Source organism: Drosophila erecta, unplaced genomic scaffold, assembly GCF_003286155.1.
Source record: "Drosophila erecta strain 14021-0224.00,06,07 unplaced genomic scaffold, DereRS2 tig00000003-arrow-arrow-pilon, whole genome shotgun sequence".
Classification (NCBI taxonomy): Eukaryota; Metazoa; Arthropoda; class Insecta; order Diptera; family Drosophilidae; genus Drosophila; species Drosophila erecta.
Genome location: NW_020825195.1, coordinates 1 through 65,568, shown reverse-complemented (window position 1 = coordinate 65,568; position 65,568 = coordinate 1). Strand labels below are relative to the sequence as shown.

Below are 65,568 nucleotides of genomic sequence, written 5' to 3'. Positions count from 1 at the left end.
TGCTGCACTACACAGAATAATTTCAATCATGGCCCTGTAATTCCAGGCCCCACTTGCGCCTCCTGTGGACCCTTGAAGGTTCCGCCGAAGAAAAACCACTTGCACTGTTGCCCCATTTAATTGCCGGAATGCAGGTGCTCGAGCAGATGAGCAGCGGAATATATATATTCGGGAGTGCCCTCGCTTAAATAGCCGTGCAGGTGGTATGCGGTGCTGAAATAATACATTCAAGGATGCCCACTTGACGCTTTATAATAAATAAATTGTTTAAGCTCTGAAAAAATCAATGCTTAACTCACAGAAGCATAAGAGATTATTGAAAAAACCACAAGCCAACACAATAAATAGTTGCGCACTTGAGGGGAGCTGTTTTAGAACAGTGAAATTTGCTATATTGAGTGCTCGCAAACATATTTCCACTAAATAAATTTTAATTTGCTTTAAGGAGGCAGCGCCCCTGTTCATGCATGCTCAAATTCCACCGGGAACCACACAAAAAGGACGAGGGACATCGAGGGGGATGGCAGAGAGCAGGATGTGCCAACACTCGCTATTTATGAGTTAATCACCATGAACTTTAAAGCCCCGTTCTGAAATGCAAAAAAGGACACCAAAGCCACAAACACTAACCGCACTCGAGACCCAATAATGAATTTGCATTTTCTACAGCTTCCAAAAGGCATTTTCCGGCTTGTTGCGGTTGTTCAGGACATAGAGCGAAAGACCACCAACCAAAACAGGGAAAAACAAATGAAAACCAATTAAAATTTAATGATTATGCAGTTTTGCATAGTAGCAACATTTTCCACGCTTCAACGGCGAGCCAAAGTTTTTAGCAAGGTTTCTGTTTGATTGAATATGAGTGTATTCACAGTGCATACATAATATGGGTGCGTTTAATTCAGCTCGAAATAAGTTATTTATAAGGCCAGTGATTTAAGCAATACAGCTTGGTCCTTGGACAGGAGCAACCTGCGAGCCATAAACCCAAAGGGGAAGTGAATCGGAGACAAACAGGAAATCAAACGCAAACCGCAGCTGAAAGCCAATGCCGACCGATCCGCGAAATGCGAAGATACCGAGATAAAGACGGACAAAATAAGAATGAAAGTAAGAAGCAACTGTAACTGTAACTGGTGAAGGTGACAGTGGTGGGTGGTGATGGTGGGTGGTGGGTGGATGACAGGCAGATTACGTTTCCGGTTGCCGCTGACAAGCGATGCCGAAACGGAAACCAATGAGCGGCGTATAAATGTATTTACAATACCGACTGAAAATAAGTCCGGCTTCTCGGCTCGTGACGCCGAAAAGTATGCTACTTACACAAACACTTCGTCACACACTTGGACGGAGAATTGCAAATTAGCAATTGCCCATGTGAAAGTGAAATGAACGGAAACGTGGCCCAAATGGGCCCGAAAAAGGACAGCGGCTGGTTAAGTAAACGGCAAGCGCACTGCAAAAAGTTGAGAGCCGAAGGATGAAGATGAAGGTCGCCTATAAATGCGGCCATCAATTAGGGGGCGGGGCAGATCGATGCTCGGCTGGATGGGCTATTTATATACATCAAAGTGCGGGCCTTTTGCCTCGTAGTGGACCACTTAACTCGATCGAGCGCATTCCCAGACGCCCCGGTTTTGGGGGCGAAACTACTGAAGGGTATCCGCTGTTCGCCAGAGCGAACCCGACCGAATTTACTTTTGTCTATTTCCCCTGACTTACGGCCAATTTAAGTGCTGCTTAGAGTGGCCAGGCCACAACTGAGGTCCTGCCATATGGGTGACCGGAAGAAGCGGCCAACAAGCGGAGCTTAGGCCCAAGAACTCAAGTTGATATGGACAGCACACCCGCACCAATATTAACCCCAACTCGCCAGTCGCACTAGGGTGGAATATTAGAAATATTTTCAAAATGATTCTCTATAAATGAAATTAGCTGAATGAAAATGAAAATGATGTAGTAAGTCTGTTGATGACGATGTGGATTTTCAGGTACCTTTTCTTTATATTACAGTAATAAAATATTTATATATTATACAAAAGTCGAACTAACCCTAATCCCTGCACACGCACACTCACAAAACGTTCACCTACACCCCGCATAGTTGTGTGCATGTCAATGCGGCTGAGGGTAGGAAATGAGTTTCAAAGTGCTTAAAAGTGGCTGCTGGTGTTTGGCTTACAGTCCGCTGCCCTGGAGTGCCAACGTTGCGCTACATTAGATTAAACAGCTTAAGAAGTCAGCCAGTAATTCCAAGGCACCAACACACGCGCACATACGCAACCCAAAGATGTCAACGTGGCGTATGAGGCAATGTGGCCTTTCGCCACTCGCTTGCCGCCTTGAGTCGAATGGCGATGGTGTGGATGATGGTGATGGTGATGCGGTCTTCTTGTGCGATGTGGCAGAAAAATTAGTGACCCTGAATTAAATTGCCATTATTTTCAACTCACTCGAAAAGATGCGCAAAATACACACACTCGCTGGCATCGAGTGTATTTGAGCGGCTGCTGAAAAGCGGATTTAATATGAAAATTCCGCATTACGAGTTGTTTGTCGTTTCACTTTGTGTACTGCATATATGTACATATGTACGAGCAATTGCCAGACTGTGCATGTGTGTGTGTGTGGTGTGTGTGAGCGTGTTAGGGTGTGTGCGGGCTTGCGATTGAAATTCAATTACTTGTGTCCCTTTTTGCTGCCGCCCAAAAGCATAAAAAACTGGCGAGAGCGTAGCAAACTTTTTCGCCTGCAAAAAAAGCTCGTAATATTCAGCGTGTGTGTGTGTGTGTGAGCCTTATATCTGGTGAATGTCATCTGGATATGGCTACAACTACAACAGCATAACTTTGAACAACTGTCAGCCGGGTTCAGAGTGGCCACGTATCTGTGTGCGTTACATGCCCTTTGAGGTTGGTTAACTGTCTCCTGCGTGGTCCGAGTTTTTATCGCCGCACAGTAGGTCGCCAGTCTGTTTGGGCCTGAGTTTGAGTCAAAAATACAAAACACTATCAGCAGGCCAGCACCAAGAGCCGAAAAGAAATCGAGCGACATTGCCGACATGGCACACAAAGTTATGGCCTCTCGTCTGGCAATCGCATAATCAAACCTTTGTCTTGCAGGTGGCAAGCGGACTTGGCCAAAGATAGAAGCATTTTGGTAGCTGCATCGAATCAGTTTATTATGCCACTTCGGGGGCCATTTAATTTACATTTTATGTGGGTGAATTAAAATGTTTTCCAGATTTGTGGCATATAAATTTGCTGCTTAGGCAAATTTTAGGGTTTGCTCGCAATGATGCGAAATAGATCGATGGCAATTAAAGGCATTCAATTAGCAAAGAGCCCTCGGTGTTTTCCGATTGATTATATGACGCACATGATTGATGGCCATTTGAGCCACTGCGATTCAATCATAAGCCGTATTTTGATTATCCGTATTTATACTCAGAGGCGAGCAAATAAAATTAATGAGCCGCAAATGCAAAGTAGGGAAATAAATCCACCAAATCATATTTAAAACACGTGGCTTTGTTCTCCGTGCCCAGCATTTCTTTGTTTTTATTTCATTTTATGGCTGTTGTTGTACCTTTCACGTCAATTGGAATGCCATACATTTCAATGATTACGATGCGCAAATATTCAATCAACTGTTTCGCCCGTTCGGATCTATGTGGACCCACACTCCTCAATCTTGCCCCTATTTCAATATCCAAACACCCCGAAATCGCCTGTTTTTGTTATGGGTTTGTTTGTGGGTTTTCGGTTTCGCGGGCCTGATTGCTTCATGTGCGAACAATTCCAGCATTTTTTCACGTTTATTATTTTAAATAATCGATTTTCGGCCAAACATATAAAGGCGTTTATGTACGCGAGGGCCGGGGTTATATCTACATGCATACTTATATTTTATGGCCCCAAGCTAAGGACACTCATTATTCGGTGCGGCCTGTAATAATACCGTGAATAAGAAACAAGAGCTGAAAGACTGCTGGCCTAAGCCGACTGTCCAATACCCTTCCTATTTAAATCCCTCAAATACATGGTTCGCAAGGTTCCAGTGTATCTTTCATAATAGTTTCCAATTAGTGAGTCCACTTTGTAGGGCATACAAATCTAAAGCAATTTGCTTGTGGCCACTAAATTGGCCATTGCCCCGCCCCTTTTCCTTTTGTATGTGCATGTGTGTGTGTGCTAGGCGTCGCAGCTGCGGTTCATAAATAAAAATAAATACATCGCTTGATTTATATGGCCCTAATGAGCTCAGCGGCCAGTTCAAGCGACTTTGGGTCCAACAAAGACCGAAGAACCGAAAGGAGGCGAGCCGCAAAAATAAATAAATAAAATCCGCAAGCACATCATGTAAATACTGTGCAAATAAAGAGATACATTCGGCGATGTTGGGGAATGGCTATGGCGATGGCTATAAGGTATGGGGATAAAAGAAGGCTATGCAGTTGGGAAAGTCGCAATGTTGCCTACTTTTCGGCTGTTTGCCCGCCAGGCAGCGGCCATTTATCCGCTACGTGCGACACACACACACACGCACACGTCTAAAGCACATATGGATATGTATGGGTGTATTCCCCCAATTTGGTTTATCGTGCTCTACGTTTGATCTGCTTTCAGTGCGTGCCCATCATCATCAGCATTAGGCATGATTGTTGTTGTTATTAGACAAATATATATCTATGCATAGGGATATATGGAGGCACGGATAGCTGGAAGCCGTGCAACTGTTTCTGGCATAATGACGCTAATTTTGTACGGTCCGGTGGCATTGCGCCTATCCTAAGTCCTGTACTCGGAAGGACCAGCGGCGATAACGTATGAGGCGCATTTTTCAGGACCCTCGACGTCCTGGCCTAATGTCAGGTGATTTGACAATGGCATTTATTAATTAAAACATATGTCGCACGCACGAGCGCTCACAGACGGCTGATCCGCCAGCCAGACGCTATCGATTCGTCCTTGCCCAACAGGGATAGCACTGGAAAAGGTTAACAGGCCGAGTTGGCAGGGGGCCAAAGGATCAGAATAGAAGCAGACAGGACACGACGAAATCATATTCCTGTGCGAGATGGGGAAACAAGTCAATTGGGTGGGACCCCAAGTTCATGCCAGTCCTAATTCGTAGCATTAAAGGCTATAAAAGGGCTGGGCTTTATTTTAGATGCCATCAATTTAATTAGGGCGATTCAAAATTCAAATTTAGCTAGTCACGTTAAATATTGCACATTAAGTGTGTTATTATTTTTACATAAATATCGATAGTTCATTTAAATGCATTTAGTTTTATCTTCATGTTATTAATGGCTCTTAGATGTTCGTTTTTATATAAATTAATGATTTGAACACACAAATTGGTTTTTACTGCATTATCAGTTTTCATTATTATTAAGCTCAATAAGTAGTTACCGAATAAATTGTTTTGTTATTTTATTAAGCCAACATAAATAACTCTAAATAATATGCGTTGAGTGGGTATTAAAGCCTCCCATGAAAGGATTGCATTCAATCGGTAGTCGGAGCTCTTAAAACCCATTGTAATTGCAAATTAGTGGCAAGTAATCCGCGGACATCCAGCGGCCTGGCAATCCGGCTCGCAGGACCAACGATCGATGGCAACTCTGGCCAAAAATGGAGGCAAAGTGGGAAAAGGACATGCCAGTTGGGCCAGAGGCAATGGGACAGAGCTGAGCAAATGAAGTCACGTACGTGCGATTTTTCTTCTGCTTTGGGGCACATATTAAAATACGTGCGTCTCGCTTTTACTATAACTTTTACACAAACACACACACACACACACACACACACACACACACTTTCACGGACAGCGAGGGGCCCACACTCACACACATGCACATTAATGGCGGCATGATGAGGCAGCTAAGTTTGCGTGTTTGTTGCTGCTCACAAAAGGGCTACAAATGGCTTAGGCTTTTCCGTTGTCTTTGTGTGTGTTTGCTTCGTTTTGGGCTCTTATTTTTCGGTTTTATGTGCTGGTGTGCGTGCGTATATATATATTTGTTTCAATTTCAATGACTGCAAACAACATTTGCACTTAGTAAATAAAATATAACAAACGCAGTGGGTCGGGCTGTGCTGTCGGCACTCGGTTCGTTTAAAGTTGGCCACACTCAGTTTAATGTTTTTCGTTCGGCCACTCGCTTTCGGCCCCATTCCCCTTTGGCCAATAGCCAGCATCCAGCCTCCCAGCATCCCAGCATCCCAGCATCCAGTGTCCAGATCCAGAATCAGAGTCTGAACCAGATCCAGAGTTGCTCATTTGCATTTTGGGCGCTGCAGCTGGGCAGCATACGAGTTGGAAATGGGCCAATGAACTGGCAGACAAAGGCCGGGGTCCATTCTGGGACTTTGACTCGAAAAGGGAGCGCTTGCTCCAATTTTGGTTCATCTTCATTCCTGTGTACTCGTACATGTATTCACACCCTACGGAATGAAGCATCTACTTTGCCGCGAAGTAACAGAAGCAATATGGAGTTGATCACTACATTTTGGTTGCATTTCACTTGTATTGAATTAATTCGTGGACTGCTGTTAATCAACAATGTGTTCTTGAAGTTCTTTTATAACTGAAATTATTTGTCAGTGCACCACCTTCCGACTTCTGAATTTCGCTCAACACTGGCACTTTCTGAGGAAAATCAACAGAAACAATATGCCATTCCCAGGTTCCCTTTTTGGCCAGAGTAATGTGCACCGTGTCGCACCAGTGGCAGACCCATTGTTGACTTGATTTGTATTCTTCTTGGCTTAGTGCAATGGCCACTTTGTATTTTTGGTATGTGCCCGGGCACTCGAAATTCCCCCATGCAGGCAACTTTATTGAATTTCCACTGATATGCAAAGCAGCGCATCTCAAGACCGAAGATAAGATCTCGACAGCAGCACCAGAATGCCCAGAGCAGCCAGCCAGCCGGCCATGGGTGAGCACTTGACCACCCCGCTCCGATTCTCATCGCAGACGCAGGAGTGCAGGCAAATATCGCAGTTCTCCTTCCAGCCCGATTGGTTTTGGTAGTGGGTACCGGCCAATTGCTGGCAGCCCACCTTCGGCGACCACAGACAGCACCAGTCCAGAATCGGACCTTTAGGACACATTAGTTGCGATGGAGTATGGAGTTTTGTCACATACTTACCCGTGACGTTATATTTTGGTGGAACACACTCGGGTAGATTGTATAATTTGTTCCCGGTCTTGGTTGAAAATAGTATCTTATCCTTATCCGACTTAGTTTGACAAAATAGCCCAGATTGGGAGACGGTACACTTGTGCTGAATTTTCAGGCAGCTTGAGCACTGTGGTCCTACTGCCCGTACCTCATTTTCGATCTTCGAGGCGCCGCCTGGTCCTATATAGCATAAATAAACAATTAGCCACGCTACCAAACATTTTCCGGTGAGCATGTCTTATATCCAAAATCTAGTCTGTGGAATGTGTGTTTTGAAAGATTGCTCTGTGTAGTGCTGTTATTTGAATTAAGCTTTATTCATATTCAATTCTTATTGCAGCCAGGTTTTGTAAAAATGATGATTACTTATTGCTTGCCTTTAGTGTACAATTATTTCATACATGGTGAAAGTATTTTTGAAGTGATGCCCCAATAAATTTATCATTCTATTTGAAGCGATAGTAGTCCCTATGCTGTAATTGAATTCGAGGAAATTCGAGATAAAATTGTAACTGCCAAGCATTTCCATTCGACCCAAGAAGTAAATTTACCCAGGAAGTTAAACAGTACTTGTATATTCGTGCATTTTCTATCTATTTTTCATTTGTGTGAAAATATATCAGCCGCAATTTATCTGCCCGTCACCTGTCCCATGTACGTGCGTACTCATGTGTGCAGCGTCAGCAGGAGGCAGGATCCGCAGGATAAGGGATAAGAAGGATAAGGGAGGTGTCGAGGCGACCCCTCCGAGCCTGATGAGGGTTAATTTGCCAACGGCTCAACAATTCATCAGCCAGTCCAATTAACTAAGCGCGACCCATTTCCCCAGCGATGCGGCGCGACTTGTCGGATGTTATAAATTTAAATTTAAAGGCCAAACAAGGCGCGGTGCCAAGTGTTTTATCGCTAGCCCCGCAGATTTTTACTCCAAATGAAGAAAAACCGCCTGCACAGGGCAAATCCGAAGTCGAGCAGCCAGACGAGCAGGTCCTCACAGATGGTTACACGATGTCCTGGCTGTCCAGGTGGCCAACTACTTGTATTTTGCTATTGGCCCACTCCCGATGACAGCGTTTGCACTTTATCCTTGTCAGCTGTTATCGTTTGTTGCGCTTCTGAGCCAAAGGAGGCGTCCGCTTTGAGAAATTGCCGCACAAAAGTCAACGTGTAACGAGAAAATAATAAATGCCATTAATACAGCAGGCGGCGCAGGCGAAAAGCGGCAGTCGCAAAAACAGAAAGGGAAAGCTTGCCAGAAGAAAGGGATTCGAGTGTGAAATTGAAAAGCGAGGAGCATAGTTTAAGCAGCTGCTTCGATAAGGAGGTCGAAGATATAGATACCCTATAGGATAGGTATTTCAGAAACACTACTTGCATTACTTTGGCTTCTGACATAAACAATGTATTCAATTATAATTTGAGCTATCTTACACTTAATCTTACCAATGCTTCATAAATATTGACAAAAGGTAACCCCTTTTGGAAGGAAAAACACATCAAAGATGTAAACTGATGAAGAACAAACACAGTTTAAACTGCAAAGTCAACTTTTCCAAAGCACTCCCAAGTATGAATGAATGATTCACATTTGATAGGCTGGGCGTTATGTTATGATCAATTATTGGGCGGCCCTTTCGCCAGTTTGTGTGTTTTTGAGACCAGGTGCCGATTGCCACGCAATGGGATGTGGGCCTAAAGGCGGCTGGGTGCTTTACTTTTATTGACAAACTCGACGGGAATTTGTGCGAAATGTGCGTGCGCGACTTGGCCAGGATATACCTTATCCTTTGAGTGTTCTTTTTTCTGCTTTTTCTTTTTTTTGAGCACACAAAAAGGGAACTTGCATGTGTGTGAGTGCGGTTTTGGTTTGGGCGTGGCCCGGGGCATGGCATTTTTTGTCGTAGTTGCCGCTTGTGTCTTTTGTTTCCACCTCGTGCCACTTGACATTGCTTGCGGTTTGTTAGCGGTCCGGGCGAATTCCAGTGTGCAACAATCTCGTACGGGAAATTTTGTTATTCAAAACACGACGGATTACCGTTCATTCCGCTTACCCACACACACACATGCGTTTCGGTAGGGACGAGCAGGCAGAGCACTGTGAGAAATAATGTCAACACTGATGCACTTTATTATAATACAGTTTTGCAAGCTAAAATAGCTCCAAAACCTTTTTTGCATATTAAATATTAAACTTATTGCGTATTATCGCTTATAATTATAAATATACAAAGTTAGAAAGATTAGGATCCCAAATTGGTGGAAGTTTAATTGTAATTTTGACTCAATCAATGGCATTAATAGCCCATTAAGATTTTGTATATGAATACAAGTTTTTCTCAGTGTATACACGCATGCCTATGTGAAGACCGCAGGCGGCACCTTGCCCTGCGACTCTTGTCGCTGCCGTTGTCACACGGCGCACATTTGTTAGACACTAAGCCCGTGTATGCCTCTCCGGTCGGGATAAGAATGTTTATTATGTTTATCACACACACAAACACAGGCATACACGGACTCGCAGGACTCACCAACACAGAGAACGAGCGCTTACAACTACAAGCCAAACCGCAAAGCAACCGCACGTACAGAACTTAAAGGGGCTGACGGCGAATGACAGACAACAAAACAGCAAAATGAAGCCGCCGCTTCCGTTTCCGCTCGCAGCGGCCATTGTCTTTCGTAACTAACTTCAAAATGGCGATACGCCGTGCCGCGCAATTATGGCCACGCCTACGACTTTTGGCATTTTCCGGTGCCTTCGGTCCTGCCCGCTTTTATTTCGCATTATTAAATGCTTCAGGTAGCTACTTAAACACGTTTTCGATTAGAGCAGCTGCTGTCATTACTCAAAGGCGCGGCCGGAAGTGGCGGCACCGGGAGTCTCCCCCCTCAGTCTCGTCTGTCTTGCGGGGGGAGACTTCCTTTTTCAGTTGCCTCTACCTGCGATTTTCATTCTTTCCTTGCTTTCCTTTTTTTGTATTGTGTACATCTTCAATATTTTATAATAAAGTGAAATTCCAGGAAGAGGAATACAAAAATGTGCAGCTAAAGTTGCGCCACTGGACGAACTGCGATGGGGCGGTTGGGCAGGTTGAAGCAGCTGCTTACTGGAGTGTGCTGATAAGACTGGGGATCAGCTTAAAAGAAAGGGAAACTTGCAGTATTAAGACCGAACGCGGGCGAGAGGAGCGGGGAATATTATTTTTGTAATCACTAGACTACTTCATTTCCCCTCTCTGATAAGCCAGACTTCAATTTATATTGCTGCAGTTGTGGAGTGTACTTGAACGTTATCAGCAACTTTAGTTTTGCACAATGAAAACTTGCTAACTGCAATCTTTAGAAGCGCAAAAGTAAATAGAAAAATTTGCAGACAATAAATAAAATTTTCTGATTCGCTTACAAACTAGCACAGTGCCAAAAGCAAGTAACTTAATGCTACCTCCAATGTTATCTATCGCTTCCCTAGTTCACTTTGACCTCCTAAAGTGGAAGTAAAAATATATATTATTTTATTTTTAATGGCTGTCAGAGATTATATTGTACGCAAAATGTCCAACCCTTGTAGCCACTCCATCGTTTCATTGTGTCTAAGCATCTCGGGGTAGCCATGCCAGCCAAGCCGCGAAGCTGGCTGAATCCATTCTGGAATCGTGGTACGCAGAGTGCCTCGAAAACAGCCACAACCTGTCATAATTTGATGTCTTAAGCTGCCAGATGGGCGGCCAGAGCGAAGTGGGGCCTCTTTAAAAATAAATCTGACGGTGCTTTAATGTTGTATCCTGTTATCGCCGACGACGTGCAGCTGTCGCTATTAGCGTGTGACTGCCGTGGCCTCCATGGCCACTCCCACTCCATTCCACTCCACTCGAGTCCTTTTCGTCCTGCCAAATGGCTGCCGTGTTGTGCCCTCTCCTCATTGCCTGATGCGGCGTGTTGACAGGATATTTACAGGATTTCTATCAATATGCCGGCATTAGCACGTACGCCTGCAATGAACGTGAACGTGAGTAATGCCAGGCAAAAGCAGAAATACGGGAATTTCCACGAAAAAGCCTGAATGAGAGACAATGAAAGCTGCTAAACGGAAGTCGCCATCATTAACTTGGCTTCTAATTTAATCATATTTCAACAAACCAGCTCATTACATTACTGATTCCAAAACACACTCGGTGTTTGTCTGCCTCAACTTGGTCGCCATTCATTCATTTTCTTGTGTTGTAAAACGAAGGAATCTTCAAAAAACTTACTGCATTTTCAAAGAAAACCCAAATGAAATGGGCTCTATTCATTTAATTACATTTATCTTATATCTCCTCTTAAATGACTCAATGCTGGCTAAAATCATTTGGTTCCTGACTCCCATTCCGTGTATTCATTGCTCTGATTGCTGCGATTTCTCGCTATTTCTTCAGCAAATTGAAAGATCAACAAGACTCAGGTGCTGGCCGTTAAACTTATTCCTCTTATTCCTCTTAAATTATTTACATTTCATTTGTACCTGCAGTCGGTGGCTTCAATGGGTTAAGAGACGTTGGGCCCCAGTCAATTGTTGCCAGTCAAACAAAAACTGGCACGACAACAACTAAACAACAAAAACAAGTAAAGCAACAAGAACAGCAACTACAACAAAAAGGAGACCAAGTATTTGTGCTATTTAAAATTTGCTTTACCAAACGTCAAGTGCCTGGCAGCGGCAGTCGGGCCAAAGTGCCACTCGGTTCAACTTAACTCTTGACCCCTGACCCCTGGCTTTCGCCACGCCCCTTCCGGCCATCAAGCCCGCCCACTTGGACCTGGCTTATGTGCGTTGGTAACAGAGAGAGAGCGAGAGGGAGAGAGGGAGAGAGAGAGGGACTCGACTGAGGCCTATTGGCCATAAATTATTAATGATTACTAGCCCGAAATTACAGTTAACTCACTTATTTGCTCATTCGCAAATGAAGGCCAATTGCAGCTGGTTGGCCAGAGGGGGCGGAGAAGACGGAGTCTAATTTATTTTTACCACAAACCTGGCAAAAAGCGAAGAAGGGTTAGTCTCCAGCTAATTGTGGGTACGATTATGTTTAAATATTTATTTTGATTGTTGAAATTGCGACGGGGCGGCCTCGGCATCTATCCAAAAACTTCTCTCATTTCATATTCATAACAACTTTTTCTTATTTATATTTCATATAATTTCATGCCTGCTGCGCATAGGCAAAATGTATCCTATTTCATGCAAAATTACGCATTTTTATAAGCTATGTGTTTGTTGCGGACTTCCGCTGAAAATGGTATGCGCCCCAATTGATTTTCATTATTAGCGAGGGGCAAGATGCAAATCAAAATTCAATTTTTTTGTAGACTTTCGCTGATTGTGTTTGATTGTTGTCTTAGCCCCGTAATTCGCTGACTTTATTATGCCGTCTTTGCCTGTTTTCCATTTGATTATTCCGAATTGTTTGCTTTATGTTCAAGAGTACGTAACATCAAGTTAGCAGTCTAATGCCATTCATGAAGTGCATTTTCCAGGAGGTAGGTGGGTACTTGTTCATATACTTTTATAAATTTTAATGTGATCCAAGTGCTGGTAGAGAAAAGTTTCAATTTTTTGTATCAGCTACCAAGAATTTAGATTGCTTACCTTGAAACTCATTTGAACCTTATCTTAATCAATTAAATTTGCCCATAACCCAAATATGGATTATCCTGAATGGCGAACAACTTCGCACTTGAGTTCTCTGTGCTCCAAACGAGTGCAGGTATCCTTTCAGAGGAGCGACAAAGCGACCGGGGAGAAATCCACACTGCCTCCTTGCTGAATGAAAATGGATGGTGAAAAGTGGATGTGCATGTGGATGGAGATGGAGATGGTGTGGATTGAAAGAGTGTTGACGGCAAACTATTGAAGAACTATTGAAAAGTATTCAGGCGCGGGAAAGTCTCAGCTGGGGCAGTGGACTAAATGGGCGCGGCACGAGTGGCCGGTGGGCGTGGCAGGCGGGCAGCAGCAGCCTACACAGAAAACACAAGCCAGCTGGCAAGAATGTGTGGACAAAAACAAAAATTCTTTCTAAAGCACTCAGCAGCCCAAAAAGCGTGGCTATACACACATGCACACGTGTGTATGCACACACACATACAGACACACTCACGTCCACACAGCTTCAGTTAGTTGCACTGAAAAGAGGATAAACTGCATTTTTATCTTTAAACACACTTCAAGTGCCGTCATGGGCGTTTTTCGGGGAGCGAGAGTGGGAGTGGGAGTGGCAGCCTAACAGGCACGAAACTCACAAACACAAGTGCACGCGCACCTGCTGTCGAGAGTGCGACTGTGTAGGTGTGGGTGAGTGCACGTTGCAACGTTGCTGCAGGTGAGCGTGTCTGTGTGCGGCAGGTGTGCTTTTGTCACAGCTCGTCCTTGTTATTATTATGATTATTATTCAAGTCATCAACGACGGCCATAAAGCAAGTTTTGTGAAGGAGCCGCACTTGCACTTCAAAAACGCAGCGAACAGTTATGAAGGATCGTTAAGGACGCGAAGGTGCCATCGTCACCCATTAAATCTATCTGCTCGGATTGCCGTTGCATTAATCACCAAACACGCCGCCCCAAAGCCGGTCGATCGAAATGGCCAAACTATTTATGAAATCAGGCATTTTGGCCTTTTCGCTTAAGCGAGTTGTGCGATAAACGCCTGGCAGCCGGTTGCCATTTCCCATTTGCCATTTGCCATTTGCCAGCCACGCCCATGAAGACATTACGCGATAAGCCCCAAGGTAACGACACTGCAGCAGCACTCTCCCCGTGCAGCAGCCCCCCTCTCGCCCCTCAATTTTTTCGGCAATTTATTGCCAACCTTCAAAAGGCGAACTATGCCAATTTCTGGCTGCGAGTTGGCAGCGAATAGGAGTGCGAGCTAAGAGTGGTTTGCATAACGGCAGAAATTAATTTTTTAACACGCACACTGCCAAAATGAGATAAAACGCGGGGTGCACTAAAAGAAAAACATTGTCACTGGGCTACAAATTTTTCAAATAATTCAATAGTTTGGTGAATGCTGTTAGGAAGTTTGCAGGAGTTATGAGTCAATCGGTAGCATTTATTTGAAGCTGATGAAGACCAGAACAGATAAGCCCGGTAAATTTAAATAAAATACGTTTTCACAATACCTTTGTATGAGATATTACTAAAGTACATGCAATTTTTCTCGCAGTGCAGGAAGAGATACAGCGAAGGAGAAGCCCGCTGCGCGTTGACACTGATTTTGACGCATTGCTCCCAAAGGATGTGACCCAAAAAGTCAGTGCGGCAAATGAGCAAATGTAGGCGTTGGCAGAAAGGGACGCGGCCACAGAAACCGAGAAACCGAGAACCGGTTAAGTGTTCGCCAGTCTGGAGTGCTGGAAACCCGCTCACGGATTATGAGAGCTGTCGGGTTCGCAGTGATGTGCGAATCCGGGGACCTAGGATCTAGGGTCCCGGAGTTGGAGGTGGGTGCTCACCTAGTCGTTAGCCGTGGTTTTTAATTTGCGACCGACTTCTGGGCGGCGGCAGCCTGATACAAAGTGAAAGGCAGACGGGCTCTGTGCAGTGGCAATCAGACAGAAGAGATCCCAGCATTTTAATATGCATATTGCGGGCCGCGAAAAGTTTTGTCAGGAGCGGCAGGGCACGAAGGGCATTCCTTTGAGCTGGTTCAACACACCCAAGCCCAAATCCAAATCCAAATCCGAATCCCAGAACCTCCAATTGATAGAAACGAACTGGTTCAATGCCAGGCCAAATGCCGAGCAAGGGGAAAAAAAGCTGAAGGAAAAAGTAACTCGCAAAGGATGGAGAAGGCAAAACACGAGCCAAGATGATTCGCTGCGAGCGTCGCACAAGTGCTACACAGTGAAAATGCAAAAGAAAACTGCTGGCTAAAAGGGGTAAAGAGATGGGTGGGGGGGGAAATGCGAAAACGCTGAAAACCATGTCAGTTTCATGCTCGCGGCCGCACTTAACATTATTTCTGCTGCACCAGCTACAAAAATCCACTTCTTTTGTGGAGAAACAACAGAGGCAACGCCAGCGAAAACACTACCCACTAGGTTCTTATAACGCATACGCCGCGTGGTACGTGCGCCAGCAGGTCAAACTTAAATATTTAATGAAGCGCTTAATGTGCAACTTCCCGTCCTCTCCCCACAACTTTAACCCTTAAGCACCCCTAATTGCCGAGACCCACTGTTGGCCAAACACCCCAAACGTCCCCACTTTGTTTTTGCCCTTCTTTGGTCAAGCTGGGGTAAAAAAACCTGCAAATATTTTCAACAAATTTTTGCCTAATGCAAAAAATATTTTATTGTGCTGCTGGCCTCTGAAAGGCGGGGCAGGTGGGTCTGTTCAGTACCATAAATTTGAGCTGGGGCAAAAACAGTGGAAAGTGGAATGGGGATTGGGGAAAGGGGCTTCTCTGGCCAAGCAGCCCCGAAATATTTGCGGCGGTCCTCTAAGCCCTGGCATGCGGTTTTCCAGGCATGTGCAGCATTTCAAGCAGCGCACTTCACACAGAGCCAAAACAATAATACACGCACACACACAGCCACAAAAGCACACACACACACACACACCCACACCCACACAACCACGATGGGGCAAACAAAGGACGCGAAGGCAGGCAGCCAAAGCCATTCAGTTTTTCGGACGCCCAGCGAAGGTAACTAGATGCAGGTGCTGGCTTAGTGATGTCATGATCTGGAACAACATCTGATTCAGGATATAAATAATTGGTCAGGAGGCGCGCAAAAGCTGAAAGACCGATGAGGAATTGTTAAAGAATTGGGAGCCGTTAAATGAATTCATTGAGGGCGAAAAAGTTGCAAAGCCTGACCAGAAATTTGATTATTTCATAGTGAATTATTTTATTAATAATATTTCAAGAGATTTAAGTCTTTAATCACATTTTTCTAAATAGATTTAATGCCTTTTTTCTGACCCATTTCGCAACAGCCACCTGACTTGGCCTACACTAAACTGCCTTTGGTGACAAAGCATTAAAACCTTTGTACGAGCCAGCTGGAAAGCGGGTTTCTCCTCTAAGCACGGCAAGAACAATGCCATGGAACAATGAAATACGCCCAGACAGGCCCAGATTCAGAGCTGGGAGCAGTCTGGAGCGCTTTCTCCATCCCTCACAATTCCTCTCTGGCGCACACCACTTGTATCCCATTAACGTTACCCATACGCCCCCCTGGCCGGCGATTTACTTATTTACATCAAAGCCCGAGTCAAGGTGTTTTGCACACGATGCAGCCTGCCTACCAATTACCCACTAAACTTGAGCCACCACCCATCCATCTGCTCCACCCACTCACCCTTAGCTCACACACACACACACGCACTTTAATGGGGATGCAATAAAGCGGGAGCCTTGCGACAGCAGTGGGCACAATAAACTTGCAAAAGTAACAAAATTCAGTTAACACGATGGCCAAGGCGACGAGCGTGGATGTCTGCGCTTTGGTTTTGCGCTTTTGGCGGTACTGCCCACATGTGGCCATAATTTTTAAGCGCCAAATGAGCGGCCATCCATTGGCCATGATGTCTGGCATTTGCCGTCGGTTGCCATTGCCGTTCGCCGTTTGGCATTGCCATTTGTCCTGGCCAGTGCGACATGAATACCTTTGGGTGTTTGCCAAATTGCGAAATGCTGTAGCCACCGGAAGTGCGAGGGAATGTGACGATATTCTAACCGTAGTTGGTGGCCTGCTTGGGACTAATAGCTGCACGTTAAAATTAACAACTTAATTGAGAAGGAACACATATAAATCGAACACTCCTTCGCTTCTTGGTGCAGAATTACATTATTCTTTATTTGGGCTCATTTCATTTAGATTTCTCAGCACGATTCATGACCTCTGCTCAACCAAATAATCAAAATCAACATTGGCAACCCTTTTTAGTTGGCCAAAGGCAAAGCCGATACAGCCAGCAGCAATTGTGAATAAATTGTTGAGTTGCAGGCTTGTCACGCACTCTGTGAACAAAATGTGAGCAGTTTTTGTCATTTTTCGCCAAATAATAATCAGATTTTTGGCCAAAACTTTGGAAATATTCGTCCAAATATCGAATGGCATATCTCGATGAACTTCTAATTAAACCCACTATTGATTTGGAATCAAATTTGGTAATTTTATTTTTTTGCGATTTTTTGCAAAATTTGATGATGTTACCCCTTACAAAAATTGCAAAAAAATAAAAAAATTTTTTTTTTTCTAATTCCGCCTAAAAGTGATAAAAATAATTGGCATTGATAAAGAGCTGTAAGAAAAAGTTTTTTTTATGCCCTTATGAACTGTTTTGGCGAAGTTATTTCGAATAGCCCCTCGAAAATTACGAATTTTAGCCAAAAGTAGTTTTTGACATTTTTCGTCAAATAATAATCAGATTTTTGGCCAAAACTTTGGAAATATTCGTCCAAATATCGAATGGCATATCTCGATGAACTTGTTATTAAATCCTCAATTAATTTGAGTTTAAATTTGGAAATTTTATTTTTTTTCGATTTTTTGCAAAATTTGATGATGTTACCCCTTATAAAAAATGCAAAAATTAAAAAAAAATAAAAATTTTTTAATACCCAAAAAAAGTGACACGGGTCGTTAGCATTAGTAATTAGCTGTACAAAACCGTTTTTGTTTTGTGCCTATGATCATTGTTGGCCAAGTTATGACAAAAACATCCATGTCATCGTTTGGCCAGTAAAATAAAACGGTCAAAAAGGCACCAAACGTTAAAATATACCAAAAACATTGGCCATAGTCAAAAAGTTGTAACATTGCTAATAAATAAACATCCAAAATAAAATGGCTAAACTGCGCTCGGATTTTGAGCAACAAATATGCAGTTGGCATAGGACGAGTTTCAATTGTAAATATTGCCACGTGTTTGAGTGCAAATAAATAGGGTAGCTGGCCAATTTGCCCGGCCAACATGCGACTGGAATGCATTTTAACCGAGACAGAAACGGGAACAGAAACCAATCGCATGTCGCACAAAGTGGCAGGGCACACATTTTGTCAAAATTCCCCCCAACACACAGACAAATGAAAGCCAAACAGAAAGGCGAAACAAAAACAGCGCAGATAAAGAGAAAAAGGTTGTTGGCGAAATGTGGGCGGTCTGGGCGGTCTGGGCGGAGAAACCACAATCGAGACCATTATCAATTACACGCACAGCAGGACACGGCGGCAGGACACGGGAGCAGAAACAGGAACAGAAAAACAGAAACAGGAAGATGGAAAACAGAGGGAAAAGTCGGAGGACGAGCAGCGCAAACGAAATGAAAATACGCATAAAATTGCAATTTACATCAAATCCATTTGCACCCATATGTACAAGCACGCACACACACCCACACACCCACAGACACACACACATTGTTGCCAAATAAAATTCATTCACACGCATAATGAAACTCGCTCTCTTTTCCTGGCTCTCTTCCCAGCAAATGCAGAGGGCTAACAAAAGGCATGCCGAAATAAGGACAACAATGTTTCGAAATAAACAAACAAATGCGACTGGACACCCGGGGCGGTGGTGGGTGGTGGGTGTTGTGTGCGGCATGGGCGGTACGGCAGCGGGGGTGTGGCAAGGGCGGGCGGTGGGTGGCAGCGATTGCTCTGATTAAGCAGCACACGCATTCAGCGCCGCTGGAGAGTTTTTCGGCCGGAGAAAAATCCACGCCCTATATGTAAATTATTAGCCAGGCTGCTTTTTGTCCGCCCAACTCGCGGCGACACAAGTCCCCTGGAGTTTCTCGCTAACAATTTGCGGGAAGCTGAGAAGTGGTGGCCGAAAAAACCCATGAGAGACACTAACAAACAAGAAAAAAGAGACACTTTCAAGCGGAAGAGTGAGTGTTGGGCGAAGGATGCTCTCGGTTTGTAGACTTTTGCCATGTGGCAGAAAGTAAAACGCCCTTTTGGAGTTGCAGATAAGAGAGTGTAGGGCTAAGAGAGTTTTTGTTATTTTCATTTTGACAAAAGAACAAGAATTATAAAATTAATAGAAAATAATAACATAAGAACCAGTTGTGGAATACATCGAGAAGGCGAGTACAGACATATCCTTTCCTGTCAAAATGCATTGCCTACTTAGCAGCGCTCTGCTGGAAAGTAGTGCCTACTTTCGGGCTTGCCCAAGAAATTACCAAACTTGAAGGCTGAGACTGCTTGGGAACCAAAGCCCATTGCTTGGTTACCAGCATGCCGTAGGACCTGCCACTCGAAGAGAGCGATAAAGGTCCTGTACCTCAGAGATTCAGTTCAGCTCTTCGATTTTGTCGCTTTGTGGCCCAGCATGCGCAGAGCGGCGCAGAGAGCGTTGGCGAGTGCCACACGGCCACATCCCGAGCAGCATCCACTCCAAAGGACCAGCGGCGGCGGCCCCAGCTGCGAAAAAGTCTGCCGTGCAGCGGCGGCCATCAGTAGTTGCCTCAGAGCCCGCGGGTTGAAGAAATCGTACGCATCGAGCGAGTGACAAGCGCCGCGTCTCACCAAACAAAGAAAAGCAAAAGCAGAGCCCCAAACAAGAAAAAGAAAAAAACAAAAAAAAAAACCAAAAAACCAAATAAAAAACAACAAAAAATCAAAACTTAAACAACAGTATAACGTAGAATACCTGCTACACTGACACAAAAACAGCGCCAGTCCAACGAATATTTTGTAGTAAGCCCCAAAAACAATCGCAACAAAATGCTGCCACGAATCGCAGGCAAATGAGCCCGCTAGCCATTGGCTCCCATCTGCGGCTGCTGCAGAGCAGCGAGTCCGAGCCCGGTCCCGCATCCGCACTCGCATCCGCTTCCGCATCCGCATCCACATCCGCATCCGCATCAGCCTCTCGCCGCGTCTCCCTGTGTGTGTGCCAGTGTTCAGCCGCAGCGGACCGCCAGCAATTGCAGTGTAAGGCGTCCGCCAATCGCATTCCAGCAAACTAATCTAAACGGCGCCGAGTGTCGCATCTGAAATTGAGTTTCGTTTCCGGTTCCGCCGCGCGTGCAGTGAAGTTCCGTTCCGTTCCGGTCCGGTCCGGTCAGGTCGGTGGATCGGTCGTCCGTTCAGGCAGTTTTTCCTGCTCAAAAATTGATGACAGCAGCAGCCCTGTAATGTAAGTCGCCACCTTCCCTGCAGCACGAGGCCCCCAAAATGTGTGCTACATGATTCCTGCTTAACTGTTGCTCCAAACTGCGGCAGCGTTCAACGCCCCAGCCAGGCAGACATACAAAAAGGCAGACAAGCAGACGAGCGGACGGACGGACAGGCAAACAGACGGACGGACAGGCGAACAGGCGAACAGGGGCATCGGAAATGTGTGTCAGTGTGCGAGCTCACTGTACTTCAGTATTGAGGCGAAGGCAAGCTCCGTGTTTATGCCAGACCCATGTCCTGATATCGCCGAGAAAGAAGCATCAAATGCGTGGAGCATTTTGGATAGATGTGTATCTACAGGAAGTGGCAGTGTGTTTGAGAACTGTGCCACTCAAATGTCAATAAATAATGGTCGTCCCTTCGCCTTATATTATCACTTTATAAGTTCTTGTATATACACATTTAGCTAAAAAGTTCAGTGAGTGCTAAAATGCTTTATCAAGCAGCCCATATGTTCCATTTGATGGATTTTAAATACTGAGATACATTTTAGAACGCCACATCGCTACCTATGAATGGTGCGTCTGCTAATTTAATCACAATTCAGTGACTCGTGTAAACAAATGTTGACTTCGCTAGGCTCACATGTCTGGGCTGCCTTTGCTTTGTGTTGATTTTCTCGTTTTATTATTACCTCAAACGTTTTTCTCGTTTGCTCTAATGAATACGCTCCGACCTGTTATCCCAGTTTCGCCAGTCGCCTCCTTCAGCTGCTTCCCCCACCCATTCCTGCCCCATCTACTTGCAGTCACCTGCCACCTGCAAGGTAGCACATTACCCATACGCCCCGTACGCCAGCCAACCAGCCAGCCAGCCAACCAGCCAGCCAGTCAGCCAGTCGGTCTGACAGACAGACAGACAGTCTCCTTCGGCTTGGTTTCCCTGCTTTTCTTTTCGCTTTTCGCTTTTCCTTTTTGTTTTCGTTGTTATTGTTTTTAACGCAAATTCCCACTTGCTTAGTTGCCTGTTCTGCCTTGTTTTTGTGTGCCATTGTCTTTGTCCTGACACACAAATGCTACTTTTTATATACATATCTATGTGCACGTATGTGTGTGTGCATTTATATACTATCCGGCAGCGCCATCGTCCTGTTGTTGCGCAAATATTTGCCTTTTTTGAAGTTGATTTTGGTCTCCGTCTGAGCGCCTTTTGTTGCCATCTCAAGTTCTCAAGTTCCGGAGCTCCGCCACCCCAAAAACATCCCACTCCGCGCCAATATGCTGATGAATCGTTGCTAAATTGAATATCGAGTGTTTATTTATATTGGCCGGCAAGTGTCACGCCCGCCAGCCAGTCAGCCACCAGCCACCAGCCACCCGTGTCCATTGAGTCCGGCAAACGAAGAGGAGCTCTGCAAATAATTTGAAATTGATGTATTATCTCGGAGGGAACGTGGCACAATTGTCTCAGTCAATGACCCGCTCGTCCTTTCATCCTGCTGCACGCTTAAGTAGTTTGTGCAGCGCAAACAAAATTAAGCAAGTTGCAAGTTGCTTGGACAAAAGTTGCCGTCACAATTGTTATTTTAGCGCTGCACAGTGGGATGGAAATTTGAGCAAACAATTTACAAAATAAACGAAGCGCTTGGCGGAAACTTGGGGGCAAGAGAACACTCCTCTTAAGCAGCAATCAATATACAAATGAATCATCTACAGTTTGTATCCAAATATTGTGTGCACTACAGATGGCAGCGAAATTCAGCGAAATGAAGCGAAATTCGATTGCAGTCAGCATGGAATTGCTTTGTCGCTGTGGACCAGAATTTATAGCATTCAATTTCCAGTTTCCGCTGTCTGGCTAAATATTTAAGCCAGCTCATTAGTCGCGATTCCCGCGGCGCGGAGCCGCACTTGGCCAGAACGTGCTATCGCATTCAATCCGGGCTTTAAGCGCCAACTCCCGAGTGCATTATGCGCTCCGCCATCTTTCCGCCAGAAATCTGGGCGAATCATTGTGGCCGGCGATGCACTTAGCCGACCCGCAGTGCCTACAAAAGAATACTACACCATCTCCTCCACGGCATTTTTATTTTTGAGCCAACTGCCCGCATTGCCGGCTGCCTGTTCCCAGTTCGCTGCTCCTTTATGCTCTGTGCTCCACGCACACACACAATGCGACTGCCGCACATGGAGGCACCCAGAGATGCCCGGAGATGGCCCAGAGATACGGGAGCATCGATGTCGCTCCTGGTGGTGTGGTGGTGGTGGTGGCTGCTGGCTGATGGACATTTGCTGGCAGCTCTTGTGCCTCCTCGGCTCCCTTCCTTTATGCGCCACAAATGAAAATGCAGACAGACAACGGGCGCCAGCCGACGACAGCAGCAGCAGCAACAGCAGCAGCAGCAGCAACAGCAGCAGCAACATTGGCAGCAACGTCTGACGATGACGTCGCATTTCTGGAGACAATGAAACAAACTGGACCCGGCACAGATCCCAGCCGAGTTCGTTGACAACTGTGTCTCGTCCTCGCCGCTCGTCCTTTTTGCCGTCCCCGCTTCTATTTGTTTAACATGCATTTGAATTATGAGCCAACTGAAAGGCATACTAAACCCAACAGCACACACACAAAATAACCAAACAACTTTGGCTTTAATTCATAATTATTTTTATGTCAGCGCACTCATTAGGAGTTGCAAGCTTTTCATTCCATTTCCATTTTCACTTCCAACTCCCAGCTGCCTGCTCCTCATCATCCATTTTTTACTGCCCACATTTATGCCATTTTGCCATTTCCCATTTCCCATTTTCCTTTTGCACTTTATCCCGGCTTTGTCATTTGCATTCCATATTTGGACTCCTTTTAGCATTTCAAATGTTCCCACTGCACATTTCGTTCATTTAAATGGCCCAACATTTTCTGCTCCGTTGTGCATTTTGTGACTTTTAATTGCAGTCCTCAATTACTGAATGGAATCAATAATAAATTGGGCGCCACATGAACTTTGCTCCTTTGCTGACTTTAAGAGCTGCCATTCAAGTTTGGCTTAAATCGGTATTGCCAAAGTTTGTGCAAACGAATTTCTTACGAAATCGAGCCCGTTCAGCGTTATTGCAATTTAACAACTGCAAAAAATATTTAATTTTCCTCTGGCAATTTGTCAACTGGGTGTGGCCCCTCAAAAGCCCAGACCAAGCCAGACTGAATCAGACCAGACCAGACCAGATACACACAGCCGGTCCATACACATACGATATATATATAAATTATCATTGCCAGCCAAAACTCAAATACGATAAATTGCCAGGCAACCGGGCAGCAGCCGCGGCAGCAGAGGAAAAAATCTATAATTTACACAAAATTCGTTTCCGCATCGGAACGCTTTTCCAATATAAATGGTTACCATTCCGATTTCGCATCGTTTATAACAAATTCGTGCTGATGCCGCCAGATATGGCCATAATCGCATCAGACTGGACCCCTGAACTGGCGACCTTAGCCAACTCTCGATAGGAAGTGTGCCAAATGGCCAGGAGACGGGGTCTAGTCCGCTACAAATTTGGCAACTGTTTTTGGTTAATTCCATTTGGGTGCTGGCAGCCGTTGCTGGGCTAATGGTATAATATTCATTATTATTCATTTTGCAGGCATGCCAACAGTCACACTCCCAACTTGATGCACTATTTTATTGCTTCTAAGTTAAATGTATTTGGTGGCTTTCTAAAGGTATCTTAGATATGATGGCTTTCTAAAGGTATCTTAGATATGATGGCTTTCTTAAGGTATCTTAGATATGATGGCTTTCTAAGGGTATTTTAAACCGACCCAAGTCGAGTATGATGGGTTTTTTAAACAGCCTCTAGACAGGAGTCTGTCAAGCTTCTTTCGGTTTCCAATTGACACCTTCCATTAACTTTTCGTCCTGTTTCTTTGGCCAATTCTTGCAGCGACAACAACATTGAAGACTGCTAACTGGAATTGCTTCGAACCATCACCATCACAAACGAAGAAACAACCACAACAAAGTGCTGCCAGCAACAAAACGTAATCAGGAATTTAAGCAAAACCAAAAAGAAACATCAGGGACAGCGAGGAAGACCCAGAGAGCATGTTCATGGAATTGTCATCGTTAGCGCGCAACTGACGCAACAGCTCAAGGCATGTGGCAACAGCAACAGCAGCAGCAACAGCAGCAGCAGCAGCAACACTGAGCGGCAGGAGCAGCATCTGGCAAGAGAAGCAACTAGGAGCAGGACAACCTCCGTGGACAGGTGGTGTGCTGCTGTAAAGCAGCACCATAGCTGCCATTAAAATAGACGCCGCGGCGCAACAGCAACGCTGCCGTCGTCACAATCAACGCCAGCGACAGCACCACCCGCATCATCGCCATCGCAGACGACGACGACGCAGCAGCAGCAGCAGCAACTGCAGCAGCAGCAACTGCAGCGGGCTGTTGGGCGCAGGGGGCGTGGCCGGCAGCTGCCCATTGCTCGCCACTCAGCAACTCATCGAGGAGCCGGGCAGCAGCAGCAACACTGGCGACGACGACGGCGGCGCAGCAGCAGCAACAACGCAGCAGCAACACTGCAACCTGCAACATCAGCAATCCGGTCGTCGGCGACGCTACGACGGCCTGTCATCGGTAGGCAATGCAACGCGCTGTGCAGCAACGGTAAGTGCAGTGAAAAAAATTACCTATGTACTGAGTAAATCGATTTGAGAGCTCCTTAAAAGTACGGAAAATATAATTTAGTCAGGTGTTGCACCTGCCCTTGCTATCAAGCATGCTAAAAATAAACCTTGGAGCACACCTTACACTTCAAGATAACACAGTTGCCATGAAAACGTTTTCATAATTGTCAATAATTTGCTGGGGAAGTTGGCCCTCAAGGAGCTGCGAAGATAGCCTCCGACGCGAAACTCAATTATCCCATCTTTACAAGTTACTTCCGAGAATTTCCCACGACCATTACGTGATCTCGTGTCAATCTCGCCAGCCGGAGCCTCCGTATCCGGAGGCCAATGGAAAATGTGAAAATGTGGAAAAGTGGAAATGTGAAAATGTGAAAATCTGTGCCTGCGACTCGGGCCTACGCCTGCCCATTAGCTGTCAGGTTAATGCACCCAAAATGTTAATAAAACACAAACACACAGCGGAGCATCGCACATATGAATTTATGATAAGCACACGCAGGGGGGCTAAAAAAAATATGTGGGGAGTGGCTGGGCCATCTGAATGGCAATGGACTGGGGAATTGGTATGGGAAACAGGCACTTTAAAGTTGCGACAGCGTGACGTGGGCAAACTTTCAGCGAGAGACGTGCTAATGAATTCCCCAGCACACTCTGTCTGTATTTGTATGTGTGAGTACTTGTATCTGCGTCTGTGGCTGTGGCTGTGTGCAGATATGTTGCCGTATCTGCGTGGCTCTGCCAGCGACAGTCGTATAATTTCTAATGCGATGCTTTTATGATCGCCGCACACACACAAACACTCTGGCGAAAAAACACCCACGGGTGCTGCCACGCACGTGTGCCAGCCTACTGCTAGGACGCATGTGTTGGTGTATCTGTGTGCTTGTGGAAATTAAAATGCATAAAAGGATAACAGCAGAGTTGTTGCCGTTGCTGCCAGCGACAAACCACAGGCGCGCATCGAAGCCGTGGGCTGTCAGCAACATTGTCATTGTAGGCGAATTTCGCCAGAGACTGCATCGACAAAAAAACAAAATGACGTGCAAAAAAACTAGGGAAACAAGGGTGGATTAAGCGAAAGCGAAAGCAAAAGCGCCTGACAAATTGTACTGCAGGGAAAATTGAGATTTTCGCGCTCATCAGCGACGCTGACAACAATGGCCCAAAGTGCACGTGTTGCTGTGGTGCTGCGAAACGCAGGCCACGTCTGGTTTAATTTTAGCACCGTCTATGGGTCCCTGAGCCCAAGCGAATGCCAGTGGGTTGAACGCCGAACACCTTGACACTACAAAACGGGGCGTATACGTAATACACACTGCATACTATTAGGCGCTCATAAAAAATGTAACGTTGCCGCATAAAAATAGATGCCAAACTCGAACCCTAAGCCAAAAACCCTGCTCGTCGCCGTTGTTGCGGCTTAGCGAAGAATAAACCATGCATAATGCCCCCAATGTTGTTGTCGCCACCATCAGCATTTGAGTTATAAATTTTTATATGATTTCAGCTCGACTTGTATCATAATTACGTAGCTGTGTGCCATTGTGTGAGTCTGCTGGGGTATAATAAAATGTACAACCTTTTATGGGCGCACTTAAAGTTTTGTGTTGTTAGTTGGAACTCCTTATCAGGCTCACTGGGAAAATGTACTGCCTGAATAGCTACTACAAGTACATAACGCACACAATATGTTAACCCATTTTCATGATTAAATTAAGGAGCAGCATAGCTTAAATACTTTTGCAAATTTAGTTTTTGCTCAAAGGAATACCAGTTCAGTAAAGTCCCTTGCTCGAATTCGCATGAATATAAGGAAGCAGGTTTACTTCAATGTGAAAAAGTGGCCAATCTTCCGATTTGTTTTTTTCTGCTGGTGCATCTAGCCTGCTCAAGTGTCTGCCTCTGTGATTGCGACTAACTGGAGGCACGTTTGGGCCAGAAGCCAAGGAAGCAGCGATTATTATTGGCAATCAAGTGGAGTGCCATCTTGCCTTTGGCTAGTTTGATCTCTGATTGCAGTCGGTGCGTCAGGAGAGAGTCGGGAAATTGCTCCGATGGGTGGCTTTCTGGCCAGGGGCATCGACAAGCTCACAGCTCACAAAGCAACCCGCTCCATAACATAAATGGAAATAAAATCAATCCGTCGGATAGTCCTCGTATCACAGGATGCCGTCTCTTCCGTCGATAAAAAGCTATGAATTTGGGTTAAATATTTTCACGTTCACTTCACTTCACTTGGCTGTCATCAGTGGGTAGTCACTCCCGCATTCGCATTACATCCAGCCAAAATCCAATCTACGTTTCAGTCATCCTCGTTCCTGCTACTTTTCCCCCACAGTTATGCAATGTACTCGCAACTCGCAACTCGTAACTCGTAATTCATAAGCCAGAAGCACAGCATGTAATATGCCTTCGATAACATTTTGCTCGTGTGACAAATTTTTGTCGCAACCAAAAAAAAAAATAAAAGGGTGGGAGGGAGAAAAAATCACGAAAAAATGCTGCAGAGTAACAGGAAAAGTTTGCCAGGAGGAAAGGACCTCGGCTGGCAAAAGGACAAAGTGTTAAATGTTGACATGTCATGACATTCCAAGGAGCAGCGGCCAAGCAGATGGGCCTTAGTCCACGGACAAGGGCTAACGAATCTGCAAAAGGACTCGGGAGACAGAGCGATGGGTCCTGGTCAGCTAAATCGGAAGCAGAGAGCGGGACAGAGAGGCAAAGTCGCTCCAACGAGCGGCTTACGTGCTGACAGCTGACAGGCAAACCAATGAACTACGATATGACATGGCCGCCGTTTCACCCCCGCTTCGCAGATCCTTTTCCTGGAATAACATCCACTGTGTGTGTGTGTTTGCTTGTGTGTGTGCGTGTGCTCTCTCTGTTTGTGTTTGTGCGGAACATCAACTAATATTGTCAACGCAACATTCGACTTGTTATCCCTTCCGCTCGCCTGACTTCCTCTTCTTAATTTCGTTTTGAACTCCTCGTCGTCAGCCATTTTGTCTGCCCTCTCGCTCTCCCTCTCCCTCTCGCTCTCTCTCTCTCTCTCTCTATTTCGCTGTCGCGCTGTCTCTGTCAGTTATTTGCAGAAATTTATTGAAATTGTTTGTCAAATTCCGTTTACTTGTTTTTCGCATTTTGCCAAAAATTTCCTTTTTTGCCAGCACCAAATGATGACAAGGACAAACAGACTTCCGTCGATGTCCTCTTGCGCCATTTTCTTCTCTCTATCTTCATCTGCTTCGCTTTTTTCTTAACTGTGTGTGTGCGTGTGTGTGTGAGTGTGCGTGTGTGTGTGTGTGTTTGGCAGTTAATCTAAGAAGTCGAAGTTGCTATAGGGCCGCTTGGTGGCATATCAACTATAAGTTGGTCCTTGCCTCGCGAGCCCCCATCCAGCCATTATATTTTTTATAAGTTGGCGCTATAAAATGTTGCCATTTCCCATATGCACGCTGCTCGGTTTGTTTTTGCATGCAATTCGCGCATATAGAGAGTAGGGCAGGAAGTCCCTTTCTCCTCATCGATTTAGGAGCGAAATAAATAGGGCACAAGCATGTATATAAATATATTCAAGAAGCGATCCAAGATTTTATTGATGTTGCTTGAATTTGAATGACATTGTAAAATTATACGCAAATGTATGCAGCCACCGAAAAAAAAGACAAGTATTCCATGCGACTTGTTCTGCATAAAAGAGGAGATATGACGGAAAGAAGAGAGAATTTCGTGTTCCAAAAACTTTTATGTGCATATCTATTACAACTTCTGGGTTATGTATGTGCGGCATATTGGGAAACTGTCTTAAACAAACAGATGCATGGGTACATATTTACCCATACGAGCAGCGTATGTCTATGCATAAACCATAATCAAATTGGCCTGGAAGTGGACGTTTAGTGGATGCTTCTAAGCCCATTCGAATCATAACTGAGCCATGAAAATGTAAATATATGAGTTGTGTCATTTCGGTGACTGTAAAAATGATTGACACGAAGTCTTGCCCTTGAGCAAGCATTAAATAAAGTTATATTACAAATGCCGAATACAAAAATTCATTTTAATAAACTTAAAACATGCACTTAAAAACATAGAATGTGTTTGTCATGGTGTCATGTTTCTTGTATTTATATAAACGAGTGTCAACTATTTCCTAAATATTTTAAGCACACTTGTTCTCTTAAAATGATTGCCACTTTGCAGATTTGCTACTTTCTACTCTGCAAAATTCCGGAATTAGTGTCTTGATGGTGTCATGTTTTTTTCAACCCTTTAAGCCCACTCTCAGGAATGCTTTCTCCTCTGTTCCTCGCAGAGGAGGGCTGTATGAAAATTGCACGATAATACGGCACCGAGAACACTCATCTAAATATAGGCTATGGCATAATAGGCTCAAGACGCTTTCATTCAACACTTTTTAGGCAGCAGCATGAAATGGCGCCAGCATGAAAGCCATTCACTCACACACAGGCAAAAAGTGGAACTGGAATGAATGGGCCAAAGGAGCAGGGGAGCAGCGGGAGCAGGGGGAGCAAGGGGAGCAGAAGGAGCCAAAGGACCAAAAGGAGTAATCGAGACACGCACGAAAGACAAAGGCCAAGAGCAGCAAGAAAAAAAAGGCGAATAAAAATGAAACGAACCCCTTTTCAAATTTCCAACGGATTTTCTTTGTTTTTTTCCCACTGCCGGACAAAAGGTGGCTGCGAGTTTTCATTTAGACGAATATTCCGGCCAGGTGGGTGGCTGGCTAACTGAAAGCCCTGAAACTCACGAAACAACTGAAAAAGTATTGTGTGGCAAAAATAAAAATGTCAATTTGCCAAATGTCGGCGAGCGGAAGTTCATGCTCCCAGCTCAGGTAGATGGGTCTCCCAACCTGAACGAACTTCAAAGCCGGAGTCCAGAGTGGTGTCAGCATTACCACAGCAACCACCACCAGCAGGGCAAAGTAATTTCCGAAATATCGTACTCAGATGCTCACTCACACTCGCACACCCACACATACATACGCCCACCAGCTTATACAGACGAAGAATAGCCAACCCCCAAATCCGAAAAAGAAAACCACTTTAATTTCCTCGGGCTCCGTTTATATAAAATATATATCTTTCGCACCAGTCACAGCAATTCGCATTCATGCGGGTTCTCGAAATGATTTCGACACGGATACTTTTGCCTGGACTCCTGTCCTTCGCGATTCTTCCGCCTAAGCCCGCCTTTAGTTTAAAGTGTATTTAATTTAAATGACTTAAGGGGTAGCAAATTGCTTCCGAAAGGGTTGGGCACAGCCCATCTTGTATGTAATGAGTGGAGCTCGTTTTGGGGGATGGCGTTTCCACCCACAGGCAAAAGTTTTGCCGTTGAAGACCAACAAGTTTGGTGGCAGGAGCCTGGGAAGCTGTCAAATTGTATGGCAGCCACTGCTATAAGGACCTTACGAAAAGTTTATCAAAAATGGTTAAAGCCCAACTGCCAGAGATTTGCAGTTGACTGGTATCGACTGGGGCTGGCCAAAAGGCACATTTTAACAGCGAAATAACCAAAGAATGGGCCAGCCCTTTAAATTGGTGCCTTTGGCCCCTTTGGTCTCAATGGCCAATTTCGCTTTTTGGACTGGCTGAATTCGGTTCGTTGGCTGGAAGCAGTGCAATTCGCGCGTGCAACGTAATAAACTGTCTTGAATGCTGAGAGCGGAGTGTAAGCGGGTTGTAAGCGAGGTGGAAAAGCTGGCAAAAGCTGGAGGAAAACGGGGAAAAACCGGGCCTGGATAAGGTGGAAAACCGCAGTCAGCATCACGGTTTCGTGTCCACGGGCGAGCTGGAATCTCTGAATCTCGGCCTGGCTGGCTGCGTTTAAAAACTTACTTCCTTCCGGTTTGTTAGGCGGCAGAAATTGGCGGGTGGGCAAAGCGAATGGCTGGGGGGTGGCGGGCTGAAATGGAAAACGGAAAATGCCAAATGCAGTGATACAAATGCGATTTTCTGGCAACGGAAAGGCGGAAGAGGTGTGTACCATACAAATACACACACTCACACACACACACAAGCAAAGTGGCAGGCAGAGATTTAAGGCTTTGGCTGCTGACACTTTTTCAAGTTGATGGCGCCTGGCAAGCCCACACACACATGCACACTTCACGTTACACTCTATTTGGCAGCGTACCCAACTCAAAATGCCGTGGCGGAAATTATTGAACGCACTCACACACATGCGCCGATACGCAGGGAAAATCGGGAAAAACGGAAGGCGGCGGAAGGGATTCGCACACATTAAAAATGCAAAAAGTCAACGACTGCGCAGGAAAAAGCCACTGAAGCTCAGCTGAGCATTATAATGCGAGAAATATATTCATGCGATTACAATAAGAATCGAATAATGCCGCGTTCTTTTCCTCGCCAGTGCGTGTCTGTGTGTCCGTGTGTGTATGTGTCTGTGCGACAAGCTAACGCCTCTGAATCAGTCTCGGCTTCGAATTCGGATTCGGATTCAGATTCAGATCCGGATACCGACGCCACCGACTCAGCCGTTGAACCGCACAGGAAAGAAGCCATCCGATAGCAGATACTACCTGGGGGCATGAAATCAGCGCAAGTTGCAACTCAATTGCAGAGATATGATGTTGCCATGATTTATGCTTGTTTTCCACTTAATTGAGCCGCTGATCATCGCTGCCGCGTCTCGAGCCTCAAAGGTCCGAGCGATAGTCGTACGGCGATACCATAAATAACGCAAAGGACATAATGGCCAGCGACTCTTGTCCGCATTACGCATACGCCACGTTGAGCGGCGCAAGTGGCATCGATTTGCTGCCACATTGCGACTGCTCTTTTTTCCCGCTCGCCGCTTTTTCGCCGAACGGCTATAACGAAATATTTATGCGACGTCATTGGGGCATCATTTAAGTCGTTTGTGTTGCAAAATTGGCTGCACTGTGGGAGAAATGTGGCAGTAAAATCTGTGTGTTAATCTTTGCAATGCCTGCTAAATGGAAGTTCATTTTTCTTGTAGTGTCTGAGTAATGAATGATTTAATTGATCAAGTTTTATGTGTGTGCTTTTTTTAAGATTTTCATAACTATGTATAAATTTTTCGAAGTACCCAATTTTTCGTTGCCAGCAGTGCTGCCAAAATCTCTGCCCATCTGTTTTCGGCTTAGGTCGGGCCTTAATTTGAATTTAATTGAAGCCCAGCTCCAACGGTCGGTGGTTTGGAAGCTGGAAGTTGGAGGCTGGCGATGGAGGGCCGAAAGTCGGAGGTTGGAGGCTGAAGATGGTGGGGATGGCATTGCAACTGGCACGTCCAATTAATGGTGGCCGAAACTAGCGCCGAATGTGTGTCGAGTGTTCGTACAGCGACTGTTAAATAAAATATGGAGTGAGTGCCAGTGGAGTCGAGACTCACAAACAGCTTGTTTGCCAGCCGCTTGTTCGGCTTTCGTTTGCTTTAGCCAGCTTTTCCTACGGTTTTTTCCCAGCTTTTTGCAGCTTTCTCCAGCGCTTCGTACACACATATAAAATGGCTGGAAAAAATGCGTGTGTGCCACTTAAGTTTACATTTTCATTTGCTTGCCCCAATGACTTTCGCCGTTTACAATCATTTTTTCCGCAGCCAGCGCCGCGGATCCCCGATGGCTTTTCCCGCTGCCCCATGGAAATGGCGTATTAAATTAATTTTTAGCTTGTTTGAAGTTTGGGCCCGGCCAAGAGTAAGGGAAAACAGTAAAACCCACAAATAGAACATAAAGTCCTATAGTTTATGCCAGCTGCATTTGTATGTGAGTGTGCGTGTGTGTGTGCCTGTGTTTGTGGTGGGTCGAACATGGCCATTCGGCAAGAGCCAAGTTGCTCATGGCTATTAGCTTTGGTTTTTTAGTGCGTTCGCCTCCAAAAATGAAAAGCCAGCGACGGCAAATAGTAAAATGTCAGCGTAAACCCGTAATTTATGTGCATGTGTGAGCGAGCTGCTTGGGTTCTTGCCCCCCAGAAAATGGCCAAAATGGCAACTGAAACTGATACCTCCTGCCAGTGCGCCTTTTGGCCTTTTTATGCGCATTCTATGCCGCTCTGCCACTCAGTTGCTGCCTTTTGATGCCGTTTCGGGTTCGCTTCGCAGCCAGGCGTACATCAATCAATTCATTGACTCCGCTTGGAGCATAAAACCCGAAATAACCTCCTCGACAGGAGGAATCCTCACAGCCGTGGTAATAAAACTTTCGCCAGCCTAGTCGGCCAACCTGATGTACACATTGCAGTAGAATTGGCAGCAGCAGTAGCAGTGGCAGCACCTTTTCGATCGATATGGGTATAGTTTTATGTGGCCGACTGTGGCTGTAATTCATGTGCTGCCATCAAAGTAATCCCCCTGGCATAATATCAGTCAAGGGCAGTGTGAGAAACGACAGGCAAAGCCAATAAAACTAACTGAAAGGGGAATTTTTGGCCAAGAGGAACAAAGTTTCGGCACACAAACTTTTTCACACAGCCACGATAATTATTGGAGGGCGTATATTTATTCCGGCAACTTGATGGAATTTATTTATACTTTTGAGTTCACTGAAGCGTTGCTTCTGGGTTGTATAATTCTCTTTTTTTTCGTCCGAGCTCAGGACCCCTGAATGTCGATGAAAAAACTATTAATCACAGAGCGGCAAAGAGATAGGCACTCTGTGGGTTGTAGCTCAAGCAAAAGGCTTATTGCAGAGACCCAGTTAGCGATTCAGGCCAGGCCAGGACATATTCACGCCACACTTGTTAGCCGGAAAAGGGCAGAAACAGGAGAAGCAGCAGGAGAAGTGGGGACGAGGGGCTGGGGCCACGTTTTTGTTGTGTAAACAACAGAAACGAACGTTCGCATAAATTTTTCCTTTCGGGGCCCCATAAAAATTTATATAATTGAGCCGCGGCAGGCGCCTAACTGAAAAAACTGAAAGAAGGAAAACGATGCTGGGACACGCGGAAAGGATGAGCCTGCCTCAAAAGAAAACTCAGTTCATCTTGGGGCAATGGAAAGTCTGGGCTGGTGATGCTGGGGTTGAGGATGTGAACTGAATGAAAGGAAAGTTGAAGGCAAATCAAAAACTCGGCGATAAGAACGAGTTCAGCCAACAGTCACGCTGATTGGTATTTTCTATCCTTTCTCCAGCTTGGCTTCATCATCGCAGCTCCTTTTTATATTTCCTTTTCGGGGTAAACCATAAAATATTTCACATTTTCACTTTTTTTTTTTTTAAAATGTTTATTATTATAAAGCGACGAATCCGTACATGCAGTACTAGTACCATAACATTGCAATTAAACATATAAATAATATAACCAAACTTCTCACTTATCGTGGGAAGACTAACAACAGAGTCTCAAACGTCGAGGGGGTCTTTAAAGCTGTCCAATTGTTTTGGCAAAGCCCTTTCTTTTAAGCCTTCTTAGAGGCCTGGCAGGGAGTAGGCGTCTTGCTAGCATGCTGTGGTGTCTTTTAAGCCTATCACTGTATCTGCTTGTGTGCCTTGAGATCTGTTCTTCCACTGTATGCAGATTAAGGTCCCGATGAAGGGTTGAGCTACGTACATAGTATGGGCAGTTGGTGATGGCACGCATTGCACGATTTTGCAAGACCTCAATGCGTTTATAGTTCGATTTTGCAGCAATACCCCAGATCTGCACTCCATATAGCCAGATCGGGGCTATACAGTGGGCGTATACTGCCCTTTTGGCTCTAAGTGTCATGGTGCTTCTTCTGTTGATCAACCATCGCAGTTGTTGCATTCTCTGACCGCATCTCCGTGCCGCAGCTTTTAAGTGTGGGCCAAAGGTCAACCGTTTGTCAAGGGTGATCCCAAGGTATTTAGCCTGCAGAGGTTGTTCTAGGGTTACGCCATCAAATTGTATGGGTGGTGTGCGCCTAATGAGAGTCTTCAAGGTGAAACAAGGATTGATGGTCTTATGTGGATTTACCTTTAAGTTCCATCTTTTGCACCATGCAGCCAAAGTATTGAGATACTCTTGGAGGCCACGTGCTGCCTCAGTGCAAGAACTGGAGCTGTATAACAGTGCGATATCGTCAGCGTAAGTGGCGAGTAGGGCCTTCCTGGGAGCTTCCATATGGTGCATATTTGGGCAAGGCAAATCCGCGGTAAATATTGAGTAGAGCAGCGGGCCGAGGACGCTGCCCTGCGGAACTCCAGCTCTCATGTAGCAAGGGGTTGAGTAGGTGCTTCTGACCCTGACCATGAACTTCCTATCTTCCAGGTAAGATTTCAGGACTCCATAGTATGGTGCTGGAAGCAGCTTTTTTATTTTGCAGAGTAGGCCGATATGCCAGACTCTGTCAAATGCTTGCTGCATGTCAATAAATACAGCATTGCAGTATTCCAAGTCGTCAAACGCCTGAATAATGTGCTTAACCAGTCTGTGAACCTGCTCCACAGTGCTGTGTCCCTGTCGAAATCCAAACTGGTGATCTGGGAGGATACGGCGCTCCTTAATAAAGTCACCTAGTCTGTTGGCAATCAGCCTTTCCCATATCTTGGATAGCGAAGACAGCAGACTTATGGGCCGATACGATTCCGGATCCTCTTCAGGTTTCCCAGGCTTATGTATCATGAGAATTGCTGCCATTTTCCACTGCTTTGGGAAGGACTGCACCCTAAATATAGCATTAAATATTTTCGCCATGTATAGGATGGCTCGGAGAGGTAGCGCTTTTAACGTGGCATTACAGACATTGTCGATGCCAGGAGTCTTCTTTATTGGCATTGATTTAATGACTTCGGCAATTTCCTCAACCCTGATTGGTTTAATTGGTAGCGACATTTGTAGGGGTATCTCTAGGCTGTCAAGCGTCTCTCGATTCTGCTCCATTGTAGCGAATTGGTAATGGGTGAACCTAGTCTCCAAATGATTTGCAAAGGAATTGGCCTGTTCCTCCTCGTTTTTAGCAAGTTCACCTCCCGGGCATCTAATGGGTACCTGTCTGAACGGTTGTCTTTTGAGGGATTTGGTGGACTTCCAGAGTGAATACCCAGCATCCACCGTATAGTCCATAGAAGCCAGCTTCTGCTCAAAAAAGATACTTCGAAGGTCTCTTACCACATTTCGTAGTTGTTTTGCAGCACGGTTCCATAAGATGCGGTCCCAGGGATCTTGAGATCGGATTGCTCGCCTTCTGAGTCTCCTTTTCTGTGTCAGGAGCTCTCTAGCCTCTCTTGTTAGGGATATTCCATAGGGGGTGCCTGTCCGAGGAACAGAAGGCGTAGATGCAGTCGCAGCCCTGTGAATACTTTGCGTAAGGTGATCAACAGCCATTTCAATTTCTTCACCAGAATTTAGCGTGATGTTCAACGGGATCATGCTCTCCAGTTGTTGACTAAAAGCGAGCGGGTCAGTGTGCTTGTTGACTAATCGTGGACTTGGATTCACATGGGTACTATCTGTCACAATACTGATGATCAAAGGCAAGTGATCGGAGTCCAGATCCCAACTTTGTGTTATACTTGTTAGGGAATCTGGTATACCATGATGCACCGCGAAGTCAATGCAGGAAGGCGTATGACTGGGTACATAAGGATACCTGGTTGGCGAACCAGTTGCAAGTATCTTAGCTCCAGTGATAGAGATGGCTTCCGCTAGCTCACGCCCCCGGGGTGAATTGTAGGTGTCGCCCCAAAGCCAGTGTCGGGCGTTCCAGTCGCCACCAATCATATACCGTTGGCCGCAAGAGCGTATTGTGTCAGTAAATTGTCTTTCGTCGATACTAACACTGGGAGGACAGTAAATGGCGCCGAACTGCACGTCACCCAGTCCTGTAGCTACTTTTACTGTAGACATTTGTATGCTGCGTGTCTCTATGACCCTTTGCGGGAAATGGCGAAGAGTTGTCCTAACGAACACGGCTGCTCCACCAACGCTATTATTATTTTGCGATGGCCTAAATGCTGGATAGAAAGCATAACCATATATCTTAACAGTATCCCCTCTTTTAATTCTAAGTTCCGTCACAAGAAGAATGTCCACGCTATTATTGTGCGCGTAAAGCTCAATATCTTTAGCTTTTCTTGAAATGCCGTTGGCATTCCAAATAAGAATCTTTAGTGGATTCATTGTGGGTGTGGAGCGTTGTTAGAAAGCTGGTAGGTATGTTCATTCCCAGCTCCTTGCTTTAACATGGTGGTTATTTCAAATACCATTCTTTCGAGCTTTTCAAGTCGTTGATTGGTTTGATTTCTGTGATGTTGCTGATCTTGTTGCTGCTGTTGCAACCACATAAGAAACTGATGTTGTTGTTGTTGTTGCATTTGCTGCTGCCATTCTTGGAACTGTTGTTGTTGCTGTTGTAACAATGCTTGGACGTCAAGTGAATTATTTTGCTGAGTGTTCAGTCGTTGTTGCTGCGATAACTGTTGCGTTTGTAAGTTATATAAACGTCGCTGAGCTGGTCCATCCTTGGAGGGAGTTGTATTAGAGTATTCTTTTGCTACTGTGGCATAGGATACTTTTGTATTTACCCCAGGGCCTATAGATGGTTGATGCTGTACCATATTTTGGTGTTGTTGTGTTGGTTGCTGATCTTCAGTTGACTGGTTAGTACTCTTACGGCGATTAATCTGCACGGAAGGAAACTGTTGCTGATCTCTATGGTTGAACCCATGATTCTGCCTATTTAAGTGATTCGCCTTCTTCGCAGGCCCCATAGATCTGCGGAGAAGCTCCTGGTACTTATGGCAACCTTTATAACTAGCCATGTGATCGTGAGAACAGTGATAGCATGTGGGCAGAGCATCTACAGGACGTGTACATTGTGTGGTTTGGTGATTTTCACCACACCTGGCACAATTTGGATGTCTGCGGCAGTATTTAGCTGTATGGCCATACTCCTGGCAACGTCGACATTGTGCAATTTCACTAGACTTTCGCATCCTTTCGATCCGTATTTTCTGTCGGCAAAGGGTCTTCACGTGATAAATTTCATTAATATTAGGGCAGGGCTTAATGTTAATGAAAAAAATATTGAGTTTTTCATCTTTATTAACCCTTGAACTAGGGTTGTGAATGTGAAGTACTTCATAGCCTAAACATTTCAGATCGGCCGTTATATCTTTGTTTTGTGTGCTGTGATGTAAGTCCCTTACTACAATTCTGTGTGCTTTTTCTGTCAGCATTTGGTAAGTGTGAAACTGCATACCAATTTCATCCATATAGCTAACAATTTTTCTGTAAGTGTCACTGTCTTTGGGAAATATTCTGACTGTTTCCCCTTGGTTAGCTTTGACTACGACGTTATCTAGACTTGCCTTTTCTTGTATGAGCTCAAATAGGTCATTTAAGTTGCTAATATTAACAACAATTTGGGGTGGTTTTTTAAAATCTTTGAGTTGATTGTTGGCGTTAGATGTTTCCTGGGATTTATTGGCAGTATTGTTTTCTGCAGATTGAAATTCGTCCATGCGGGCACTAGCATCATCGGCATCCTCAGACATCATGTCTTCCCCGTTTTCTTCATTAGTAATGATGTCCGTGTCGAGAATAGCAAACCTGTTACTAGAGCTTGCCTTCTGGTTAATTGTGGGGACCAAGTGCGGGCCCTGGGTACTGCTCACTCTTTTCGGTTTAAGGATGGGGGACAGTGGCTTTGCATTTTTTCTCTTGCCTGCTTTCCGATTTTGATCATCCAGTAATCTTCTGGCAGCACCGCTTAGATTTTTTGCTGCAATGTCGGGGCTGGTCAATTGGGAACATTCTTGGTTTGCTACACTTGAACCAGAACAGATGCTGCTCATTGTGGGATTTGCCATTGTGTATATGGTGCTGCTACTGGCACTAGAAAATGTCACTGTTGTTGTGGTGGGACTGCTTTGAGACTTATTGCATGTAATGCGTTGAATTTCTGATCGGCACTCGTCTCTAATCTTACTAGGTAATTTTCCAGCTATTGAGAACATTTTTTCATGATCAATCTGCTTCTTTATAAGCTGAGAGTCATCGAAACTGTTTTCATTCATTGTTTTTATATTGTCTTAATATTCAGCAAATAATTTGCGGGCCCAAATGTCCGGAACAGAGCATAAACAGTTCGGTTTTACTGATAAGCAAAGTTTGTTTACCTCTTGTGCAGTTCTGCGCGGGGTGAGGTAGATGACTTGCCCGAAGGGCAGAAAGCACCGTTTGAATGCACTTCACCTGATGCACTTTTTGTTTTTGTCAAACTGCCGACACCGCTCAAAGCAGCGCCCAAATAAATGATTTGTGCTATTTTGAGCACAAAAGGGAATGCACCGATAAGCAAAAAATAAATCACTTTTGCATGCGCGCGACACAACCGATCTCTTTGACTGCCAGAGTAGGAATCATTCACATTTTCACTGGGCACGAAACCGTCAGAAATTTGTGCTATGCGCGGCAAATATGCTAGAAAGTATAAAATTTGTAGCATACTTTATGGATCAACATATTATCCCCGTTTGTGTGCGTGTGCGTGTGTGTGTGTGAGCGTGTGTATGTGCGTGTTTTCGGGGTCCAAGCAAAAACTAAGTCCTCGAAGAGCCCACCTGAAGCAAAAGAGTGGTAAGTGAAGGGCGCGGTAAACACGCAATTAAGCTGGAAAATGTCCCAAGGATTAGGCATTTCTCGTGTCGCTGGATGCTGTCATCGGGAAACCGACACCCGAATCCACCAAAGACCAAAGGCAGGACCTCAGATCCTGTGACAGCCATTGGCAACAGCTGTCGCCCGCTTATTATGTTTATTATAAATAATTTTGCAGCTGCTCCCGCCATTATTATATTGCATCTGCTTTTCAGTTGAGTCCCCAAAAGTGCAGATAGAGAAAAACTGTGTTATAATAAATTTATAGCAGCGCTTTCAGCTATCAACAAAATAATAAACAATATTTCACGAAAAAGCTGTATAAAAAATCAAGCATTTTTTGTGTAACTTTGTTAAATGAATGCTTGTTAAATGAATACTTGTTAAATGAATACGGTTGATGAAAGCCATGGGAATCACACAAAACTGCAGTGTTTTTGCGATATTTCTGACTGTATGCTCAGTGTTATGAGGCTTGTGGGAGTCCTGACTGCAGCCAGGTGAAAGGGAATCAGGGGATGGATTTTGAGCAAAGGTAATGGCCCAGGAAACCTCTGAGCCCCGAGTGTGGATGCGTATGTGTAGTTGCCGCAGCCAGGCAGTAAATAAATACTTGAGCAATGACATGTCAACGTTAATAAATGATTAACTTGTCATTTGGAGCAGCGTGGAGGGAACGAGCGGGGAGTCCAGAGTCATGGGTGGTGTGGTTTTTGGGTGGTGCGGCCTTGGAAGTGGAAGGTATGTGGGTAATCTCGATGGTGTTTGAGAGCAGTTTGTTTGTGCTGAGCGTTGTCTATGCCTGTCTTGGATTTCGTTTATGTGCGTACTTAAGTTGTCAGTTTGCATATTAGATACGAGTATCTGCAAATAGCTGCCCCGCATTGCCCCCTCAGCCCCGCAAGTGGCCGCCGAGCCAATCGTAATCAAAGTTATGTCACATGAGAGTCCAAAGTCTTTTGGTCTTGGAGGAAATAAAGTTTTCCCCACAATCTTCCGCTCCGATTCGGCTTGGAGTGCCGGCTCACATAAATCTACTAAGCTGGCCACTGAGCAAAAACGAAAGCAGACATGATATTTATGATGTTGCTTCCAACTAGCAAAAGAAGAACACCAGCAGCAAGGAAGTACGAGCACATAATCATAACGAATCAAATGTCCTTCGACAAGGAAAGTAGTAGCGGTGGGTGAAAGGATGAGGACTGGGGCAAGATAAACCAAGCCGGACCAAACGAGGAATGAGGATGAGGAATGGCGGAAGCCCGGCTCGGCAATTGTATCTCCACAGATCAGACCGGCATTTCCAGCATATTTTCCGGCTTCGTAGCTAATTAATTTCCATGAAAGCGAAATTTAAATGCGTATTTTCACTGCGATCACAAAGGCTACAACGGCCATTTGCCATTCGGGGGCATATTTATGGCGCAATTTAATGGCCACAAAACCCCGAACGCAGTTCGTCCGCCCTTCGCACTAATTTTAATGTAACAAAAAGTCATGAAATCCGCAGACGGGGGACAAACAAAGTCGAATGCCTTCTGGTTGTACCATTAATTAATGCCACGATTATTATCTGGCTCCTGGAGTAACGACATTGCCACTGCACGTTCCACATGTCGGTTCGTTCACCCGACCAGGTAAACTTTCATAATTAGTTTTACTACCTACCTGGCTGTTGGCCCTTCCCTGCGAAGGACGCAGGACGAAGGACTAAGCACCACATGCATAAATCTAACGCAGCTGCCCACATACAAATCACGCTATGATGGCGCAAATGAATGGATGAATGACTGGATGTAGTAGTTGCTGCGAGCCAATTATTTACACCGGCCAACACAACTTCCGCTCCATTGGGCTTGCAACACTCATGGCAATAAAGGGAACTCTTTGGAATAATATTTGCTCACGGGAATTCTAGAAATCAATAATGTTCATCGGCTAATAGGCACTTAAAAACTGATTTAAGGAATCTTGTTTTCGATTATGATTATCTTCCTTAATTGTCAGTTTTTGAAGCCAGTCTGTGCTGGCCAGTGCTCCTTCTAGCTGGCACAAAGAATTACGAGTTCGAAGTCAGTCAGGGCTGCCATGTTCTTGCAAATTTATAAGCGCCCCACATCCTGTTTTCCTTTTGGCCGCGCATTTTACGACGGGGCATCCTGGACGCTGTGGCTCCAGGACTCGGGTGTTAGATTGATGATGCAGGTGAATTACGCGGCCCCAGGTGATGTATGTGTGGCCAAGTCAGCTGGCTGGCTTTTAATTGAAAACCGAAATGACTTTTGGCCCGGAAAGAGTGGGCGTGGCTCGTTGTCTCGTTGATTTTATGCTAATCCATGCAGCTCAGGAGCTGAGTGGCGCAAAGTCCGTCGCAAAGTTACCCAAGTCATTGAAATTCTGCATAAAATTAAGCGGCTCCATCTCCCCTCGAATACGTCAAAGCAAAATAAACAGACTCCTTCTTTTTTCTCGCTTCATAATTATGCGCTGCCAGTCAAGAAGTCCGGCCCAGGTGTTTGTGTCGCGGCTCAGAGTTTTTATCAGGTGCTGCAGCGACCAGCGGCTACTGCATTGTTGTAGAATTCAATTAAGTTCGCTGGGGCGTTATTATTTTTATGATAATTAGACAGCCCGCCCGGTGCAGCAACGCTTTTGGGCCACAAAGCATGTTGCAAGTGTATGCGCTTAAGCGCATCCCGAAACTTTGGCCAACAAAGCCGCAGCTTGGGCCAAGTCGAGATGAATTGAGTTGGGCCAGCGGACTGACCCACTTAATTGGCTTTAAGGCCAAAATCAATTTATGCACCCAGACAAAAAGGCAGCTTAGTGCCAGTGAGACAGGGCCACCATTCACAGTGATTGGCATCTGGCACTCGGATCGATTGCGTATACGCAATGTGCAAGTTAATCAGGCCAAAAAGCTTTGGGGCGGGCCAAGTTGAAGTTCAGATGCAGGCGACAGTTTTGGTTGGGAGTGAAAAACTTGCAGCACAGTTAGAAATTTATAATTTTATAACTTAATTTTTTGTGGTCCCTCCTATTTTATCTTTTAATCGCTGCTGCTGGGGTAAGAAAACTTTCGGCTCAACCGAAAAACTATCCAACTTTGCTTAATTAATTATTTAAATTACCCGAGATGTGCTAAATAGCGAATGATTTATCTGGATGCTAGCATCGCGCTGCTAGAATGTATCTGATGCAGTTTTAATTATTATTCTTTGTGCTTGTTTTACGCTTTTCGCTCCCGCGGCCGCCTTTCTATTTTCGGAATGGAATTATTTTTCGCTCTAACTTTGGTGCAGTCGAATGAAATATTTTGATTTGCCGCTGCCTGTGGCAAAAGTTCGTTAAAATATTCATAATTACTTGGCGTGTGATGCGGCGCCACTTCAGCCCACCACCACCCACCCTGCCACGCCCCCTGGCCTCTGGCCTTCCATTTTCCCGCCCACTTGGCTGGCCGAGGAAAACTTGGCGAAGAAAACAGAAATTGTGCTACTTAATGAGCGGCGATGGAAACTTTGGCCGAAACTTTCGCCGGGGGGCGCAGTGGGGGCGTGGCGCCACGGGCACATTTAAAATAATTACGAATTTATTTAAGCTGCTTTATGGCGAAAATATAATTTGCAATAGATGTCGAAGCGAAACTTTTTTCGCTTAACCCTTGAGCGCCCTGTGGCCAATGGAATTTATGCTTATGTCATAGATGGACAAATTTGCACAACGCTGGCTCGTAAAAAAATATTAGTATTCGCTGGCTCTTTGCGGCTCGTGTTGTTTCCTATTTTACATTTTTAATGGCTGCCATGGCCATTTCATTGCCACACTTGACAGTCGGGCGATATCCAGAAGTGTTTCTGGCTGTATCTATATAGTATATATACAACATATATACACATTTCGGTGTGAGTCTCTGGAAATGCTTATGAATACACTCGGACGCACGCATGTACATTTGGGCACACAAAGACGCAATTATCTCGGGCATCCCTACATGTAACTACTGTCCCAGGGATATGTGCTCTATGTACAAGTATATACACCAGCCCCACCCCCAAAAAAAAAATATATACGAGTACATGTGTAAAGCGCACACAAAGGACAAGTTTCGCTTTCGCCAAGTCCATTTGCAAATTCAGTGCTGAAAGCGGGTTAAAGTAACACAAAAGCCCCGGAAAAGCCCACACTCACCGGTTTTCCACATTTCCAGCACTGTTTGCAACTCTCTGCCTGTGCACATTTTTGTGTATTTGTGCGTAAAAGCCTTATAAATAAGTTATACACGTGGCTGGAAACGGGATCAGAAGGAACTGGCCCAGGAATTGTATTGTCATCTGATGGGAGGCGTGTTTAAATCCATATTTCAGCTATAATTTCACAGGGCTTAACTCTTTAGGCCATCTGAAAGTTCCGCATTCAATTCTGGCCGTAAACATGATTGCTGCCAGCCAGTAGATGAGCACTTCAAAGTCATCCTGCTAACAACATCAACGCCGCATTTTATTATTTGTTGCTCTGGCAATTTCCTGGCCCGCCCATTATGGCCAAGTGTGAAATGGCTAAAATCGAAGGAAAACGCTTGCAATAAAAGCAAAAGTCATGCGGCTAAGCAGCAAACTTCTTCTAGTCCCAATCTCATTTATTATTTACAGTATTTTCCTTTGCACATGAGTTCTATTGGGTTTTTCTGGCTGGCTAAATTCGAGCTTTTTGGTATGAGTGGAATTCCTGCTTTGCATGGAAATTGAAAATTACTCGTCGGGTGACAGACGAAATGTTGTTATTGGCGGAATGCTATGGGCAAAAAATGCCGGGGTAATTTAATGAAATTTATACTGACCAAATCGCAGTGTGCAATTAGCAATCGGCCCTTGCCATATTGATTTGCAATTAAGTGCAGCGAAAGCTAGCGAAAAAACAGCCATAAGAATATTTCTTTTATGCGGTTGCCTTTTTCCCTGCAATCCAACTTAATGATGCGCGAACTATTAAACGCATTAAGCGCGATTTTTGCCTTTATTTCCTTTTGTCGACCACCGCCCACACCCTTAACCCTTGAGAGCCAAAAAGTAGAACGAAAACGAGCATTTATTACCTTTGACACGAGCCATTAAATAATTTAACGCGCCGCGCGGTAGATGAAAAAACGGCGCCAAGGTGAGTTGATGACACCTGGCACACGTGAGTGTTAACCGGAAATGAAATTAATATTTTTTCCTAACTACTTATAAAGCTTTTAGCCGGGCTTTATGCAGTGGTGGCTGTTGGAGTTTTGGGCGTAATCGAATTGAACTCTCAGACGGATTGGATTAAATTACGCTACAGCGAAGCGGCTGAAATTGAAATTTAATTTAAAATACATCAAGCGGGCATTAGAGGCGGCCGTCTGCTGGCAGATGGCTAAATGAACTTGGCCAAGACCAACAGCGACTGAGCAGCAAAATAGGAAACAGGCAAAAGGCAAATGGCGAATGGCAGCAGGGAGGGGAGCTGAAGGGAAACGCACTCACACACGCTGGCAAATGGGAGCTGGAAAAGCGGCAAAGAAAAGCTGGAAAACACAGCGAGAGAAGTTGACATATGACATTTAATTTACTGTCTTTGGTATGTTGCCCTTGCCTGGCACAATGCCAAAAGCATTTGCTCGCATTCATTAATTTTCATTTTCGCAATGGTTACAGAAAACAAAAAAGCCAAAAAACCAAAAAACCTCTCAAGTCCAACGAACCCCGCATACCCTTACGACCACACGCTCATTATCCTTTGGCTGGTGAGTGGAAAATGGAAAATTTTCCGTACCCCTGAACCCATTCGCCATGCCCGTTTTTCGACAAGGAATTTATGTCTAAGCTGCCGAAAAGAAAAACGCCAAAAAATGCCACTGTTTGAGTTGAGTGGCACTTTTTTCCGCTGCTGCCACTGTCGACGTCATTATGTCGAGCTGGAGCTCTTCTTTTTCTCTTTTTCCTCTGTATTTTCCTGCTTTTTCCCCCACGCCTCGGCGAATGCAGTCGCTGGCTAATAAAATATTTTATGCTGGGCTTATCTGCCATATCAAAAGCATGAGTTTTGCAGCTGCGACAACACAAAAAGCCGGGACAACGCATTATTAACAGCCAGGCCCGCAGCCAAAAGCCCACAGCCCACAGCCCATAGCCCCGCCCCTTGGCACCTCACCGCCCCGCACCGCATCCACCCATCAAAGATTGCCACCCACCCACCTCCACCACTCACTAAAACATAAACAAAAACCAAGCGCCGAAAGTATAACAAAAAATTCCCAAAAGCACAGACACACTCACACCCGCATTAGAATTTATGAGAGAAAGCAACAGTCCAAAGTGGCTGCACTGGGAGAAAAGCCACAAGACAAGAATTAAATGAAAATTGAATATAAGCAACATAACAGTTTTTACGGATTTCACGCCATCAATGTTTAGTACTTCTATAGAATATTATATCCCGAAATCAAATTATTTTTAATGCTGTGTTTTTTTCTCAGTGCAACTGCGGTTTGGATGGAGAGTTCTTGCTAATTTAGGGCTGGGTTTTAGTCAAGTGCAACACGGCCAAACATTTGGATGCCCTGATAATGGAGCCACATGCGGTTCCGCATGTGGAAAGTGGCAACTTTCCACCTGCCTTCTGGGTGACAGCAGCGTGTTTTCCAGCTCGTGACAGCTTCCAGCTGCTGTGCACTGCCCTATTTGCCCGCGCCCGCCGACTTTTCATTTCCTCAAACGTCATGTCCATGTTCTTTGGTCAACAGAAGTTTTCAATTAAATCCCGAATGATAAGCGCAATTCAAGGCTATCAAACTTCAACTCGCATTGTTCGAGCTCCTTGGGCTGCACGGCCTTTTGTGCGGAGATTATGTGCGATGCTCGGGATAATGGGCAGTACATTTGTACTGATAATCTCTGAGAGCATCCAATAGTTGTCTGCTCCTGTTTTCCGGCTACTTTCAGGGCTTTTTGTGTCGCAAAAACCAGTGGGGCCTTTGGAGCTCAGACTGCAACTTAATTATTTACATGAGTGCGACATCTATTAACCATTTGCTAATTGAAATTTTCATTTGTCTGCTTGCAGGTGAGTTGATCAACAAATGCGACTGGGTGAGATGCAAGCTCGTAGATAAGTGATTGGGAATTTGTGCTTGAATTATACTTTAAATGGCACCTAATTCACGTTAACCACTCGCAATTATCCTTGAGCTCTTGACAACCACACAGCACTTGGAACTTGCGACTTGAATATCTGCAGTATTTTCAGTAAGACGTATGAAGATGTATCTCATCTTCCTGTCAGCAGGTTATAGCTTTTAAACAACCACTCATATTTATTTATATATATTTTACCCTCTACCATTGGATGGGGTAGGGGATAGGAGAAAAACAATCAGAGGACAACCAGGATGCTGGAAAAGCCAGTGCCATTGCATCATTTTATCCATCAATTTTACAATTTTCTTCTTTCCACCCACCCGCCTGCCTGCGCTACAAAATAGCAATTGTATTAAACGCGCTCGAATCCGAAGGAATGGCAGTGATTTAAGGGGGCCGATGGGGCCATTGGAGGCGACATTGTAGCTGCCATATAGACACATCAAGTAATTGAATGCACTTGCGACACGCGGCAGGAGACAAAGGGCGGCACACACACACACACTCACACATCCATCGGGTTGGGGGGCGTGGCAAATCGAGGAGTCTCAGCTGGATGTCGCTGCTTTGATTTCCAGCTCGTTCAATGCTATTAGCGCAAGTAAACTAGAGGCGATGGTGCGAGGCAGATAAAGCCAGGCAGCGATGGTTAGAGCCAGTTAGAGGGGCACAAAACCGGAGAAGTTCCTCAACTGATGTTTGTGATTATTAGCTCTATACTTTACTATATGGTGATTCGAAAAATAAGGTTTGCCAATCTAATTAGCAGCCATGCATTGCACTGCATTACTTAGATGTTGTGTTATCAGTTTGGTAGAGCACATTTCTGATCTAATTCCTGAAACCGAGAGAGAACTCATTCCACAGAGCTCTTGAGAAAAGCATTTTATCAAAATTAGCACAAATTCCAGCATTAATTGGAGCGAATTCAGCAGCCGGAACAGCCGGGAGTCGCTCGCATCCTCGTATGCCTCCACCTCCTGAGCTACTCGGATAGTCGGCTATTTGCTCAAGTGCTCTGCCATGCAATGGTGTGTGTGTATTCTTGGGGATGTATGGTTGTATGCTTGTATGGCTGTATGGGTGGCTGGATGAGCGTGTGAGTGAGAGTTCTGTGTCAATAGTTGGCACACATACACCCGATTGTTCATGGAATCAGGGGGATGGCTGGATGGCTGGATGGCTGGATGGATAGTCATCGTCTACTTTGCATAGAATTGAAATTTGAAATTGGAAATTGAAAATCGCTTTGCCAACTGTGCCGTCGAGGAGGAGATGAGCGGATGAGCAGATGAGGAGTCTGTCTGGCTGATTGACAATGCATTGGATTTGCATTAAATAATCGAACTACGCGCTTCTGTTGCTTTTTAGCCATTAAGTTGAGCAAATATGCGGGGCTCTGAGTCGGCTAAGTGCTGCGGAATCACATCATTTCGTTTTAGCCAGACTCTGCAGCGATTTCGGCAATTTATCAAATTGCCTTTGCCAAAAAGTTGTGTAATAATTTAGTTTCCAAGCTAGTGGAATCGAGGGTATTTCTCGATTTGAATGGCAGTTTCGTGGATGTTGGCGTAATCGCTTTTGTGGCTGGTTATGCACCCGTTATGTGTGCCAGTTTCATTACTTTTCCCATTTTTCACAATTTGTGCCAGATTTCGCAGAGAAATTGAATTTTTTGCATTCTCCACACACGAACTTCAAATGAACATGTTGGTTTGCTAACCTTGCGTTCAAATGGGCTATGTATTCCAATGTTTTCCATCATAACTCTGTTCCACCATGTCGCATTTGCTCGTTCGTGTGGCTGTGTGTGTGACTTTCTGGCCGGCCACGCCCACACTCGCTGCCGCCCCCTTTGCCAGAGCTCAGTTGCAGTTGCAAATTCAGTTGCATTTGCAGCAGAAAACTCAATCCAATTCCAGTGGCTGCAGTTTATGCTGTTTGAGTTTTGGTTTGCTTGCTCTAGGTTTTCGTTTTCATTTTCATTTCTGCATCTAGCTCGCAGCTATGCATATATAGCATGGGCATAGTATTTGAATAATTCATGCGTGGCAATGCATAAGTCAGACCGCATGCAACTCCTCTCAAGCCACCAATCCACCCTCATCTGAGTCCACAGCCACATCCACATACCCATCCACATACCCATCCACATCCAGATGGCAGTTGTTGTGGGTGTTTCAAGCTGTCCATTTTATTCAGGGTCTAAGGACCCGGTATCTGCTATACTCGAATAGTATCTGGTGTCCAACCGAGCATGAAGCGACCACGATGGCTGCTAAGTCAATAAAGCTCACTTGGCCGGGGGCTCTGGCCAGTTTGATGCCCGGAGTGAAACTATGACAATGATGGCTAAAATCGAAATCGATCTGCTGCCTAATTGGCGGTGCATTGTATCGCAGGATATCGATGCGCCGTGTCAGTTGAATGCTAATGAATTTTTAATGCTTTTCACTTTTTCGCCCTTCGTGGCGAATGGAAAAGCGTTTAAAATGCAACAAGGACACAGGGAAAATGCGTGCTGGCAGTACAATAATTATCCGATTGTGTTTGTGTGTGCGTGCTTGGATTAATTAGCTGTCATTTATTCATTTATCGATTGCATCGCTCATTTCCTACCTGCGAAATACTGGCGAGCTGCGAGAGCGATGGTCAAACATTAATCAAGCGCCAAACTTCGTGTTCCGCATTTGGGGGTAATTAAATAACAATGAAGTGGGAGCGGAAACATCTGTTTTACAATATCAATTTTGCAAATAATGAGCGCCAAACAAACCCATCCATCAATCAATCAATTGTGCATTCAAAAACTCCGCACATAATTAGTCAAAGCACCAAAATGTTGGCGAATAAATCAGATACGCGTATATACCTACATTTCCACCACAAAAACCTTTATTTATCGTATATCATTTATATACATTTCTGGCTATGTACATTCGTGGCCAAGAAATAGGAATAATTTTACAGCGGACATCTGTTGTCCAACTTTCAAATGCTGTCTGGCCCTTCTTATAGATAAATTTGCAATCGCCTTCGGTCGCCTGTCAGATGGTTTGATTTAAATTTATGACTATGGTTGTCCAAAGCATGTGGCGCAACAAAAAATAAGTTGAACAGTCTATGGAATGGAATGGTTTCGACGGGGAATATCCCTTAAAAGTGGTGGTATACAAATTATATTCAGTTAGCTGAAAATGCACGAACTCGGTGTTTAATCATTAAATTCAATATGATTTATTCCTTCAGATAGCAAAGTCCATTGAACATTGAACAACATTTCCGATTTTCCTAGCCAAACACAACTTTCATTTCAGTTCGTAGTAAAGGGTATATGAATCTGCTATCCGAGGACAGGGATGTAGGTTTTTCCTGTCCACCGATAGAATCGCAATCTTAGGGCCAGCAGACCAAGATGAATTATGACGCTGCAGTTGGTACGTGAAAGTGTGTGTGCCAGAAAATAGATACAAAATGCAGAGTTAGTGGTAAGGGTTATATGGAAGCAGTGCTGAAACTTATTTTGAAGCGCTGCTTAAACTTCGACGATGTGGTTTTTTTATGAATTGCCCGCCATTTTGTAGGCCATCCGGTGGGCGGCGGCCATCTTGAGGGCGGCCGCCATTCGCTAAGTGTGTCAACTTCCGGTGCAGCACAGCAGCGAGTGCAGTGTAAGTGTCCTGCAGCAGCAAGGATAATCAATAAAACCGACGGCAGGCGGCGTGCACTTTTTACCACAGTTTATGTTAAACTATTAACAGGATACTGGCTTCCGTAATGAACCAGCTGCCGCCGCAGTCCGTTGTCCTGAGTCCTTATTCCACAGTCGGTAGTTGGTAGACCGTAGTCCTCGGCGCCATTGCACAAAAAGCGGGTCGCAGAAAATGTAGAAGCCGAGGAAAACAGCTGCATTGTTCACTCACACACACACACAAGCTGGAGAAAAGCGACGCAGATGGCGGGGAAAAGGGGGAAAGTGTGAAAGAGAGACATTGGTGCAATGTCCTGGGCCAGTGTGGTGGAAAATCGACACTCAATATTAGCACCGTTTATGAGCTATGAATGAGTTACGACTACCAAGTGGAGCAGACGCGTCAGCCAGCTGACCCAATTTGATGCACTTTAATGCAACGAGCATACTTTGTCGAGACTTTAATGCTAAGCCACACCGGTAGCAGCAACAATTGCGTTTCCGCTTCCGGTCGCGACAAAAAACGATGAACGCATTAATCATGCTCAACAACGAATCCGCTTCCACGGGCACTTCGCTACATTAATTAACTCATAAATCTTTTGTGCATATCAAATGACAGAAATTGGCAAGGGGTCTACACAATCCCACTGGCCAATGCCCCACTCACATATACAGCCAATTATTTCTGCCCAAATCACTCGAAATAGGTGAACGAGCAGCCCAGGACTCGGACTCGTTTGATTAATGTAGCCGCTCTTCTGAAATATTGACAGGCCTTGGCAGCTGTCGGCATTGTTTTTCCTCTGGTCGCCACGGACATCTCTCTATCTATCTATCAAAATGGGTGAAAGTCAATCCAACAGCCGGTTGTGCTTTGTTTCCTAGTGCTGAAAATCGAACTGGGACTATCAATTTGCTTCTGACACTGCCTGAAAGATGATGAGAGTTGTCGAAATTTATGAAAGTTTTGTTGCCTCGGATTGCTATTCGATGTTAAAGAGCTGTTGGCGGAAACTCATTTTATTGCTCTTCCTAGAGCTTCACATGCTTCATTTCACATACAAAAAAGGGATAACAGGATAAATAGGTTTCCTATCGCTTGTTGCATTAAAATTGTATTAATGCATTATTAATTTATTTAATAATTCAAAGAATTTAGAAAGCCAGTAATGTTCAGCCTAATATTATAGCAATTTAATTATTGGTTACATTCGATGATGAATATTATATGAAAGGGAAGTAATACCACAAAGTTGTCATGGGATTTTCAGAGTGTTTTTTCTCAGTGCATCGCTTAGCCCATTTGCCTGAATTAGATGGTGAGGGCGTTTCCCCAATTTGCCAGATATTCCTGCTGATATTGCTGCTGCCGGCTCTAAAATGTCGTGTGTCTTGATTTTATGGCGTGTCGAGTTGCCAGTTGCGGGTGCCACCGTCGTCGTCATCGCCATCACCATCGCCATCGCCCTTGCCATCAGCATTTGCAGTTTGTGCATTATTTGTATGCATTAAAGATAAACACGAGGCGCTGTGTGTCGTGCAGGTGCACATTAAATTCGCCCTGGATCCACCCCAAAATCAGGGGGATATATTACCATTCCCGTTCGCGTTCCCGTTGCCATTCGGATTCCCCTCCCGTCGCCGGCGGGCGGTTGCTGCGGTAAATGCGACATCAAATGGGATGGCTGGCGGTGGCTTGCGGCTTGCCATTGTTAGGCAGCCAACTAGTGGGCGTGGCACGTGGTATATAGAGTACTTATCATGATGATTATAATCAGAGAGCAGCCAGCAGAAAGCGGGCCACTTGGCGCTTGTAATGTTGTTTGTTGTTGCTGCCGGCTCTTTACGACGGCTTGCTGCACATCAAAGGCGCCGCGTAATGAGCAGCACACGCTTACCGCCACTACGCTCACTCCTGCCCCACCCCAAACTACCCACCCACACCCATGCCACCACACCCATTCCCTTAGCCAAACCATTCCCATCCGCCGGCATGTCCTGTCGTCTGCCAGCGCAAATTGACTTTGTCTGTGTGTTTTTGACACCTGCGGCAATTCGTTTCCCAGCCCCAACCATCCTCGCTTTTCGCATCAAAGATAATTTAAAGCGAACGCGAAACTAGTTCACGGGTAGCTGCCCCTCAGCGAAGAGCAGGCGGTGGAGGAGGCGGAGGCGGAGGAGGAGGTGGTGGCAACCTACATATTTGCTAGTTTCGAGGCGTGGCAGGATCCCAGCCCCAAACCCCGGCGTCTATTTGCTTTTTGGCATGCTGTTTCATAGCCGCAAGTCCCAACATTCTTCAGTTGTTAGCTGCTCCACCAGCAGCAGCCAAAGCAGCAAAAGCGGCAGCAGCAGCAGTTTCAGTTTCTCTGGCGGCCCCAGAAAGTATGCCACAAATTTTAGCTGCGTGCATAAAACTATTCCTCGAGAGATCCTGCGCTGCCGGGAATGGAGGGAAATCACCCTTTGCCGGAATTACCTAGAGCAGCCATGAAAGCCATGTTTGCAGTTTTGACAGCATCAACTGCCGCAGGAACTACCCATTTAGCTGGATTGTTAATAACGTGCCCAGAGTAAACTTAGATGAGTACTGGTACATATCACATTTTAATGGTCACACAATTGATTGAATAAGAGAAGAAACTAGTGAACATTTTTTTAGGATTTATAGTAGGCAATGTTAGCTCATCAGCCTTGTTTTTGACGGATTTTTGAGAAAATAATGATATGCCCGGATTTAATCGCTTTATAATTTTGCTTTCCGTATTCCTAAATAGCCTCCCCAGTAAGCTTGTCATCTCGAAATTACTTAGCATAATTGTCCATCTAAAATTGGCATTATGCAAAGGATATCTCGTCTGAGAATTAGCATTAACCGTCACATTTCAGTTCCTGCCTCGGGCACTTCATGTTTTCGTAATTCGTTTATTAAATTAACACCTCGGGCTATTATGCATACATCTTGTTCTGATCCTGAAGTCGGAAATTTTGATGTACCCACAAGTCCAGCGAAGAGGAATCTGCTCATCTGGCTGCTCTTTTGCTCTTTCTTATGCAAATGCCATTGCATAAACATAATTAACTCGGCCCGGTCAACAGGGCGTATGAAACTTTTTGATGGCCAAATAAAAGCGCTTGAAGAGCTTTCGCATGAGCCAACATACCCGCCCAACTTTGGCCATAAAGCACGGAAAAATTCTCAAAATAATCTCGCACCTGTGTCCCTGGCCAATTGACGTGTCCTTCAGGAGAAATACAGTTTCGCAAGTCGGCGGCAAAGTGAATTCAACAGTTTGGCACTCATGCGACTCAGCGGAAACTACTGTTTATTGATAAGCAGATGGGATAATGCAAGTACTGCCACACACACACAATGGCTCTCAAAGTGGAGTCAACGGGCCATAAGTGAGATGCATTTCCAGCACAATCCATATCCATATCCCATTGTGTCTCCGCCATCCAGCTGAGCTGTCACTTCTGCCGATTGTCCTGCTCCCGAGTCCTGGTAAATGTTGCTGAAACTGTTGCCATTGTTGCCCCTGTCAGTTGGGCGTTTAAAGCTCAATTGGTTTAAGTGCGAGCATTTGAGTCCCCCTCGCTGCTCACTCGCTGCTTACGAACTGGTTACTCCTGTATGAGTTGCGAATTCACGCTGCAAGTACTTGCTGTACTGCCAGCAATTTGTGTGGCTTTGAGCCAAATTAACCGCAGCAACGCCCTGCTTTTGGCCCTGCTGACTGATGAAGCTTGCACTCGAGTTGGACACATCATCCGTTAAGTAATTGGCAGAATAAGTTAGCTTGAGTAGCATAGAGGATTCGCATCTATTACCACACTTGTGGATAGTGTTTCAAGGGGACAGCATTTGATTTTATTAACGTTTGACAATCAGGAAGATACATCATAATCAAACATCTCATCTTTCCCAATAAATTCTTACACAGAAATATTAATCGAAAGGAAGTTCACCTAATAGCTTACCAAATTAGTTCAATACTTTATAAAATCTGGTAATAACTGAAGACTTGAAGTGGCTAATGGGTTTTCCAATAAAATTAAGAGACACGGCAAATGCAGCAGTCACCCGGCGACATTAACGCCGCTGCTGTTGATGCTGCAGCTTCCGGATTCTCGCCAGGAGTAGCAGCGGTAATTCACCTGGGATGGGGGCAGCAACCCTTTTGCATAGCACTTAGGGCAAGTTACGACTCCCGTTCGGCATTCCATCTCAGCACCCCGCATCCTGCGCATCCTGGCCAACCTGTGCATCCACCCGACCCGCCTAAATAGTCCGCTGAGTGCAGAAGGCAATAAATGCTAATATTTTATTTAAAGCGCTGATGGTGAAAGCAAGTGCATTTCATGCTTCCCCCCCTCCCCCCCACACACACACACGCTCCGCAACACACACACACTCACTCACCCTCAGTTTGAGCGAAAATTAGCTTTGTCTAGGTGCGTGTGTGTCGTGCGTGTGAGAGCTCGCAGCACTTGAAATTAAATATTGCGCATACGCCGCATTGTACGGATTTAGTTCCACCATTTGTGTGCGGTTCACGCACATTTGCACATCATTTGCGCTGCTCAAGTGACTGTGCAATGGTACATAGTTGGTAAGCCTCTTTGGACCTAATGCTCAGATGTTTGAGCTCATTTGCAACCCTTTGGCGCGCCACACACAAGAGACTACATCAACTTTATTTATGCAAAAATAATTTTCAAATGCTTTGCATATTTCCAAAGGTTTTCGGTCCGCATATTCATAGCCTCCGTTGGCCAGAAGAAGCCGCAAAAGCGCGCTACCCGTGCCATCAACGCCGATTTGCCCTTTTCCATTCACGAATCAAGAATCTAATAAAACTTTGCCCAGCTACCTTGCATACATCTGCTTATTTGCTTATCATATGCAAATTTTCATGTTTCAAGTTGAAGTTTGCCTCTCGTTTCTCAAAAAAAAACACAACATGTACACACACTTCCATATAAATTTGTGTATATGTAGGCAGCCCAAGAATGTTTAACAAGCTACCTGAGGGCGCTCATAAGCAAAAGTTCAAATAACAAAATTTCAGCTTTTACTTTTACCCGACAAAAAGTACACGCAAAAAACTCAGCCAGGTATTTTGGACTACCTTCAGCCAAATTACGGCAGTGTGTGTGCGCGCTCCTTTGATTATACAACTCTCCTACTACATCTATCCCTTTGGCTTTTCCCTTCCCGGCTTGAAGCTTTCCCCCATTCGATTTGTGTGCTCACTTTTAGCTTTTGGCTATGAATTTTCCGAGCACAGCTACACAGCTCCACCCTTTAGCATTGCCCAAGAAATGACTTCAAAATATGTATAAATTATGCATGCATCTGATTCTGCACATAATTCTCAGTTAAATTTACATAATTTCGGAAAAATGCACTCAGCCAGATAGTCAGCCAGCTAATAACAGGCCAATCAATGCGAAGGACCAAGCCACTGCAATTATATAAAACATATTTGCATAAATTAGACACTCGAATGGCTTTAGTGGGCTGGGAATTCGAGTACCCAAAGAAAGTTAATACAACTACTGGCTTTTCTTAAATAAACACTAATTACGGTAGTGGAAATGTATGGCATTTAATTCAATATGAGCAGTTGCAAAGAATAAATGGTCAGAACTCTTGACTATAGTTGTATACATTGTTTTTGTGAGTGCAACTTTTTCAGGCACAGAAACGAGTTGATTCGCATGGGGAACCAACGGATTAAGTGCGATGATGACGGGTCTTTTTGAAAGGGGGAAAAGTGAAATTCAATTACGGGGGCACAGAGACAAAAGCAATTACAGCAACAATGCCAAAAATGGCAGCTGCCGTTGCGGCCATGTTAATATATCAGCCCAAAAGTATGCAACGAAAAAGGCGGCGTGGGAGTAACAAAGAAATGGGATAAGGGACGAAGTGGCACATGCAAAACAAATAACACGGAAATGAAAAACGAACTCGACTGGAAAATTGCAGGAGCCCCTCTGCCCAGAGCACACACCCTCACCACACCCTTACAGCACCCACAACACCCAGAGCACCCATACGCACACACATACAGCTCACATACAGCAAGCGGAAGTTGACTCGCCAGCCATTTTGCCGTCGACGGCGTTTCCGGCAGAGCTTCACTTGGTTATTGTTGCTGCTTTTGCTGCGGTTGCTCTGCGCAGCTCTGCCTACTAAAAAATTTACTGGCGCTTAAAAATGCCAGCGGAAGAAGAAAAAACAAAATAAAAGAAAAAGGGAACAACAAGCGGGCCAAAGTGAAGGAAGCAAAAACCGAAAAAAGAAAAAATACAAAAATAAAGCACCCAGGCAACTACAAGTAAGCGCACAAAAGACGAGCACAGAAATGACATAAAATATTTACCACGCTGAAAGACATTTTCATTTGTGGCACAACACAGCACAAGCACCAGCAACAAAAGTTGGCCAACAACAAAGAGCCTGGACTTTGGACTCAGCCGCAGCTCATTACGAACAAATTGACGGCTAGCTAACAAATAGTTTCTCTTTCAATATTTGCTGCAATTTCGCCCGCTGCACTCAAACGGGTGGAAAAGCACAAGGGAAAAAATTGAGCAGAGAAGCTGATACACTAAAATTCACCCCTCAGCTCAGCTGAGTCCTGCGATCCTGCAACGTTTACGAGTGTTTTTAATGCCACATTTTGGCTGCTCCTGCTGCAGTTTCAGTTTGCCGGGGAAGTGATTGAAATTATAGCCACCGTCGGACACGTCGAGTGCATTCAATGTCCGTCTCGTTCTCTTTACGGCCATAGAGCTGGTCAGTTATTTTTGATACTTATTATTTTTATATTCCACCACCGCTCCACCGCACCGCTCCTCCGCCCCTCCGGCGACCAACAAGTGCTAATAAAATGGAAGCAAGCGGGAAAACAGGATGCCGGTGCTTGCCTTTGTGCGGCAGTGTTACAGTGGATTGTGTATCTCGTCTATATATATATATACATCGGGCAATTACATAACAATTTGTTCTGCTGTTGGCGGGGAACCTGAACCGCTGCTCATATTGCTTCTGCTGCACTTAATCGCGGTCGTAGTGGACTTCAATCCCCGCAAATGAGGATGAAGCACCGAGCGTTAATTTCACAGATCCCCTTTCGAAAAAGCTGAGAATTTGTCCTGCCTGTGCTAAAATCAAGCTCGTTCCGCAATAAGCCGGTCTCTACTCTTCCCTCTATCTATGTTTTTTGTTCTTTTTCCGATTGCAATTAAAATTGTGGCCCGCAGTCAATGTCACTTTTTTGGCTTCATTATCCTGCCAACTCCGTGTAACCAAAATGGAGAAGAAACATTTGTGTAATTAAACTGGCGAACAGTGGTGTACACGGGAACTTTACTGAACCGTAAAGGCATTCTGAAGCTATAGTTTTATAGAAATATTCACCTATATTTTACATATGGCTTGAATGCTTTAAAGAGAAACGTGTAAATTAATATGCATGTTTGATATGAGTATATACTGAATAATAGTCCACTGTGCAGTCGACCAGCAATCGTAGTCCTTCTAAAACTCTCGCAACAAAAAAGCCAGCAAACATTCAATGAGAAAGTTTTGCAGTTTACATTTTTCATTAATGGCTTTGCGAGCTATTTTCGGGGCAGGACACGTCATCGTCTGGTTTTTATGGTGAGCAGTGCTCTAACGAAAAGTTTACACACAAGCCCACACACACACACAGCTGACACCCAGTACATATTAATAAATAGTCAGCAAATAATATTGCGCATACGCAGCGTTGACAGCCGCAGCAAGCCAAATTGTGGCCAAAAAATTGGGTGTGCGTGCGTGTGTGAGGGAGTATAAATAATAAATAAATATAAATGGTCATATGGAAATGAAAATGAAATAATCTGCCAACTAAGAGGCGCATAAATAGCCCTCGAAATGACATTCATTTTCGTTGTCGTTGTTTATGCCAGCCATTTTCGTTGTTCGGTTGTTCGTTGTCCTGTCGCCATTTTGTGTACATGTCATGTTGCCTTCCCGGCTAATATTATTATTATTATTTCTTTCCCTGCTGTTTTTGCTCTGCTCTGCGGTCAGTGACACGTGTTTTGTGCTGAATTATGCAGACGTTGGTGTGTGATTTGATTTATTTTGGGTCGAGATAGAGCCGCACTTTTATAGAATCAATGCACAAATTACGAACAATTTACACATTAAATTAGCATAATTAATTTAGCCTCGTTGCCAAACCATCAAATTGATAAATGTAATTGGCCGAGGACATTCCTTTTCGCTCCCTCAGATTCATCACATACGATTTTCTATGTGCACATCAAATTATGGAAAACTTTTCCAGCTGACACACAAAATCTTTTGCGAAAAACTTTTGCGGAGTTCGAGGAAAAAGGCTAAAACTAAGCATAACAAACTTTTAAGTATACAGTTTTTCAGTTAAAAGTTTCAAGTCTTAAGTTACAGTAGCCTTGCTTGGGCAAATCTTGAGTCGGCATAAAACCACTTGGTCAAGTGGCCATTCCGAGTTAGCCGAAGTAGCCAAAATTGATCGAGCTGCTCAGGAATATGTAAATATATGTAGATAACCATTTACTTCGTGTGCAGTGTGATACTCCTTGTTTGTGCCACATGAAAGTTGCATTGCCAAATATTTCAGTTTTATATCTGCCCAAGCAAACAGTTATTGCTTTTGTCTCAATTACTTGGGTCAATATTTACTGGTACACATATATCGTTCCTTTTTCTATGCTTCTCTGCTTCTCTGCATCTCTGCTTCTTGGCCACTTTTCTAATTGGCCAGAATGCCCAGGAATTGATAATAATTGCTTGTTTGCGCCTAATGTAGCTGTACACGACAGCACTTCAGAATGTCTGTTGGCATAACGCTGGGATTTTTATGCATAAAATGCAGAAACGCATATTGAGTGGGTGGCTGGTGTGTGATGTGTAGTATATGGGTAATTGTGTGGGCAGGACTCCGGGCTTGAACAATAACAAAAACGTGGAGCGCAGGGGGACGCCGGAAACGGAAGGATGCTCCAACACACACACGCACGTAAACACACACGCACACACACACATACTCATGCTTGTTTGCGATGGTGTCTTGAGTGTTTGAGCCAAAGATTAAATGGTGTTTACGGCTGCACGATGGTGCTACTGGTGCTACTGGTGCCCCAAAAGGGAACAAAGCTCCAAGACTTTTGACACTTTAGCAAAATTTACGACTCGCACTCGCACAATTGCAGTGGAAAGTTTTTATGTTTTATACTGAAATAATGCTAATGCAAGCCGAACTAAATCCGCACTGGCAAAAGACATTACCCGCAACTTATTTCCATATTTATTTTTACTCTATTTCCAACACCAGGGTTGGACCTGGCCTAAGATGGGTAGCGTGCTATTCGCAGCTGTATTCATAGCATTACACTTTGCCACCGGCGGCCTGGCCAACCCAGATGCAAAGCGACTCTACGACGACCTGCTGAGCAACTACAATCGCCTCATCCGACCCGTGGGCAACAACTCGGACCGCCTCACCGTCAAGATGGGTCTGCGCCTCTCCCAGCTGATCGATGTGGTAAGTGCTAGGCAAAGTGACCCTTTTTTGCAGCAAAGTACCTCTGATAACACGTTTCGCACATAAATCAATGGGGCTTGTGTCTGGTTAGTTGCCGCGCAACAGAAAAACTTTCAATTTTATAGTTCCCAGGGGTGTTCAGGATGCGTTTTGTCCGGGGTTAAACAGGGTTGAATAAGAGTTACAACGAAGCTGGTTCTTTTTTCAAATTAATTTAAAAGCTGCAAGTGCTTAAAGCGTCATTAGAGAGTTAACCAAGATTTTGGAAAGTTATCAAAAGATTGATGGTTTTAATTGGAGAGAACATTCCCAGCTCCTTGATCCCTTTTCCAAATAGTCTGCCAATTGGCAGACAAGCGCTGCAAACAATGCCCCAAACTGAGCAATCCATTTGTTTGACAAGTGTGCCCATCCCGCGGCGTGGTTCCATGATAAGCTTATCAAATGACAATCATAACAGATTAATTCGCAAAAGCCCCGCAACGCCGGTAAGTAGGAAACGGCATTTGTGTAAGCCGCAGCAAACAATCGGCGCACAATTAATAACTGTTTACCCGGCGATTAAAAAGCCAGGCAACTAAGCCAGCCCACTCTTCATTGTCCCGCTGCTGGTTGTTTGCATAATAAATCAATGGCTTTTGGCCCAGTTGATTGTTTTCTTGATTAACTATGCAATTGCCAGTTGCTAGGGCATCGACGTTTGAATTAAGCAACACCCCGGCTTACCTATATCAAATATACGTATATGCATACGTGGCAATACCGAGGAGCTTGGCTGCAATTGCAGCTAGGCCAGATCGGCTTGGCCAGGCAAATGGAGCACAATCTTCTGCTCGCTGTGGCTGCACATGACAGCCGGAAATGGGAAGCGGCTAACAGTTACGTGCTGTTGGCCACACAGTAGCTCTGTTCCAACTCCCTGGCTCCCTGGCTCCCTGGCTCCCTTTACTCTGCTGAGCTTTGGCTCCTGCTCTTTGCCTGCTGCCCTGTGATGCCTGTTCCTTGGCTCGGATTTTTGGCTTCTATTTTTTCCCCTGCTGTTATAAATCACGCGCTAAGCACCAAGACCACTAAAGGACATGCAGGACAGGAGCCGCAGCAGCAGCAGCAGCAGCAGTCAGATGCAGAAGGAGTCATACCAATGCACATTGGCACCAAGCTTCGGCAAAATCTGGTTTAATTAAAAAAGGAGTTGTAAGATAAATCGTTCTTTTGGCCTGTTGTTGGGATTGCACGGAAGTATGGAGAACATCCTTGTTTTCTTGAGTTATCCATTTCTTAGCGTAGATTTATTTTTATGTATCTTCATAATTTATTTCTTACACTGCTAAAGCTTTTTAACAATATAGAGTTGCTATTTGGTCCGATCGACTTTCCAAATCACCAGAAAACCGCACAACTATTTGGCTAAATCAACCCTTTAAGCCATTTCGCCTGCTTCCACTCCACTGTGGTGGGGCATCTGGCCATCTGGCATAAGGTGCTTATATCGAAATTGCTTTTCTGTGTGTGCGAGCTGCTGCTGGTGCAGAGAAATATCGCACAGCCGCCCTGTGTGCGCTTGACTGCTGACTGGCTTGCTTGAAATATTCGCAGAATTTCTTTTATTGCAATAGTCCACTAGTGGCAGTCCACGTTTTCCGCCCACTTCAACCACCCCGGCCACGCCCCCTTTGGTCCTGTTGTTGTGGGACACACGTGTTGCCTTCTTTTCCTTATTGGCATACAATTGCTTGTAAATTCTCCGCACTGAAATCACTGCTTGTATACATTTTTTTGTTTTTCTGTTCTCCTGGAAATTGCAATCAACTGTCAGAAGGACGAGGGAGAGGGAGAGGGAGAGAGCGAGAGAGAGAGAGAGGGAGAGAGAGAGAGAGAGAGAGGGGAGGCTGAAAAGTATGTGGAGGCTGCTACAATGCAGCCGTGCGTTTTGGCCGTAGAATTTGAAATTTGCAATTTTCCATCTGCTTGCTCCTCGGTCACCAGATCCACGGCTGAGTTTGGCTCCGGGTAGCTTGGGCTTATTAGTTGCATAACTGCTGCTCGACCAGGTGACAGGCACACTGTATATGCAGCCCGAGGAGGGCAATTCTGGCTGGCCATCACAATAGCAGGTGCATTGCAAGAGCGGCTTACATTTGGCCGCCCAAAATGCATTCAAATGGCAAATGTTGCACATTTTCGTGCCAGTTAATTGCATGTTGACCATAAATTACACATATTATTGGGGAAATTGAAACGGAGACCGAAATTGGGTTGTGTTCAACTGGGAAAGCCAAGCCTTTTGTGTGCTCGTGTTGCAATCCCAACCAAATTAACTTTTCACATTCTATTTGAGGTACATAAATGTGCTGCATAGGGCTTGTGGAATTTACAGAGCTGCAATTTAATTGGAAATACCAGGAGAAGGTATCTCAAGCGCTCCTTGTACTAGGCCAATATAAATGTAAAATAAAATGGAATTATATATATAGATAATTGGGTTTTGGTGCCAACAAAAAAAAATATATATACAGAAAATGGTACATTTTCTGACCCAAGGTACACGTTAGAGTCTTCCAAAGTGCATTAACTTGACCTCTTGCATTTTCCCCCTACCAATTGTCGGAATTAGAAAGGACCTCCTGAAATAAGCCAGTATTTCATGATATTTTCGGAAATTAATTTACTGCTTATTCAGCTTACACCGCCTTTCAAAGGCGGCTCTGGCTGCTCCTGTGGTCACAGGACACTTTTTTGTGTGCCGAGTGGAATGCCTTTTGCAAAGTTTATTTACTGCACACAGGAAATTCGATTTAAATTGCAAACAAGCCCAGTGAGGCAAGCCATGGGCACGGCACCGGGCAATCCTCTTCCTGCCCAGAACTGGGTATCCGGATCCCCCGAGTGGGTAAACCTGTCACACACACACAAAGACCCACACACACACACACCCGCACAGAGGATGCAAATCCTGCTGCAGGACGACTGCTTAAAGCAGTTGGCTTGAGCTATTTAAATGCTGTATATCCTGCATCGTGTTGGGGGAGAGTCCTGTATCCTTGCCGCTGCCCCCGCCTAAGTGCGAATAGGCGAGACGTGCAACAACGACAAAAGCAACACCAATTACAATCCGAGGTGCGAACTGCCCGAGGACCTCCGCTATTACAAGTACAACCACTACTACAACTACTCTGGAAGTCGGCATCCTGATTGCAAATTTCTCAATTTCTTATGAGATAAGCTGCGGCGCAACGCCTGTGCTGATGCGTTTGCCACACTGAAAGAAATTGCTCAAAACAAATAATATTCTAGCTACTTAATTTAAGAATAAAAGGAGGTTGAATGAATTTAAATAAAAGTAAATAAATAATGAAATGCCAAAGCCCAGCTCATAGCTAAAATTTAAAGTAATCTGTCCCTACTTTCTGTTTAGATACTGTTACTGAAACTGAGTAATTCCCCATTTTTTAACGTGCTCCGCTTTCTGCCACTGGTTGCAACGGATGCCCCACATAAAGCATAAAGGCTACCGGCTCAGCTTCCCTTCGTGTCCTTCGCATCCTCCACATCCTTCGGCTTTCCCGCTCCCATGATGCCGCATATTTTATCTCTTCCTTATGCCGTACTCATCGCCTTTCTTAGTCATTGTGCCTGGTTCTTGGCTTTGTCGTTTTATTGCCGGTTTTTCCGCGTCGCCCTCGCCTAATGACCTTTCCACGGGCTGGCTGCCTCGCTCTGCTCTGTTCTGGTCTGGTCCACAGAAGGACTAAGAGTCCTCTGAGCGGGTGATTACCGGGGGAAGCCAGGATAAAGGATCCGTGAGTCGGCCAGCCTGGGTTGCGTGGCTGGAAAAATCTATTAACACTGCGTGCCTCGACATATTGCCGCGGTCCCTGAGGTTTTCCACCCCCATCCTACAAAAGATTCCAGGTCCAGACTCTGCGGCGGAAAGAAGTGCGAGAAACAAGTTACGCCGCATCATTATCATTCTGTCGTTAATTACATTTTTCAACGCTTAAGTGATTTATTCCGCAATTTTATCGTTTTCTAATTTTTTCTATTGAGCTTCCCCGCATTTAATGAGTTTCCCACGTCGTGCAAAGAAATATGAGGGAGCAGATTCAGTAGCTTCCCTTGAGATGTCTAGGAATGAGCCAGATAATATGGGGATATGTTAGGGTTTTGTCCATTATAACTTACATAAATGTGCTTAGAAAATCAAATCAAATTGATATTGAATTTATTTAATCGGATTATTATTTGACGAAAAAGGCCAAAAAACTACTTTTGGTTAAAATTCGTAATTTTCGAGGGCCTATTCGAAATAAATTGGCCAAAAAAGTTCATAAAGTCATAACAAAAACTTTTCTTACATCTTTTTATCAATGCCAATTATTTTTATCACTTTCAAGCGGAATTAGAAAAAAAAAAATTTTTTTATTTTTTTTCAATTTTTGTAAGGGGTAACATCATCAAATTTTGCAAAAAAATCGCAAAAAAATAAAATTATTAAATTTTAACTCAAATCAATTGAGGATTTAATAACAAGTTCATCGAGATATGCCATTCGATATTTGGACGAATATTTCCAAAGTTTTGGCCAACAAATCTGATAATTATTTGACGAAAAATGCCAAAAACTACTTTTGGCTAAAATTCGTTTTTTTTGAAGGGCTATTCGATATAACTTGGTAAAAAATTATCATAAAGGCCTCACAAAAACTTTTTCTTACAGCTTTTTCTCATGCCAATTATTTTTATCACTTTCAAGCGGAATTAGAAAAAAAAAAATTTTTTATTTTTTTTCAATTTTGTAAGGGTAACATCATCAAATTTTGCAAAAAATCGCAAAAAAAATAAAATTACCAAATTTTAACTCAAATCAATTGAGGATTTAATAACAAGTTCATCGAGATATGCCATTCGATATTTGGACGAATATTTCCAAAGTTTTGGCCAAAAATCTGATAATTATTTGACGAAAAATGCCAAAAACTACTTTTGGCTAAAATTCGTTTTTTTTTTGAAGGGCTATTCGATATAACTTGGTAAAAAATGATCATAAAGGCCTCACAAAAACTTTTTCTTACAGCTTTTTATCAATGCCAATATTTTTATCACTTCAAGCGGAATTAGAAAAAAAAAAATTTTTTATTTTTTTCAATTTTTGTAAGGGGTAACATCATCAAATTTTGCAAAAATCGCAAAAAATAAATTACCAATTTTAACTCAATCAATTGAGGATTTAATACAAGTTCATCGAGATATGCCATTCGATATTTGGACGAATATTTCCAAAGTTTTGGCCGAAAATCTGATAATTATTTGACGAAAAATGCCAAAAAACTACTTTTGGCTAAAATTCGTTTTTTTTGAAGGGCTATTCGATATAACTTGGTAAAAATGTTCATAAAGGCATAACCAAAAACTTTTTCTTACAGCTTTTTATCAATGCCAAGTATTTTTATCAATTTTTAGGTGGAATTAGAAAAAAAAAAATTTTATTTTTTTTCAATTTTTGTAAGGGGTAACATCATCAAATTTTGCAAAAAATCGC

The 65,568-nt window shown here is 44.5% G+C and overlaps 2 protein-coding genes and 1 long non-coding RNA gene across 3 annotated transcripts; 2 read left to right on the top strand and 1 right to left on the bottom strand.

The window, feature by feature from the left end:
* Positions 1-6,676: 6,676 nt before the first annotated feature.
* Positions 6,677-7,450, bottom strand: LOC6554783. The gene is made up of 2 exons (XM_001981944.3): positions 7,163-7,450; positions 6,677-7,111 (listed from the first exon to the last, which is right to left on the bottom strand). Exons 1-2 carry the CDS (start codon positions 7,428-7,430, stop codon positions 6,882-6,884), a joined length of 498 nt encoding a protein of 165 aa, XP_001981980.1. The 5' UTR covers positions 7,431-7,450; the 3' UTR covers positions 6,677-6,881.
* Positions 7,451-20,235: 12,785 nt separating this feature from the next.
* On the top strand, positions 20,236-24,319 carry LOC26526714. The gene is made up of 2 exons (XR_001448305.2): positions 20,236-20,336; positions 24,262-24,319. It is a non-coding gene; the product is annotated as an uncharacterized LOC26526714 (long non-coding RNA).
* Positions 24,320-24,917: 598 nt separating this feature from the next.
* LOC113563847 (acetylcholine receptor subunit alpha-like 1) lies at positions 24,918-60,029 on the top strand (the record flags this gene model as incomplete). The annotated part of the gene is made up of 2 exons (XM_026976366.1): positions 24,918-24,986; positions 59,820-60,029. A coding segment is annotated over exon 2 (192 nt), but the record flags the coding sequence as incomplete, so codon positions are not given.
* Positions 60,030-65,568: the final 5,539 nt, after the last annotated feature.

Excerpts from the sequence above, each read along its gene's own strand:
- LOC6554783 (XM_001981944.3), bottom strand. The coding sequence starts at position 7,430 with ATGCTCACCGGAAAATGTTTGGTAGCGTGGCTAATTGTTTATTTATGC. Across the intron at positions 7,112-7,162 it reads ACCAAAATATAACGTCACGG|GTCCGATTCTGGACTGGTGC; the intron begins GTAAGTATGTGA and ends TGTGTCCTAAAG.